Source organism: Rattus rattus, chromosome 2 (assembly GCF_011064425.1).
Source record: "Rattus rattus isolate New Zealand chromosome 2, Rrattus_CSIRO_v1, whole genome shotgun sequence".
Lineage (NCBI taxonomy): Eukaryota > Metazoa > Chordata > Mammalia > Rodentia > Muridae > Rattus > Rattus rattus.
In genome coordinates this window covers 37559779-37631867 of record NC_046155.1, presented here as the reverse complement: position 1 = coordinate 37631867, position 72089 = coordinate 37559779, and the positions used below count along the sequence as shown (strand labels likewise).

At 43.7% G+C, this 72089-nt stretch overlaps 1 non-coding gene and 1 pseudogene across 1 annotated transcript; both read left to right on the top strand.

The window, feature by feature from the left end:
* The first annotated feature begins 12637 nt into the window (after nucleotides 1-12637).
* Trnak-cuu lies at nucleotides 12638-12713 on the top strand. Its single transcript has one exon. It is a non-coding gene; the product is annotated as a tRNA-Lys (tRNA).
* Nucleotides 12714-28945: 16232 nt separating this feature from the next.
* On the top strand, nucleotides 28946-33273 carry LOC116893064 (annotated as a pseudogene).
* Nucleotides 33274-72089: the final 38816 nt, after the last annotated feature.

Sequence of the window (72089 nt, the reverse complement as noted above, 5' to 3'; positions counted from 1 at the left end):
CAGTTAGCTTCTGTTTTTGAAGACAACACTTACATATGTCATCAAACACAGAGGAGCAGGGCTGGTGTCTTTTTTTCTTTTTTAAACTCTTTTTTTTTCTCCATCTTTATTAACTTGGGTATTTCTTATTTACTTTACAATTGTTATTCCCTTTCCCGGTTTCCAGGCCAACATCCCCCTAACTCCTCCCCCTCCCCTTCTCTATGGGTGTTCTCCTCCACATCCTCCCCCCATTACCGCTCTCCCCCCAACAATCACGTTCACTGGGGGTTCAGTCTTAGCAGGACCAAGGGCTTCCCCTTCCACTGGTGCCCTTACTAGGCTATTCATTGCTACCTATGCAGTTGGAGCCCGGGGTCAGTCCATGTAAAGTCTTTGGGTAGTGGCTTAGTCCCTGGAAGCCCTGGTTGGTTGGCATTGTTGTTCACATGGGGTCTCAAGTCCCTTCAAAGAGCTTGTGTCTTAACTAGAAGCTTCATCCCTACTGACTAGAATTCATACTGCAGGAAGATATTTTGCACACTACTAGAAGAGTAGAGAAATCAACAATATCACCCAGCTACAATCTCTGTGACCTATAATTATGCAATACACATCGGCATAAGAGTGGCACAAGTGTCATGATTGTAACCAACCACTTGAAAAAAAAAAGAATTTAAAGCCCAATCCATGAGACAGAACCCTTACCTGATACTGCTCAAATGGCCAAGAACCAAGAACTAGCTATAGATCATGGATCCGAAGGGAAAAGCTGCTACCGTTACTCTGCTAATGAACATAGATCAAAGTATCCTGCAACCTTCATCAGCAAGGCTTCTTCTTTTGCAGTAGATAGTAATTAACACAGAGACTCACGGCTGGATAACGTGCAGATGATGAGAGACTTTGGAACACTCGTCCCTAACTGGGAGGTCTTTATTAAACCTCTCCCATCGAGGATGAGGCATCCACACATAAAAGGAGGCAGAACATATAAGAGCTGGAGATGGTAGATGACCCCACGTATGTTCTGGACATAACAGAAATGAAGCATACATAAACTCAGGGACTATGACGGCACACATAAGACCTACACAGATTCAAACCAGACAAAACCCTCAACATTGAGAGGGGGAAATGCACACAAATCTCTACCCCTAGAAAGAAACTATTTGCAACTGAGGTCTACCAGGAAAGAGAAATCAGCCTTCTCCAGTAGAGTATCACTGGTTAGTCAACTACACTCCAGGCTTAACCAACAAAACAGACCCCTTAGGTTTTGGGGGGTGCTGTTTGTTTTTTTGGTCTTGTTTGGTTTTATTTGTTTTTGTTTGTTTTTTAGCTTTGTTTTTGTTTTGAGAGAGACAGATGTAGATTGATGTCATTGTACAGGTGAAGGCAGACACAAGATAAAACGAGGCCTGTCATTGGATGAGAAGGAAGTGTAGGAGGGAACAAAGTTTTAGAGAAGGAGAGGGAGAAGGAGAAAGGATCAGAGGCAACAGGGAGGCAGACTAAATGATTCTCCCCATTCATCTCTATCTTAAACCACAGCTGACTGCTATGGCCCAGACAATTTCCTAAGAGATGAATTTCTATAGGTCAATTTATCTTATCTAGGTGGCCAATTGTAAACCTTTACCAATTGGTTTTGAGTTTATTGTGTATTGTGGATTGAGAATTTAACATATAAATCTGAGTGATAAATTACAGTTTATTGACTAGTAGTTTACTGAGATTTTACCTGGTAGTTGGGAGTTTATAACTTAGCTACCAGGGGGTGCTTGTGGGAAGTGTGGGCAGAGTCTGGGGCAGGAAAACTCCATAGGCTAGCCCCATGCTGGATTTCTAGAGCCCTGATTTTATTGGGTAACTGGAACCAGAGAATTCGTGGCTAGCAGAGAGCCCCCGGGAGAGACACCAACCAGATATGGCCCTCTGGTGCCAGAACTAACTCTGGAGACCAGTGTGGCAAGGTGCCATGCTGGAACAGCTCACAGATTGCCTGGGTCCGAGAGTACTTGGGGGCAGCATGGAACCACTGAGATAAAAGTACCCAGCAGTGCCATGTGGCCTTATGGGTGCCAGCACTAGCAAGGGATAAAATGTTATCATGTTTTAATATTTACTGCAACAGACAGAGAGAGACAGAGAGGAAGAGAGAATAAATTGACATAGGTAGGGAGATGGCAGGGATCTGGATATGACGGGTATTGGAGAAGAGTATGATTATAGATATTGAATGTAAAAACTATTTTAATAAAAAGTTTTAAAGTATAAACTGTATAACATAGGACCGCACAAATATGTACTTACATGTGCACAAAGTGTCTTTAGAACATTTAAAAATGTCCCTGCAGACGGCTAGCTAGGGGAGAGAAAGGAGAAGACGTTTAGCTTTTGCCATATAACCTTGTGTGCATGTTGAATTCTATTGAGACAGGTAGTGCCCACACATTAAATATAAAATACATGGATCACACAGCATGTAATGTGTGATCTAATAGGTCTAATATGAAATTGTATTACCCATCAAAAGACAAAACCCCATTAACTTAAAAATCATCAATTTATTGTTAGTAAACTATAAAATAATTTACTTCTCAATTCCAAACATTGACTATTACATATTCCTAATAACTCTACCACAACTTTGGCTATTAAACTTTCCATAGTTAGTTTTCCTTTGTTAACTGAAATTCAAAGTCAAGCCATTATACCATTTCGATCCAACATCCTGGCAAAAGTACATCTATAGACAGAGCCATAAAAAAATGCTAGACCCAGAAGTCTAAGTCATCTGTGTAAAGCCTGAGAGCATTCCTCTTCAGCTCATTCTGGCTTTCGGGGAGTTGGGATGATTCCTGAGGTTTGGCCTGGGTGTACTTCCAACTAAAATAAAATAGACATTTAAGGTAACAAACAACAAATGTGAAAAAATTCCATGAGTTTTTCTGTTTCCATTGTGTATAAGTCAGATTGTCCCTCTCAGACAGGGAAACATGAGGAAATTTCATGAATTTCAGAGTGTAGTGCCAATATAATTAATAAGGTATGGGAATAAGGTTATCTGACTTACATCATTCCCAAGACTGCACAAGTTTAGGACCACAAGTCTTTGACAACCAGAGTACTAGGATGCTAAGTGTGGTATCACCGTAGTGTCATCTTGATGGGTACAGAGTTTATCAGTCAGTTCCCTATTTCCCAAAGTCTCCTAGGAGCACCAAATTCTGAAAGCATCAATATTATTACAAGGGGGAATAGATCTTGACCAATACAGTCTGGAAATCTATTAAGCAGAGATCCCCTGTACATGACTGCTTATCTTTTAACATGCTAAAGTGTGTATGATGTCTCTTCTAGAGGGGAGTGTGATATATAGCATTTTCCCAGATTATTTGACTAAAATTGGCTTTTCGGTAGGAGCAGCTGGGTGGAGCAGTGTCTATGCAGCATGAATTCGGGAGGCCAGCATTTTAATGGGAGGTCAAGTGTTAACACAGACGTGAAAAGTCAAAGCAAAATAAAACTCTCATAAAGCTGGCCTAGGGGTCACTGTCACAGTGGCCAGCATGATCTGATGTATGGCTGTGAGGGTGACACAGTGGTCCAGAGCTACAGAGGCTGGGCAGGGAAGGAAGAGCTAAAGCTAAAGCTAAACCTGAGGATGTTCTCTCCATCCAAGAGAAGGTGTGACTGAAAAATGGTGGAGCCGGCTAGAAGATGGGGACCTCCCAGCCAGGACAAAGGGCTCATCAGACAAGCGGGAGAAATATTAAATGTGTGTAGGCCCTGAGGAGGGCTGACACTTTGGGGTCAGAGGTCATCTAAGCCATGCACTCTCATGACACCTTTTCACTTTAGAAATCTGTACCCAACCCTGAGTGTATAAAATTGGTATACAAACATTTACTGGTAATAATTCGTAAAGAAACTCACTTTGAAACAATTCCTTGGTAAATACATATTTTACTACTGGTAAGGAAGAAAGTAAGTCTGTACAGCAGTAGGCGGACACGTTTGTTTATACAGAGTGCATTTGAGGATCTGTGGGGTCTTCAGTTCCTGGCTCGGCTGCTTGTCTGACCTCTGACCTTTATTCTGGCCCCGAGTCAGATGGTGTGGCCCTGTCTCCTCCTCTAGGATCTTCCTCCTCTAGGCAGCTGTCGAGATTTACAGCTTCCTGCCCTAGGGGCTTTCTTTTATACTCTAATAAAACTGTCCTTGGAGGAAATAAAAAAAAAGAAAGCAAAGAAGAAAGAAAAAAGAAATTGTGGCTGAATGTTTGATACTATAGAGTGTAATTTGGCTTCAGCATTTTTTTAAAGAGTTGATTGACTTTTTTTATTGTATACTCATCAATGCTGATGATGTCACTTGGAATGAATGCACAGTGCAAAGTGGAAGATGTATGTTTAATTTTATTTTAAAAAGTGTTTTATTAGCAACTCGAGCCAGCAACGTGAATAGAAATGTTAGAAAGCCAACATTCTAAGACAATGCAATTAGAACGTACTTTAATTTGATGCCTACAAACCGAGGAGCACTGGCTGGAAAAATGTTAAAATCTTGGTTTTCTGTCATTAAACTGTGCTGCTTCTGAACAATCAGAAAACTCTGAATGGACAGAAAACCCCCACAGTTCCTAAAGAGCATAGTCTTGAATCTGAGTTGATGTGCTGTGGGTAACTTGATAGGTGTCATGACCTATCACATGACTATGACTATGCACAGTGCAAAGCACACAGGTTGTGCAGTTCCCTTGTGGTCACATGACACAGCAGAGGTGAGTGACGCCAGAGACACCTGGGATTCATCACACATTTGACTTCGAATCAATTTTTCTTTGAATTTTTCTCATTACCTTTCCTGCTTCCATAAAAGTGCATGCCTTTGCAACTTTTTGTTGGATGACTGGTCAACTCACATGTCTTAAAAAGATGAAATTCACCAGAGCTCAGTGGTTCCAGGGGAGTAAGAGAAGGGTACTGTATTAGTTAGTGTTCTGTTGCTGTGACCAAAATACCTGGCAAAAACATGGAAGGGTGGCTGGCTGACCTGATGGATGGGTGGGTGGGTGGGTGGGTGGGTGGATGGATAGATGGATGGGTGGGTGGGTGGATGGATGGATGGGGGGGTGGAAGGGTGGATGGATGGATGGATGGGTGGAGATGGATGGATGGGTGGATGGATGGATGGATGGGTGGATGGATGGATGGATGGATGGATGGATGATGGATGGATGGATGGATGGATGGATGGATGGATGGTGGGGTGGATGGATGGATGGATGGGTGGATGGATGGGTGGGTGGGTGGATGGGCAGATGGATGGGTGGGTGGATGAACAGATGGATGGACACAAGGAAGGACAAGGTTTAATTTTATTTGGGCTCATGATTTCAAGGAGTTCAGTCCATGATTCTTTGTCCTTTGAGAGCTTGGTCAGACTATAGGGCAGGAGGAATATGTAGCAACAGGGCCTTTTTCCACTTTTTAGCACACAAGAAGCAGAGACAGGGGAAACACAGCAATGGCTCAATGCCAGATATAGCCCTGAGGATACATACTCAGGACTGCTTTTTCTAAGAGTTCCCACTCCCTCCTTTCCTAATAGTGCCAACATATTATACATACTATGAACACGAGGGGTTCATCTGCTCACGCGATCAGATCCCTCAGGACCTAAGTGTCTCTGGAAATACAGTCACAGATACAGTCACAGATGCACTCTTCTCACCCCACAAGCATTCCTTAATCAAATCAAGCCAACATTAAAATTTAGCCATCAAAGATACTATGAGACCCCTGTTCAAGTTCAGCTCATTGACTGACTTCTATGAAGCCAGCCAGCTTTCAAGACATGGCCTCAGACTTTACCTGGAGGAATCAGAAACTTATCCTGCCAAGAGGAGTTGAAGCACCAGTGCCTACACTTGTGAGCACAAGGAGGAGCTCCTAGGAGCACCAAAGTCTGTGTGCAGAGCAGGGGGCCTATGTTGTCGTAAATAAATAAAAATAAAGTAAAAAGTAAAAATGTATAAAGAAAAAACCGGGGTGGAATGTTTTTCCCTCAGGGTGTTTTTTTCCTGCTAGGGTTCCACACCTCGCTTCCCCAGATATCTTCTGGATATCTTGGCAGAAACACAACCCAGCCACACACTTTCTTATACTGAGACTCTTACACAAAAGAGCATACAACTGGTGTTTTTACCCTGCTAGGGTTCCACACCTCAGTGCCCCAGATATCTGCTGGATATCTTGGCATAAACTCAGCCCAGCCACACTTACTTAAATTGAGACTCTTTCTTCAAAAAAAAACACACTCATTTAGCATTAAAGCAATCCAGCGTCTAGATTTGGCAGATCCACATTACACTGTCCTAATCCCAGTTCCCAAATTACTCATCCCTGCACCTTTTATTTACCAAGTCTCCAGCTTCTTCTCCCCCCTGGTACCTCTAACTCCTCTCAGTTCCCCATCGTCTCTCCAACTCCCTCTCTTCTTCCTCCTCCCTTCCTTCTCTAACCCCTCCTCCCTCAACTGTCAATCCTCACCCCCCCCTCCTCAGGTTCCACTCGCTCAACTGTCTCCAACTGTCAACTGTCAACCTAACCTCTGAATCTAATCCCCCTCTCACTCCCAACTCCTACCTCTGCCCAAATCTCACGCTCTTGCCTTTATTTAACAAATTCAGAGAAAACCCCAAGGCAAACCACAACATTTCCCCCTTTTTGTCCAGTTAAAAAACTTTTTCCTATACATAGGTGAACTAAGCATCATTATTACCATTCTGCAATTTATAAAACCAACAATATGCTGATCACCCAGTCCACCAACTCTGTTCACCAACCATGTTATCCACACCACATCTTGGCAAGGCAAACCACAACATTTCCCCCTTTTTGTCCAGTTAAAAAACTTTTTCCTATAACTCAACTAACCTGAGATAAAAGTTTACTTCCCTCTCAACCCCAGAATAGGCAGGAGTACTAGTGGATTGGGAATTGACTGGGTCTGGAGGGTCTACGAAGAATCGAGAGGACTGCACGTATTCTGAAGCAGAGGGAGAAAAAGGTACAAGGGGCTTCAGATCAGATACTACTTTGATGTAAGAGAGATATATAACTTTATGATACTTAAAGATGAGAAACATAATGAATATCTTTTGGGCCTTATGGAATGATATTTTGAATGGTCTGACAGTTGAGAATTTTGAGGAAAAAGACACTTTATCATTTACCAGTATTGCAATATTCATTCTTCTGATTTACTATATCTTCTCAAAAGACAGGGCCCTAAATAACAAATTTCTAGCTTTAGAACAGAAGATACAGGTAATTATGGAACAACATGAACGACAGAAAGAGAAAATTAAATCTTGGCAATATAGCCTAGAAGGAACACTAGAATTGAAGACACAGAAAATTATAGATCAGAATAAGAGACAGAAAGATGAAAATGAAAGTGATAGACAGAAACTAGAAAGGATGTTAGAACAGAACATACAACAGCACACAGCCCTAAATAGCAAATTTCTAGCCTTAGAACAGAAGATACAGGTAATTATGGAACAACATGAACAACAGAAAAAGAAAATTAAATCTTGGCAATGTAGCCTAGAAGGAACACTAGAATTGAAGACACAGAAAATTATAGATCAGAATAAGAGACAGAAAGATGAAAATGAAAGTGATAGACAGAAACTAGAAAGGATGTTAGAACAGAACATACAACAGCTCACAGATCATACTGAACAGCAGAGAGAAAGTAATGAGGTTTGGAAGCAAGACTTAGAGAATAACTTTTTAAAATTAATCAATCAAAAGATAATGGATAACAAATTATTAGAAGTACAATATAAAGAAAAATTCAAAGTGTGGAAGCAAAACCTTGAACAGAGAATTCAGGAAATCAAAGAACAGGGGGAAAGACAGAAAGAGAAATATGAAGCACGGATACAGACTTTAAGAGAGGAATTTAAAATTACAACTAAAGAAAAAACTCAGGTAGAGACAGAAGATAAAATTAAGGAAAGCCAACCTAAGGTTTTTAGGAAACAAACTTTAGTCTATCCAGTTAGTGTGCAACAAAGGCCTCCAAACGATGATCATCCACAGGGTTATGAAGAATTTGAATGGCAACCCATGGATGTATTAGAATTAAGGAAATTTAAGGAAAGTGTAACTAATTTTGGAATGCATTCACCATTTGTAAAACAAATCTTAATTTCTTGGGCTATTAAAAATAGAGTAATCCCCAAGACTGGAAAGATATGGTAAGAGCAATTCTAGAGCCTGCTGAAAATTTGCAATGGATTTCATGGTGGAGAGAAGAAGTGAGGGAGATAGCAAGACAAAATAGAGCTAGGGGCAGAGAGATTTCACAGATCAACTGCTTGGTGAAGGCCGCTTTGCTGAAGTAGAGGTGCAGGCTATATATATGAAGAAACTCTGTCATGGTGTCGATTGTCAGCCTTAAAGGCCTGGGACAAAATCGCAGAATCAGGGAAAAGACTTGAAACATTCACTCAAGTCATACAAGGTCCTAAAGAAACCTTCCCTGACTTTTTTTACAAAGGCTTACCTCAGCTGTGGAAAGGCGTGTATCAGATTCAGCGGCAAGAAAGGCGATAATTGAGTCTTTAGCCTTTGAAAATGCAAATACCAAATGCAGGGAAGTAATTAGACCACTAAAGACACGGTCCGCACTAATAGATGAGTGGATTAGATATACAGCTGATGTTGGATCTTGTTCTCCTGATACTACTTTGATAGGAGAAGCTGCCACTGGACAGCTAGAGATGACCCAAGATTTCAAATGTTTTAATTGTGGTGAGCAGGGCCATCTCAGATATTACTGTAATAAAAACCAAAGTGATACAAAAGGGGGGACTGTGCCTCCTAGAAGGTGTCAAAGATTTGGCGGATGTGGACATTTGAGTAGGAAGTGTACAGCAACAACAGACAGATGGGACCGCATCCTGACAAAAAACTCCCAAGGGGGCCTCTTGAGGCCCCAATACCAGGCAGGGAGAGTTCTCCTCCTCAGAACGATTAAACAACAAGACTTCAAAACGAATATTTTGGCTAACGTCTATAGAGGACCAAAGGCCAAAACTAAAAATACTGGTAGATAATATCGAAATTGAAGGAATGGTTGACACTGGAGCAGATGTTACCATCATCTCTCCAAAATCTTGGCCCATTAGTTGGCCACTTCAAGGAGTGGATATGCAGTTTCAAGGTGTTGGCACTTTATCCCAAATAAAACAAAGCATCAGGTGGCTTAAATGTATAGGACCAGAAGGTCAGGTAGGAAAATTAAGGCCATACGTGGCTGATATAGCCATTAATTTATGGGGAAGAGATCTACTACAGCAGTGGAAAACTCAAATTAATATCCCCTCAGTTTCAGGTTCTGGCCCTAAAATTCATCGGACTCCTAATAAAAACTTTAAATTAGTCAGGGAATGTTATCAAGGACAGTTAGAGACTGTCCAAGCTGTCCATAAGCAAGATACAGCAGAGGCTGACAATTTAGTGCTACCCCAAGGAGCCACTGCTGTTAAAACAACAACAGCCTTGCCACTAAGGTGGCTGACTGACCAACCCATCTGGATTGATCAGTGGTCCATGACAAAAGAAAAACTACAGGCATTAGAGCAGCTAGTCCAGGAGCAGCTGGAGGCTCAGCATATAGAGGAGTCCACCAGCCCTTGGAATTCTCCAGTATTTGTCATTAAAAAACAGTCTGGCAAATGGAGGGTATTGACAGATCTCAGAGCAATTAATAAGATTATTCAGCCGATGGGTTCCATGCAGCCTGGGATCCCACTGCCTTCTTTGTTGCCTAGGGAGTGGCCTATTATAGTGATTGACTTAAAAGATTGCTTTTTCACTATTCCTCTACATGAAGGCGATAAGGAAAGGTTTGCCTTTTCGGTGCCTACCCTTAATAGAGGTCACCCCATAAAAAGATATCAATGGAAAGTCCTTCCACAAGGAATGTTAAATAGCCCAACCTTGTGTCAATATTTTGTACAGCAGCCATTAGATATAATTCGCAAAAAATTTCCCCAATCTATTATTTATCATTACATGGATGACATTTTATTGTCTGATTCAGATATAAATATCCTGGAAAGAATGTTTGATGAAGTAAAAAAACATTACCATGCTGGGGATTACTATTTAATCGCCCTGAGAAAATACAAAGAGGGATTCTATTAATTATCTAGGGTATAAAATAAGTGTACAAAGAATTAGGCCACAAAAGGTGCAAATCAAAAGAAGCAAATTAAGGACACTTAATGATTTTCAGAAACTACTTGGAGACATTAACTGGTTGAGGCCTGTGATTGGCTTGACCACTCAAGAGTTGAGCAATTTATTTCAAACACTACAAGGCAATAAAGAATTAAATAGCCCAAGGAAACTATCAGCTGAGGCTGAGAAAGAGCTAGCTTTGGTAGAAAGGAAACTGCAGGACGCACATCTGGATCGTATTGATCCAAAGATGGCCTGCATATTAGTCATCTTGCCCTCTACTCATTCCCTACAGGAATTCTCATGCAAAGGGAAGATTATATCTTAGAATGGATATTTTTAGCACATAAACAGAGTAAGAAACTGAAAACCTACATTGAGAAGGTCTCTGAATTGATACTTAAAGGAAAATTGAGACTTCGACAATTAGTTGGAATGGATCCGGCTGAAATTGTGGTACCTTTTACTAATGCAGAAATTAACTCTTTGTGGGTACAAAATGAACATTGGCAAAGAGCATGCAGTAACTTCTTAGGAGACATTAACAACAAATACCCTAAAAGCAAAAGACTTCAGTTCATAAAACGAACTAACTGGATCCTCCCTCGTATAGTAAAGGGAACTCCAATATCTGGAGCCCCTACATTTTACACTGATGCCAGTAAGTCAGGGAAGGCAGGATATAAATCGGAAAATGTAAACAAGGTGACTGAGAGTCCCTATAAGTCAGTTCAAAAATCTGAACTGTATGCAATACTCATGGTGTTGTCAGATTTTGAGAGCCTCTTAATATAGTAACTGACTCTCAATATGTAGAAAGGGTTGTTTTGCACATAGAGACTGCTGAACTTATTCAGGATGATTCCGAATTGACATCACTATTTATTCAGCTACAACAAAAAATCAGAAATAGGAGTTACCCACTATATATAACACACATAAGATCCCATACAGGTCTGCCAGGCCCTCTGACACAAGGTAATAATGAAATTGACCAGCTACTGATAGGAAGTGTACTAGATGCTTCAGAATTTCATAAAAAACACCATGTTAACAGCAAAGGCTTAAAGAAAGAATTTTCTATCACTTGGCAACAAGCCAAAGAGATTGTGAGGCAATGTCCTACTTGCTCATTATATAATCAAACTCCATTGCCTACAGGAACTAACCCTAAGGGTACCCAAAGAAATGAAATTTGGCAAATGGATGTTCTCCATTTTACAGAGTTTGGTAAGCTGAAATACATACATCATACTATAGATACATATTCAGGATTTCAATGGGCAACTGCCTTAACGTCAGAAAAGGCCGATTCTGTAATTACACATTTGTTAGAAGTTATGGCTATAATGGGAATACCCATACAAATTAAAACGGACAATGGTCCAGCATATATCTCTAACAAGATTAAGCGCTTCTTTGACTATTATAATATAAAACATGTTACAGGTATACCACACAATCCTACAGGACAAGCGATTGTGGAGAGATCTAATCGAAGTCTAAAGGAGATGCTTAACAGGCAAAAAAGGGTCAACAAAAACTCCCAGAGATAGGATACATAGTGCTTTATTAACCTTAAATTTTTAAATGCTGATGAACAAAACAGCACAGCTGCTGAAAGACATTGGATTGTGGAAAAAAGACTACTGAACTAAACCAGCCTGTTTATATTAAGGATATTCTGACGTCAGAATGGAAAATGGGAAATGTGTTACGCTGGGGAAGGGTTATGCCTATGTTTCTACAGGAGAAGAAAAGCTGTGGGTTCCTTCCAAGCTGATAAAAATCAGAAATGACAGGGGAGACCTCCTGAAGTCCTTGGCAACACAGAAGAAAAAGGAGACTAAGACGATCAACAAATATTTGATGTATATATGATGTTGTTTAGGTCTCCGTTTATGAACTGGCTAAGACTGAAATGTCTATAAACAGCCAGTGATATTTTGAGTGCAAATTCCTCATAACTTTGTAATACGTGTATGTATTACAAAATTATGTTCTGTTTGATTATATGATTAACCTAACCTGAAAAAAAAGGTAGTCATTTTTTTTGATCTTTATTTACTAAACTGTGCACCCTGCTTATCCCATTTGAAAATGCTTATAGAACTATATAATGCTTGTAAAGTTTTGTGTGCTGCAGGATGAAGGAAAGAAAGATAGCTCTGAAATGATACACACTCTGGGATGCTGAGATTCCGGGACTTTCCAGTCCAACTTCGTGTTTGATTCTCCCTTAATTACACTGAAGATGCTTGATTTAAAGGCCTGCTTTCAGAACTTTCCCAGAATGGACATCTTACTTATCCAGCCCTTCAGACTGTCATAGTCAAGATGTCAGCTAAGCGATGAACTTTCTCAGCACAGAATGACTGGCAGGCAAAGCCCGGCTAGCTCAGTCGGTAGAGCATGAGACTCTTAATCTCAGGGTCGTGGGTTCGAGCCCCTTTACGTTGGGCGCCCATATGTTGTAAATAAATAAATAAAAATAAAAAGTAAAAGTAAAAAATGTATAAACGAAAACCGGGGTGGAATGTTTTTCCCTCAGGGTGTTTTTCCCTGCTAGGGTTCCACACCTCCTTCCCCAGATATCTTCTGGATATCTTGGCAGAAACACAACCCAGCCACACACTTTCTTATACTGAGACTCTTACACAAAAGAGCATACAACTGGTGTTTTTACCCTGCTAGGGTTCCACACCTCAGTGCCCCAGATATCTGCTGGATATCTTGGTATAAACTCAGCCCAGCCACACTTACTTAAATTGAGACTCTTTCTTAAAAAAAACACACTCATTTAGCATTAAAGCAATCCAGCGTCTAGATTTGGCAGATCCACATTACACTGTCCTAATCCCAGTTCCCAAATTACTCATCCCTGCACCTTTTATTTACCAAGTCTCCAGCTTCTTCTCCCCCCTGGTACCTCTAACTCCTCTCAGTTCCCCATCGTCTCTCCAACTCCCTCTCTTCTTCCTCCTCCCTTCCTTCTCTAACCCCTCCTCCCTCAACTGTCAATCCTCACCCCCCCCTCCTCAGGTTCCACTCGCTCAACTGTCTCCAACTGTCAACTGTCAACCTAACCTCTGAATCTAATCCCCCTCTCACTCCCAACTCCTACCTCTGCCCAAATCTCACGCTCTTGCCTTTATTTAACAAATTCAGAGAAAACCCCAAGGCAAACCACAACAGGCCTACAACTAATAAACCTGAGGATTCCCAGAAATCCCCCAGGATAGACCTAGAAGTATTCTCATGTATAAGCCAGGGGAACGGACTCAAGGGAAACACTGAGGAGACGAAGCTGCATATGTAGCAGAGGATGACCTTGTTGGGCACCAATGGGAAGAGAAGCCCTTGGTCCTGCCAAGGCTCGACCCCTCCAGTGTAAGGGAATGTGAGGGTGGGGAGGTGGGAAAAAGTGGGTGGATGGGGAGGGGGGCACCCTCATAGAAGAAGGGGGGAGGATGGGATAGGGGGTTTATTGATGGGAAACTGAGAAAGGGGATAATATTTGAAATGTAAGTAAAAAAAATCCAATTTAAAAAGAATGGAAAATTAGAAACAGCTTAAAACCCAAGAGGAGAAGGTCAACTACCTTTGTATGTATTTATAAAGTAAACCTAAATTCGTGGCAAACAGCAACATGGAGAGATTTCCAAAAACATAGTGTTGAACATAGAAAACAGGTTTGGGGAGGAAGTGACCATTTATATAAAGGTTTCCAATGTGAAAACCATGATAAAAACGAAGAGTAAAGGCAGCACAAGATCCATAACCAGACAAGGCAAGGCAGTGACTACAACCGGGAGGAGGGAGAGGGAAGATTGGGATAGGAAGGGAGAATGGAAGTTAAAACTGTGTCTGTAGTGACTTACTTCTTTAAAGAAACCCAAAAGAATATTAGCAAACTGTTAAGGTCCGCAGGAAGTGATGAGCATGTCCACAGATGGATATTATGTTAACCTTTGTCAGAATACATGAAATATTTCATTAGCATTATGAAATCGTTTTGAGTAAACACGTGTATGTGCATGCATGAGTGAGTGTGTCCATGTGGAGGCTGTATATAGAGTACCTTCTCCAACCTTCTGCATTGGGACAGTCTCTCTTTGAACTTTCGGCTTGTTGATTTGCCTAGACCAGATGCCCAGTATCCCAGAGATCTTCCTGTCTCTACCTTTCCAAGGCTGGAAGGGCCCCAGACTTGAACCTCGTTCCTGACTTCTTATATGGGTGTTAAGGTCCAGAGTCAGGTCTTTAGACTGTGCAGCAGGCCCTTTGCTAACTGAGCCATCTCCCCAACCCCGTTTAAAATCATTTTAATAGCTCTATTGAAGTATGAGGTATCATGTAAATGCATATGTGAAAATAAGTAAGACAGTCTTATGCCCTTGAAATAATCACATCAATAAAGACATATAGAACACTAAGTTTTCCTCATACTGCCCTGTATCTTCTTATTATATATTCACTTCCTACAAATTACTGTACATTTTATAAAACATATATAAATAACATCACTCAGTTTGACCTCATTTTGATTGGCTTTTTACATTTTGCATAATTATATTGATGTCATCATTGTTGCATCAATAATCCATTCCTTTTAATGATAAATAATATTCTTTTTATTGGATATTTTCATTTACATTTCAAATGTTATTCCCTTTCCGGATTTTCTGTCCAATCCCATCCCCCTCCTTCTATAAGGGTGTTCCCCCTTCTAACCCTCCCTTCCTACCTCCCCACCCTGACATTCCCCTAACTGGGGAGCTCCAGCCTTGGCAAGACCCAGGGCTTCTCCTCCCATTGGTGTACAACAAGGCCACCCTCTGCTACATATGCAGCTGGAGCCATGGGTCAGTCCATGTGTACTCTCTAGGTAGTGGTTCAGTCCCTGGGAGCTCTGGTTGGTTGGTATTGTTATTCTTATGGGGTTGCAAACCCCTTCAGCTCCTTCAATCCTTTCTCTAACTCCTCCAATGTGGACCCTGTTCTCAGTTCAATGGCTGGCTGCTGGCATTTGCCTTTGTATTTGTCACGCTCTGGTTGAGCCTCTCAGGAGACAGCTATATCAGGCTCCTGTCAGCATGCACTTCTTGACTTCATTAATATTGTCTGGGTTTGGTGGCTGTATGTGTGTGTGTGTATATATATATATATGGGCTGGATCCCCAGGTGGGACAGGCTTTGAATGGCCATTCCTTCAGTTTCTGCTCCAAACTTTGTCTCCATATCTCCTCCTATGAATATTTTTGTTCCCCCTTTAAGAAGGCCTGAAGCATCCGCACTTCGGTCATCCTTCTTCTTGAGCTTCATGAGGTCTGTGGGTTGTAGCTTAGGTAGTCTGAGCTTTTGGGCTATATCCACTTATCTGTGAGTGCGTACCATGTGGGTTTTTTGTGATCTGGTTACCTCACTCAGAATGAGATTTTCTAGTACCCTCCATTTGCCTATGAATTTCATGAAGTCATTGTTTTTGGTAGCTGAGTAATATTCCATTGTGTAGATATACCACATTTTCTGTATCCATTCCTCTGTTGAAGGGCATCTGGGTTCTTCCCAGCTTCTGGCTATTATAAGTATGGCTGCTATGAACACAGTGGAGCACGTGTCTTTGTTGTATGTTAAAGTATCATTTGGGTATATGCTCAGAAGTGTTATAACTGGGTCCTCAGGTAGTACAATGTTCAATGAGGAACCTCCAGACTGATTTCCAGAGAGGTTGTACCAGTTTGCAATCCCACCAGCAATGAAGGAGAGTTGCTCTTTCTCCACATCCTCGCCAGCATCAGCTGTCGCTGGAGTTTTTGATCTTAGCCATTCTGACTGGTGTGAGGTGGAACCTCAGGGTTGTTTTGATTTGCATTTCCCTGATGACTAAGGATGTTGAGCATTTCCTTGGGTGTTTCTCGGCCATTTGATATTCCTCAGCTGAGGACTCTTTGTTTAGCTCCTTGCCCCATTTTAATGGGGCTATTTAGCTCTATCATGTAGATATAGCACTGTGATTGGAAATCCTCATTATCAGCTACACAGGATTTAGAATCTTTATGAAATGTGCCACGGCTGTGTTTGTCAGTGCACTTCCAGGAAAAGTTAAAAGAATAGGGAAAGTCCCTGAAGTGGGTTGAGTAAGTTTTCCTCCCCTCCCCCACAGTAGACTCATGTATTTGAATACTTGGCCCTGCAGGAGTGACAGTCTTAGGAAGTATGTCCTTGTTAGAATAGGCCTTGGAGGAAAGGTGTCTCTGTCGGGGTGGCCTTTGAGGGTTCCTAGGGCTTAAGCTCCACCCAGTGTGGAAGAGACATTCTCTTCTTGGCTCCTTCTCCAGCAACACGTCTGTCTGCACGCTGCCATGCTTCCTGCCGTGATGATAATGGACTGACCCTCTGTAAGCCAGCTCCTCTTAAATGTTTTCTTTTATAAGAATTATGTTGGTCATGGTGTCTCTTCACAGCAATAAAACCTGAAGACAGTCCCTAAGGCTGGAGTCCCAGACTGAATAAAAAGGAGGAAGAAAACAACAGGAAGACTCCTCTCTTTCTGCTTCCTGGTTGTGAGAATGAGAAGATCAGGGGTTACTACTACGCCTCCCCTGCTGTGACGAACTGGGTGTCCCTGAGCCATGAGCCAAAAGAAACACGGCTTGCCCTAAGTTGCTAACAGTTTAGTCACAACAATGACAAAGTTATCGACATTTCCAAAAGTTATTTATTTACTGTTGATGAATTAAGTTTTGAAAATTCATCACAGATTTGAGATATGGGTCCTTTATCGGACATATGATTTGCAGACATTTCCCCATAATTTGTGTCTTCTCCTTCTGTTTGCTTAACACCATTCAAAGATAAGTAAGTCTTAAATCGAAGAGTCCGATTTATTGGTTTATTATTTTTTCAAAATTTTAGCCCAATGTACGGTGAAAACATTTTCTTTCTCTTCTTTTTTTCTCTGTAAGGTCTCCAGTTCCCAGGTCTGCACTTGAATCCTGTTTTGCTTGTATTTTAACTGGGATTGCATTGGATCTCAGTATGGCAAATTTATTTTCCTTTTCCCTTCATTTTTACTGAACAGGGTTTTAGGTAACCCAGGCTGGATCTCACCTTACTGTAATTTAGCAGAGGCTGACTGAGTGTTTGACCCTCCTGCCTCTGCCTCCTGAGTGCTGGGATTACAAGTGTGTCCCACCACACCAGGTCACAAGATACAAGGGGGTGGTGGTGGGGGGGGACTGAACCCAGGGCTTGGTGCATGACGGGCTTGTGTCCTTACAAACGGAGCCTTATCTCTAGCCCCAGAACTGACCTCTTAATAACACCAAGTCCTCTGACCTTAGAGCCAACCTGTTATTTAGGCCTCTCTAATTCTTTCTAACAGTGTTTTGTAGTTTTTGATGCACATGTGACATTTATTTATTTCTAAGTCATATTTTTGGTACTGTTGAAAATGGTTTTGTTGGGGGTGGGGGATTTCAATTGGTAATTGCTTGTGTAACCTTTATAAACTCACTTCTAGTGGCCTGTTTGTGAATATCATATCTACATTTGGTATCTGGCTGTTATTATTATATTTTAATATAAATCATGTTCCACGGGTTCACCTGCTAAAACCTGTCTCTAGCTGGTAGAATTCGGAAACATGATGAAAACCTTGTTTGGTGAGACCCATTAGGAGACAGTAGGTCACTAAGGGAGGACCCTTAAGAGCATCTTGCCCTTGGCCCCTTCCTGCTGCTCTGTTCCTATCTGTCATGGTCTGAACTGCTGGCTTCAAGTCTTTTCAGTCATTAACTGAAATGTCTGAAACTATGAACAAACCCCATTTCTCCTCTCAAGCTCTTTCTGGTAGGTATTTGGTCACTGACTGATCCACTCTGCATTTCTCGCCTTTCCTGCAACACTGGCTAAAACCCCCAGTACAATGTTGTGTGGGAACACTGAGTGGACCTCTGTGCCCTGTCCCTGATCTTACGGAGGAAATGCTTATTTTTCCCTTGCTATGGACATGGAAGCTCCCTTCTATCTGCTTTGCTGGTGTCATGTGCAGACCAGGGTCTGTTCCGTCACTGCTCTCTGCTGTTGGAACACGGATGCCCTCAGGACTGGCTAAGATGGCAGGTACACAGAACAGATACACACAAAACCCCATGAGATCCCCTTGTGATCTGATGTGTTGTCAGAAGCCGCTCTGAGTTTGCTCCTCCTATGTGTTCAAGCCCTGACATTCAGGTCTCTCTTTCTCACCTGAACTCTTTCACCTGAACTCTCGCCTGAACCTCTTGACCTCGGACTTCCCGAATCAGCTGCCCCCTTCATCTGCCCCCTACGAAGCCCAGAGTTCATTCCTCCTGGTCTCTCACGTCATATCCTAGGACACCATGACTTCTTTCTGCTGTCCTCTTTGCTCTGACCCTGTAAAGCCTTTAGGGTGCATTTCTTCAGGATGGGAAGGAAAAGGAAGGTTAGACAAGATGATAAAAATTCCTTTTCCAAGCTGGGTCAGCAGGTCTTCTTCATTTCCTGCTTTTTCAAAAGAACCAAGTGCAGTTCCCAGTTCCCAGTTCTCTCTCTCTCTCTCTCTCTCTCTCTCTCTCTCTCTCTCTCTCTCTCTCTCACACACACACACACACACACACACACATCAACACATTTAGAAAATCTAAATCTGGTGTGATGTAAAAGTATCAAACTGGTTGACCTTAAAAATGTTCCAGGTATTGGGACCAAGAGACATCTTGCTGGTAATGCTTTAGCCGTGCTTGAGAACCTGAGGCATCTGTTTGACCTTTGAACCCTATGAAGAAAGAGACTGGACTTCTTATCACCTTAGGAAGAGGAAAACAGGATCCATACTAACCTAAAGAATGAAAAACCTAAATGTATTATTTCTTAAGTACCATGATTGAAAATTCATATTTGCTACAGAGTAAGGACTTAGGAAGCAGTAAGTTGGGAGGTGTCCCCAGATATGAGAAGGAGGCCATTAAAAGCAGGACTAGGGCTGTGTAGAAAGGTCAGAGCTTCGGGTTGTGGTTGGAACATTGGCCTGGGCTAACAGTTAAAGCCAGGCAAAGAGATGAGATCCCCGAGGGAGTGGGGAGACAAAGAACAGCCCTGGGCTTCTATCTCTGCCTGTGACAGCAGCAGTTGGTGTGAGAGGAGGGGAAAGGACACTGGAAAGAAGATTCCCCAGTCAGCTGGGTGGGGAATCAGCCTGTAGCCAGCATCAGGAAGCCCAGAGAGCACTGTGAGGATAATAGCATCCATGCTTTAGACACAAAAGCAAACTGAAGCCGAGAAACCATTAGATCCAGGACTCAGACTGCCCATATCCTGCCTGACAAGTGTAACGTCAGAAAGACAGCGAATGTCAGATTCCACTTCAGACCCTCCAGGAGGGAGTCGGTTGAGGGTGTCTGACGTGCAGATCGTACTGAGGATTTAGCTTCGAGAAGTAGAGGGTTGAGGAGGGCTTGCAGGGTGGTTTTGGTGAGGGGCATGCAGCATAAGCAGAAGGGCTTTCTATGGGGGAGAACGCAGGTATAGGTTTCATAATAATCACTCTCTGTGTTCTCAACTATTACTACTGTAAAACATTTGTTATATTCGGAAGCCTTATTTTTAGAGAGCTAATTCACCCACTTAGTGTAAAAATAAAGAAATTTGCATTTAAAATGTAAATGACAGAAGCAATAAATGTTTTCAAGTCCTTGGTACGTGCATGGGAAACACAGCTCTCTTCAGTTGGGCTCTTGGTTCCTTTTGACTCACCAACTGCTGATGTCAGGTGAGCTGGGCATTTGGGTTGGAGAAACTGGACAGAAGGGCTCTGTTGGCCAATGGTGTAGGGCAAGAGGAAGGAGGCCTCTCAGGACAAGCTTGGGAAAGCCTCTGCCCACTTTCTCTAGTTTCTCACTGTCTGCTTTTCTCAGGGCACTAGTGTTCCCTCCAAAATGACTTCAGGGATACACCATGAAAGCAAGCTAAAGAAAAATTGGGAAACTGTGTGGTCAACAATGCCCCGTCCCAGCCCACTACCAATTAAAACCTGATTTAGAGACACAACCCAACTAGAAACTAGAAACAAAAGTAGGTACAGACAAACTCTTCCTTCCATCCCTTTGCTGGGAGAAGGGGGATGAGACTATCAAGAGCTGAAGTGGGTAGGGCTGGATGCAGAACAGCATTGTAACTACCTACTGTTAAACACGGCCAGTCGCTGTGTGGAGCACTGGTATCCCCATGAGGCCTTAGAAAATCTGGATCCTCCGTCCTGTCCTCTGGTGAACAAACCAGATAGTGTATCCCAGGTAACTTCTCTGTTTGTGCAAATCTGAAAACTGTTGTTTAAAGGGTCCAGGGATGGTAAGATAGTGGATGCATTGAGAGATCAGACAGCTGAGAGGCCAATTACTAACGCATTGATGTGGAATTTACCAGGCTTTGGAGGAAAAACGAAAAGGACAGAAAGAAAAAAGAAAGCTGGAAGCGACAGAAACTAAGTATGAGGCTGGTTACAAGAATGAAGCACAAAGCGTTATAGTCACATTGGCAGCATCTGCGTGCTGAGTCTCTTTTACACTGAAAGACTAGACCCAGAACAATACCAAATTATACTAAAGCCAAGGCCAGAAAATGTCCTGAATTCCTAAGTGAAGACAGTTTCAGTGGGATGTTAGGGGTGGGTAGGAGAGAAAGGACCAGGCTTCGTGTTTTCCTTAGAAGCTGTGCTAGGAACTGTGCACATTCTGGAAGCCTGTCTCATGGGGTCTTCCTTCCTTTTGATGCTAAGAGATCCCCTGTAGAATTGTTAGCTTGCCATACTGCCACAAACATATACAAGTCGATCAAATTATAAGGAGAGAAGGTTAATTTGGCTCATGGTTTCAGAGATTTTAATCGATGGTCAATAGACTTTGGGCCCTCTTGTATGGCAGGACACCGTGGTGGGAGCATGGGGCAGAAGAATTTGCTTCCCTCGTGGATGAGGAGCACAGAGGAAGGATGACAAGGCTGGTACCCTAGATCCCCTCTAAGGTGCAATCCCTGTGACCTAACACCCTCCCAACCCGCTCCACCTCTTAAAGGTTCCACAGTCTTCAGAATAAAGTCATGGGCTGAAAACAAAGACTTCAATATCTGACCATTAGAGAGTGTCCCAGAAACGAACCACAGCAAGAGACATGGCTTTGACTGGAAATTCTTTGCATCGTTCATGACTTTGGATCACACCTGTCAGAGGTATAGACGGATAAAGTGTGTGGGATCCCCTAGGAGCCACCACTCCTGTCCTTTCCTAGGCGGCCTCCCCTTTCAGGGCTGTGTCTGCTTCCTCTTGCCTTCACCACAGGAAGCTCTAGATGATCCCCCAACACATCTCCAACCAGACCAACTCCCATCTACTCTCCCCTCTCACCCCGGCAACATGTCCTCCTTCCTCTCTCTGGTTCCACTTTTGAAACCCTCTCGACTCCAGCCAGCATCTACCTTTCTCTTCTCTACTAAACAGACCACGTGGATAGGAAGATGGTCCCCGTTATGGTGGGCCTAGCATGTTAGTTAATGACCGTCAAGATGAGATACATGAGTGAGAACGTGTTAAGAGTCCATCTAAAAATCATAGCTCCGGTTGCCGGGTCCCCAGCCTTCAGTCCCCGCAGCTTAGAAGGAAACTGCGGATTGACTGCCTCTAAGTAAAAGCAGGATACAGCTTTCGTGAATGTGTTAGTTGGCTTACCATCACTGTGACAAAATACTAGAGACAACGGGCGTACACGGAGGGAAGGTTTGATTTGGTTCAGCTAGCTCTAGGTGTGTGGTCACCAGAAGGGAAGGAAAGTGTTTGACCGACATCATAGGTCACCATTTAAAAAAAAAAAAAAAAAGTGGAAGAAAGTGTTCAACAGAATGAGTTGGAAACTTCACCATTTCTTTTTGAACACCGGGAGTACGGAGCAGGATGAAATTCAATCCTACGAGCTGTGTTCCCGCGCATGCTCATTTTGAGCCACTAAACCCCACCAGCCCAGCCTGGAGATGGAAACTGGACCCCAAGCCGCAGCAAGTCTCCCTGCTTTCTTTGGGAGTGAGCCAAAAAGAGATAAAGGACGTGTTGTCTCGGGGCAGCCGTAAACAGGCAAGGGACCAGAGGGTTTTTAATAAACAGACCTTTATTGGGGGCTAAAATGACCCTAGGCTGACCCTACCCTAAATCCTGACAACGTCCAACTACAGGAATTTAAAGGAACACAAGGCAGGCACTGCATCCCCGTACACAGAGCGGGAAGCAGCCAGAACCTACAAGCAAGGAATACATACACACATCTCCAGCACTGCGGCCCAAACGGTTTTCAGTCCAGACGCTGATGCACTTCTGCCTCAAATTTCTATCCTGTGACTCACAGGGAAGGCCTGAAGACAATAAAATATCCCAAAGACCTAAAATAGGTCCTCCTCCCCTCCACCAGCAGGGTGAGCTTCCTCGGGCATTTCTTTCTTCCTTTATTAGCCAGGCATGAATGGTAACATTGCCTGGGCTGAAGAACTCATCTTTGTCACTGGTAAATAAAAAAAAAAAAAAAAAAACCCCAAAAACCCACATTCATAGAAAAACACACCAGCAGTTCATTGACGAGCATCCAGTGCCACAGCCCCTCTTTGGAATTAAAAACACTTTCAGTGACACCGGATGGAAAGGCATTGTAGGAAAAAAATATTTCTTAGACAAGATTGTCATTAAAGTGTGCCAAAAATAGAACTGTTTTTATTTAAGCAGCCTCGCTCCTCCACCTCCTCCTTCCCAGCAGCCCTGGCAGACAGCAAGGCTGTGCACGGGGAAATCACCAGAAATAGAGAAACTGGCTCCATTCATTTAAATTTGAGACACATCAAATGCAGACCTCTCAAATGCGGAGAATGTGTCCCCCCCCCCCTCCCCCCCCCCCGCCCCCAGCACAGGTGACAACTAGGCAGGGGGACACAACTGGACTGAAAATTCACTGTTTAATAATCTCCAGGAGAAATGTAAATCTTTTTCAGTTTTAATTGGCCCAGCTAACCAGGCTCACAGATCAGCCCCTCTATCTTTTATGCTTCAAACTGGTGTCTTTGTCTCCATCTTTGAGCTCCCGTTTCGTGGGGACAGGACTGACTTGCAGAATTTGAAAACCCGTCTCCTTGAAGGCCAGACTCTCTAGGTTTTGAGGTTCAGGGGAATATCTGGGTTTGGTTGGTTGGGTGGGGTTCTGTTGTTGTTGTTTTGGGTGGTTTTTGGGGAAGGGGCTTGAACTCTTTATCTGAAAATTTAAACAATAGGAAAGACCGCAGCGACCCAACCTATGAAGCACCACATTCACCCAGGACACTAAAAAGTAGAATTTCGGGGAGCTGACTCAGTTTATAAAGTGCTCACCACACACGCATGAGGACATGGATTCATGTGTCCACCCCTCTCCTGAAAGTCAGGCAAGCTGCATGTGCTTGCATTTCCAGCATGGGCAGAGGAGACAGAAGGAGCCCTGGGGCTTGCTGGATGGCCAGTCCAGCACAGATTTTAGCTCCATACTCAGCAAGAGACCTTTGCTCAAAAAAATGTAGGAGAGAGGGATAAGGGAAGACATTCAAGGGTGACCTTTGGCCTACACACGCATGCATATGTGCACACATATATACCCGAATTATACGTCTGAAGATCACAAAAACAGTGTCATCTAAACACACGATTCGACCAGCCAGCGACATTAGTGGAGTATGTTCTGTCTCCGGAGGCCAGCCATGGTTACTGCACTTTTTGACTTTGAGTGCCTTTACAGAGGGTCTGTGTGCTTGCCACCCTGAGTCCTCAGCATTCTCTCTTTGGACTCTAACTCCCTATCACACACCCTCCGATGCCATCACTGTCCCATCTGTCTGTTTCACACGCCTCCTTCCCTCCCTCCCTCGCTCCCGTTCCTTCCTTTCTGAACCTGTACTGTCCTCTGGTTTTCCTAGCTGCCTCATCTCCCTTTGCTTTGAACCAATACTACTCTGCCTCCCAGTCATCTTTCAAGGCTAAGTAGAAATGCCACAGTCTCCATAAAGTGTGTGCTGTTCACCCCAGTAGACCAAAGTCAGACGCAGAAAAAGCAAGGACTCTGACAACAGCAAGGCCTGAGTTCAAATCCCAGCTCTTTCCGTGTGAGACAGGAGAACCCAGTTATCTTTTTTTTTTTTTTATTAACTTGAATATTTCTTATATACATTTGAGTGTTATTCCTTTCCCGGTTTCGGGCAAACATCCCTCTCCCCCCCCCCTTCCTTATGGGTGTTCCCCTCCCCACCCTCCCCCCATTGCTGCCCTCTCCCCAACAGTCTAGTTCACTAGGGGTTCAGTCTTAGCAGGACCCAGGGCTTCCCCTTCCACTGGTGCTCTTACTAGGATATTCATTGCTACCTATGAGGTTGGAGTCCAGGGTCAGTCCATGTATAGTCTTTGGGTAGTGGCTTAGTCCCTGGAAGCTCTGGTTGCTTGGCATTGTTGTACATATGGGGTCTCGAGCCCCTTCAAGCTCTTCAGTTCTTTCTCTGATTCCTTCAACGGGGTCCTATTCTCAGTTCAGTGGTTTGCTGCTGGCATTCGCCTCTGTATTTGCTGTATTCTGGCTGTGTCTCTCAGGAGCGATCTACATCCGGCTCCTGTCGGTCTGCACTTCTTTGCTTCATCCATCTTGTCTAATTGGGTGGCTGTATGTATGGGCCACATGTGGGGCAGGCTCTGAATGGGTGTTCCTTCAGTCTCTGTTTTAATCTTTTGCCTCTCTCTTCCCTGCCAAGGGTATTCTTGTTCCCTTTTAAAGAAGGAGTGAAGCCTTCACATTTTGATCATCCGTCTTGAGTTTCATTTGTTCTAGGCATCTAGGTAATTCAAGCATTTGGGCTAATAGCCACTTATCAATGAGTGCATACCATGTATGTCTTTCTGTGATTGGGTTAGCTCACTCAGGATGATATTTTCCAGTTCCAGCCATTTGCCTACGAATTTCATAAAGTCGTTGTTTTTGATAGCTGAGTAATATTCCATTGTGTAGATGTACCACATTTTCTGTATCCATTCCTCTGTTGAAGGGCATCTGAGAACCCAGTTATCTTAATTTTATTGATATCTTTGAAGTCCCATCTAGTGACTCCTTAAGTAAAAATGATTCAGCTGCCAGTAAAGGCTTGTTGTGAATATCGAAGGAAACTATTGTTCGAGTATGTATGTGATTTCTGGCATACCGTGATATTATTTTTGTGTGCTTTTCTGCTTTTATAGCCTGCTTTTACAGTGTGGCAATTTCTCTCTCTCTCTCTCTTTTTTTGTCTTTTAATGAAGTATGTGAGCCTTTGTCTTCAGGGTCCTCTCAGTGACAGAGCCGGAGTCCCCCTTGCTACATCATTGCATACCCCAGCTACCTCCCTTCTTGGGTCTCCGAAGAGGTTGAAATTAACCACCGCTCTACACTGGGAGAAGCAGGTTGGAAAACCTTATCAACTCAGGCAGTTTTAGATTTCTTTTCTCATGTCTAGACTTTTTGCCCATGTTATTTAGATTTTAACCCCCTTAAATTATGATAAATTGATAATACTAATAACTTGTTGCTTATGTGTCTGTGCATATACATATATGTGACTTTACCTTACAGTTACATAGTATTTCCTATGTACCCAACACAAGGCTTTTGCCTTCTCATATCCCTAACCAGCCCTCATAACAGATCTGGGAAGGAAGTACCACTTTGGTCTTCCTTTTGAAGATGAGAAAGTTAAGGCTTGATGTGATGAACTTGAATTCCAACCCAGAAAATCAATTTCTAGAGACCAAGATACTTACCACCACCTAGCACAGTCTCTAACTTTCTATCTCTAGATAAACCATAAAGCAAAAGACAAATGGAAATAGTCCAGTCAAGTACCATTTCACAGACAATATGACCTAATCCAAGTCATGTTCTCATTGGCTAACTTAGGAGCCCCGATGTAAGCTTCTATGTAACCGAAAATGACCGATAGGTGTTTTGCAGGCCAGCAGGTAGTCTCCTAGGAGGCCCTTCTTATCTCTTTGCTAGATCCAGGTATCTGCTGCCAAGAGAAGCATCTGTAAGACCCAGGATCTGTACCATCGTGGGGGAAACCCTAAGATCTCCTCAGAAGAAGAGATCTCCACAGTCTTGGCTCAACCAATGATACAAAAAAAAAAATGGCTCTGAAAAGGACTCAATGTCTGGAACTGAAGCTGTGAAAGGACACATAGGTCCACAGCAGCAGCCTAAGAGCTGAGGAGCTTACAACCATTCTGGGCTGTATGGAGTCCCTTTGCTCCATGGCCTCTAGGCAGAGCCTCTGCTAGCATAGTGTTCCAGGGTCTGAGACCACAGGACACGACTGTCATCTCAGGCAGGGCTCCCCAAACTCAGGTGCAAGCAAGTCATGTGGGGACCTTGTTTAACATACAACTTCCAGCTCAGCGGACCTGAGTTGTCAGAGCCCGTATTCCTAAAAAGCTCCTGGAGGAGCCACAGAGCTGTAAGGGCTTGGGAAGACATTTACATGAGATGTTCTATTTCTTCCCAGAGGACCTTTCAAAGCTCATAATGGGCTAGGATATGTTGTTCATCTTTTTTTTCTAAGATTCATTTATTTTTATTTATGCATATACGTGTGCCTGTATTTATGCATATACATGTGTGTCTGTGAGTGTATGCATGCACACATATGTGCAGATTTCCACAGAGACCAGAAGAAGGTATTGGATCCCCCTAGAGCTGGACTTATAGCTGGTTGTGAGCCACTTCAGATTGGTGCTGGGAACCAACAAGGGCTGCTCTGAGCGATCCCCAGTCACTCTGCTGTCAATCTGTAAGTCTCTGTAAGGCATCGAATCCCCAGAACGTGCCCTCCATTGGTTAAGATTCAGTTCCAGTTTTTAGTTACCACCCCACCCCCCCAATCAAGAACAACAGTGACGGGGTTGGGGATTTGGCTCAGTGGTAGAGCACTTGCCTAGCAAGCGCAAGGCCCTGGGTTCGGTCCCCAGCTCTGAAAAAAAAAAAAAAAAAAAAGAACAACAGTGACATTTCCCCTTGCTTTATAAAGAAATCTAGACAGACTAGGATTTGCATGGTTCCTCGAGGCCACAGGGACCTCGACTCTGTCTATGGAGATGTTCACATCAATTTCCAAGGTAATGGGATCAGCTCCAACCACCGCAGACACATAATACGATCAGGAAGAAGAACAGAGGACATGCACGTTGTCCTTTCCAAAGACACGTGCAAGAGGTTGTACACACGATTTTGCACTTCCACATCCTTGTCAGAAACCTCACCGCACAGCAGAGGATCAAAGAAGAGAGAGTTATGCGGTCCTCCTTCGAAGCCACCCTAGTCACAGTTAAACACCCAGTATACTACAGTGAAGACAGAGGGAGTGCATATATGGAACGTTGAGCTCTTGCCAACAAGACGCCTTAAAGACATTCAGAAAATGATGGGTCTGATCCATTCCTTAAGCAGCTGGTTATAGGGCCTGCCAAAATACACATCCAAGTATCTGGGGTCCCTTTCAGACTCCTGCCCAATCACTACACAATTCTTCCTCAGATGCTAGCCCTCTTATGTCCAGTGGAGAGCCCAGGGAGTCCTCATCTTGTCGCTTAGGAGTTGAAGCCCTGTTAGGAAAACCTGGTTAAGTCTGAAGTGACAAACTCCCCCTACACACTGGGAAATGCCCTAGTGTCTCTCCAAAAGAGGCAAAGATACTGGAGAATGAGACTTGGGGGTGATGGCTGCATCATGTGACGCCTGTGCCTAATAGGCAGAGGGCAGCATCGCAGTTATATCATTGAGCAATTCTGTAGTAAAACCAGACTTCATGGAAGCATCTCTGCGAATGGCTCTGAGAACAACGCTCAAGGCTTTGTTTTCACTGCACCATCTTTGAACGTTGACCTGCCCCGGGAGGCACTGAGCCACCTTCTCACACTGCATCGCTAAGCCACTGGGCAGTGAATAAGAAAAGAAATTGAATGGGAGCTGGGAAGAGGTAGCCGTGTTTACCGACTGTCTCTCTTGTGCCTATATTCTAGCCAAGGTGTTTATATACTGATTTAACGCTGATTATGATTGATGACACAAGCCAGTAGCGATCAAGGTGGGAACTATACCAGGTAAATATGTCTCTAAAACCCACCCGATTGGCTCGGGATGGATATGAGAAGCATTTCACAAAGACTTCCTTTCATTATATCTGCAACCCACCCCTTCTCCCCAGCCACACTCTTTCACACCCCGACTCTGCGTTCATCACTTCCCCGTCGTTACTAAATTATAACCACTGCATCTCAAGTTTGCGACGTTCATTTGCTCTTTCCCAGTAATTCATTCCGTTTGGTATTTGCTTTGAAAAAGAAACCAAGGTCCGTACTAATGCAGCACACACGCCCTGGCCTCATTTATCACATTCTGCGGCTGGTCCTGAAGCCTGACAGGCAATTCAGGTTTTCTGAATGCGATTCAGGCATTGATTTTAATCTATAAAGCTCGAGCGTCTGGACTCTGGCTGCCAAGGAAATGAAATAGCTTCTTCATACGCTGCTGCTAACTCTTCTGCAACGTGGGCTTCTGAGAACAGCGTCTGTACTTTTTTTTCCGGATGTAAAAATCTCCGATATGAATAGCTTCCTAGCTTCAACCACCACTGTTAATATAGACGAGAAACCCCAGGTAAAACGCGTAAATTTCGCACATTTATATTTGTGACTCTACACACTGGATTTATCAATAATGTCTACTCGGAAAGACATTTTAAAACGTACATCACAAGATGGCCATTGCAATGCGTTTTGTTTTCGAACAGGAAATCTGGAAGCCCAAGCAGGATACTGGGTACAAGAAAGCCAATGGGGAAACAAGGTGTTTAGATGTTGACGTGTAATCTGATTTTCTGTCACCCAGACAGGAAGTTGATGGCAAGGAAATGATTCTAGAATGCATGCATTGTGGAAGGGGCGGGGGAGGCAGGAAGTCTTGGCATGGTGCTTAAGCTAGAAGTAGAGTTGCCAGAAGTGACCCACGGAGCTATGAGTAGATAGATGTAAAGGAAATATATGCCAATGAACTGAAAGGCCAGGCTTCGAACCAAACTATTCCTAGATAGATAAATATAAGGAAGAAGAAGATAGTTGCAGGGGTCAAGAGGGAAGGGGGGGTGGCCCACCACAGCATGGAGAGGGGAGGGAGTTAGGGAGTAACCGTATTCTATAGGATGATATAGGTAGATATATGTTGCTGTACATTTCTTCAGAACACACAAAGCTATGTGAAGCACAGGTGATCTTGAGTGAGTAGAGAAGGGGACATTGGCAGTTGGGGAGGCAGTGCATAGACAGGACTGGGGCTATTTGGGAAAGAAATCTTTGTGCCTTGCTCATAACTTTTTTGCGAACATAAAATTGTTCTCAAGGGAAAAAAATCTTAACAAAAAAAACAAAAAAAACAAAAAACGGGACTAGGGGTAAAAGAGTGGTGGCAGGCAGTGTGCCCAGGAAATATGACACCACCTTTGTTCCAGTGGGCCACAGGGGCTGGGAAAGGTGGGGGAGGAGATCAGACTGCAAAGGGGATTTAAATGCTCTCCATCACAGCTCCGCTTTCATTCTCTGCAGCCAGGGAAGGTTCTGGCTGCTTGCCCTGACTACTCACGTGGCCTTCATTCCAGAATGCAAGTCCTTGCTTCAGCTTTTTAAATTCCGATGACATTGGCATTAGCAAAGAATGTGACAAAGGAGTTGACGTGTTGACATATACCCCTAAAAAGGATATATATATATACATATATATATATATATGTATATATATATATATATGTATATATATTCCCAAATAAGAGTGTGTCCAAGAGTAAGGAACTTCAGTAAAAGTAGAAACAGAAAAAAATGAACCAATCCCATTCTCAAGTAAGTAGCAAATGGTGGTTGGGTCTGCTGATGTCACTTTATTTTCCCGTAGAAGGAGGCGAGAAGGCTGCTAGTTCATGCCTCATTAGAGACAAGGAGAGAGTCAGAAGAAACCAGAAGGAACATGCATTTAATTGGGTCCTTGAAATAGAACTTCCTGTAAAATGTTCAGTACCAATAACTTACGAGGCAGATGCTAATCTCAACATCCAGGGATAGGACAGGAAAAGGCAAACTCTAGCACAGTTTTCCGGGACCCTCTCTCTGTCCTCTTTAGTACCTGAAAGCTCTACCCATAGGGAGAACTACAAACTTAACCCCACTTATACCCTCCTTAGGGATTAGGTTCAACAAAGCCAATCAGGGCTAGGATGTGTAGCTGCCACCAAAAGGCATTGCCCAGGTACATCATGTACTCTCACTTTTTCAAGACGCTACTTTCTTAACAGTAACCTAAAGAGTGACTGCAAATGTCAGCAGTTGGACTATACCTAGGCACCTTCTCTTACAATGATTAGAAAATCAAACTCAGACACCCCACCTGGGTGGGCTCACCAGATTGTCTCTAAGAAACTGGAGCGGAAGGAGGCCCGCCCTCCTGGAGGACACACACAAAGCATGAGACCATGAGAGCATGGCTCCATGAGAAATCCTGCTCTCGGCTGTGCTGAGGATGCTGGACCTCAGTCAAGGCAGCGATGCCTCATCTTCTCAGAAAACAGCAGGGGTAAGAGACAAAGATTGGAGACACTGAGGACAGTCGATCTTTGGGGAACAGTTACCCTTCTCATCTTCGCCAACAGTTGGGTGCCCCTTATCCCTAGGCATAGTCTCCTTTTGCGTCAGCTGGTTAACATAGGTTTCCATCGCTAACAGCCAATGTGGCCCATTGGCAAGCGTTCTCACTCTGACAGCCGCCTGACCAATGACCAGTAACTAGATGACCTGATTTGTCTATTCTGCCTCTAGGTACCTACCTCCTTGTTCCTCAATGATTTCTGGAAGTCAATCTAACTCAGCTATTTAAGATTCTGTATTTCTAGAGCACCCCCATTTTCATGTGACCCTGCATTCACCACAGCATCCTTTTAGATTGGGGGGGGGGTACATGTCCTTATCTATTGTTAGTTGTCAGAATTCTGGGTCTCCTGGCTCAGTACCTTCCTATCCGTATTCTGTAGTTGGTTATTTCTAGCAGATAGTGGTGTGAATCTAGTGAACACACCTTCTTCCATCAAACCCTTGAACTTTCCCTGCCCTCTCCCCAGTTTTAGTCACTACCCTCCTTTCTCTCTTTCCTTTTACCCTTTTGGCATTAGACCCAAACTCAAGACCTAAAAGTTATCTCATCCTCTGAAACAATCAGACAGTCATTCTTTAAGGCTTTATTTAGATATTTGATTTTGATTGCCACAGACTGTTATAGGTGTTAGTTTTAAAGATTATACAGAAAGGTAATGACAATATTTATCATGTAGCGAACATATTTTAGGATGAGAACATCTGAAAGTCCTTCTGATGCATTTTCCTTGCCTTTCCCACTGCTGTGACTAAATGCCTGAAAAGAAGCAATTTAAAGGAGAGAAGATTTCTCCTGACTTTCAGTTGGATGGGATCGTTCCATCGTGGTGGTGGCAGCAGCAGCAAGAAGCCAGCTAGTCACCTGCACGCTAGAACCTGTGCGTAAACAGGAAGCAGGATTACCCCCACAAAGCCTCAAGGCCCACCCCCAAGGGACCAGCTTCCTTTGGTAGGCTCTATCTTCCAAAGTTTCCACATCCTCCACAAACAGCACCAGCATCTCAAGAGCTAGTGTGCAAACACGAGAGCCTATGGGGGAGGGGAGAGATGGGGGAAGACTTTCACATCCAAACCACAACAATACACTCGTGCACTTACTGAGAGGCAAAACTCAGTTTCTTACACAGAAGCTGAAAGGGGCTGTAAGTCACTCTTCTAGCCTTGCTTGCTGCTAGGGCCTAAGTACCCAAAGGCAGCTTGGCCAGTAGACACCAAAGCCCAGAAGCTAACTAGGAGCTAACTAGATTCTCCGTGAATCGTTATGGAATCTGTAGAAGTATTTTAGGGGGACTACTCTGCCCCTTTTGCTCCCAAATAACTGAAAGACATTTCTACATCCTCTTTAGCCCGTTCTCGTTCGCAATTAATAGACAGAGACTTGGTATTTTTATTAACAAGCTGAAGACCTGAGCTGGGCAGGTTCCAGGTTATTCCAACTCTCTATTTACCCCCCAGCCACAGGCCCCTTCTTACCTGCAGTCTGACTCTCACCCTGGCTTGCTCTGCTCCATGTGTGTCCTCCAGGTGAACCCCGTGGTGACCTGGTCATCAGGACCCTCTGCCTCATGGCCGCCTCTTCTCTTCCTTTCTTATGCTCCACCTTTTCCTCTGTCCATCCCTCTGGTTTCCCTGGTACACGCCCCACCCCCACCCCTAACTCAAATCAGAAGTCCCACCCTAATCCCTTCTGCCCAGTTAATTGGGTGATCACTTCTTTATTGACCAATCAAAAGGTGATGGAAAAGAATGTTTACGAGCCCTTCTCTGTCTTCTCTACCCTGGGAGCAGCTCTTCTGCCTTAGCCCCCTCACCCCTGAAAAGTGTATGCCTGCTCCAAGTTCGTCTCTACCTTGATCAGGAGCGCCTCTCAGCTGCTGAGTCGTCCGCTCTCCGCAGTGGAGTTGAAGCGACCACAGATGCCCACAGATGAGGGCCTCAGCTGCTTGGCAGTCGGGCGGCCTCTGACCTCGCTTATCCCTAGCCGCAGCTTCCAAACCAGCGCCATTTCAAGGAACATCGACACAGCTGCCAAGTTCATTGGAGCTGGGGCTGCTACAGTTGGGGGTGGCCGCCTCTGGAGCAGGAATTGGGACTGTTTTTGGGAGTCTCATCATTGGCTATGCCAGGAGCCCTTCTCTGAAGCAGCAACTCTTCTCTTATGTGATTCTGGGCTTCGCCGTCGCTGAGGCTATGGGGCTCTTTTGCCTAATAGTAGCCTTCCTCATCCTCTTCGCCATGTGAAGCAGCTGTCTCCACCTCCACCTCCCATGGTTCTTCCGGGTCTCGTCTACCCTGTGTGTTCCTTTTCCTGTGCCTCCCCAAGAAGTCTGGGGAAAGTGCTTGGCTCAGGGTTTGACCGAGAGAAGACAAATAAATACTGTATTAATAAGAAAAAAAAAAGAATGTTTACGAAACACTGAGACGGCGATCCTTCATAAAAATAGCAATACCAAAGTCCCTATACTCAACTCTTTGTTCGTATAGGAATCAGTATTTGAATAATACAAAGACCACCTTTGCACAGTGCACGGGACACGCTTATAGCTGTGATGTGTCTAAGCAAGACTTTTTTCCCATTCAAGTTCTCTCTCTCCTTCCTGCCACAGGGAATCTGCAAAGCTCCTATCCTATCAGCACACCCCCACCTTTAGAGTCCTTCCAGCAGGAAGCAGTGAATGATGCGCTCGCCTTGAGTTCACTATGGGAACTCTGTTACTCTTCCATGAAGCATACATTTGTAATGTATAGCCTGGAACGCTGCTACAGAAACGCTACTCGCTTCTGTAGAGAGTGAACCTAGCCTACCTCTCACTCCATGACCCAACACAACTTCAGTTTCTCCTGGTGAAGCTACAAAAGATGACCCGTTCCTTCTTCTGGGTGAGTGGAACTACAGCTGCTAATCTGGGACTGTGATTGAAGTCAGTTTATGGGAAGGAAACAATGGTTCTCACACGGAAACTAGCTTAAGTCCTGCATGTATGCGTGCGTCGTATGTATGCGCGTCGCGCAAGGGCGTCGTGCGTGCGTCAAGGCGTGCATGTACCTGGTAGAGGGCAAGGAATCTCGAACAGTCTACAGGATTCCTTCAATATATTTTTCTCATTTTGTGGGGGAAATTGCATTCTACAGTGACTTTTGGACTTTTTGACCAACTAGACCAGATGACACTGACAGTGTGAGAGTTATCAATGGGAATACTGAGGCAGCAACCATAATAGGTCATTCAAATAGCAGAGTGCAGATCTGGAGAGTCTAGGTCCTGGGGTCTCTCAGACGTGAGATATCCAAGATGGGACCCACCCACCGCCCACGCTCCACTCTGATCCAGCCTCCTCCGGACTAAAGCTGGAGACTGGCAAGTGTCAACATGCCTGCCCCCGGCCCACACCTCCTCACTCATGCCACTAGCAATCTAGCCTACATTTGTGCACATTCCTACAGAGACAATTTCCATAGCAACGGCAAAACCATATCAAAAAAGGCACCTGAGCTATGCTTTCAAGGTAAATCGCCCTCTTGAAGAAGTCTTCTATTCTGGGGAATTACAGGCTACTGCCACTTAGAATTTGTTACTTCGCTGACACTATTAACACTTACATGTGCACATTTCTAGCACAGGGTCACTGTTTTACGTCTTAATTACTCATAAATATTTTACTTGTCTCTTTTTAAGCTGTCCTTTCCTGACAGCTATGGTTCAGAAGCATTTTAATGATCTATGAAGGAAGGAGCGATCGCAGCAGGAGATTGGGCGCCTACTATTTGAGTACCCAGCACTCCTACCTAGCAGAATTCATTTTCAGAGAAATGCTAGCAGAGCAAGGGCTGCCTTGAGCGCAGCCAGCCTGAGTCTTATGCAAAAGCAGCCAGCCTTACAGACAGCATCCCAACCAACCGTGTGCTCTTCACCCAGGAATCTCCAGCGAGGGGCAAGCCAGAGAGAGAGGTCTGCGTGAGAAAAGATGGGTGGGTGGTAAGAAGAGCCACGAGGAGCGGAAATGCGGGGCTCACACTAGGGGTGCTGCTTCCAAACTCTTCATCTAACCAGAACAGGGGAAGGAGGTGGGGAAGAGTGGTACTGAGTGGATGTTCTCATCTGATAAACGATGCTCTGACAATTCAGGGTATTCAGCAATCTAGACTAACTTTCTTGAGACCCTACCTGCCAGCCCAAGTGAAATCTCTCTCTCTCTCTCTCTCTCTCTCTCTCTCTCTCTCTCTCTCTCTCTCTCTCTCTCTCTCTCTCTCCTTCTCTCTCTCTCTCTCCCCCCCCCTCTCTCTCTCTCCCCCCCCCCCCCTCTCTCTCTCTCCCCCTCTCTCTCTCTCCCTCTCTCCCTCTCTCTCTCTTTCTCTCTCTCTCTCTCTGTCTTTCTGAATTGAAAGAAATTTGTATACAGTACTGGATTTCTGAACATGATGGGCGTTTGCCCCTGTTTTATTTTCATTTTGTTACTTCAGAGTTGGTTAAAACATGTTTCGCTTTGATTCATTTTTTTTTCTTCATTCATTTATCCCCACCCTCCAGCCCCCTAGGAGTACGTGCCACTAGTCTCCCTGGAGATAATCGCTGTGCTGAGATGCTAATAGGCACAGGCCTCGTTTTCTTAATCATCTAATTGAAAATAAAATAGAAATCAATCAGTTACTGGGCAATTACATAGTTACAGACTATGATGATGACAATGGGGTAAAAGTATATACGACTTCAGGCGCTGAGCTGTGTCCTTTGTCCCTGCAACATCCAATGGCTTCGTAGACCTGTCCATTTGGAAAGTAGACAAATGGGTAGACAATGGCTATTCAAAGTCTCCCTTCTTGTCTCTGTCTCTATCATTACAAGCATTTCACCACCTTAGTTTTCCTCCTCAGAAGGGAAAGCGACCAACCTCCTAGAATGCTTCCATTTTTCCCCACACCAGGATTTACCATCATAGCCAGAGAGGATCTTCTCAAAATGGAAAAAGACCTAGTCATATGGCCCTAGCTAAAACCCCTAAACATCTGCCCTTAGCATAAAATATTAGCTATGTAGCAGGCCTTGGATGGTCCCTTTTAGCCCTCTCTTCTCTGACCTTGTCTTCCCTGTTCTGTGGCCCTACCATATTCTTCCACCTTTCTTTGTCTAAACCAGGTCCAAATTAACTATGTATGCACTTCCATCTAGAAAGTTCTCTTCCCAACGGATCATGCCTTCTGGACTTTTGGTAGCATGCACGCTTGCTTCTTCCTCCCTCAAACTAAGACCAGGGGACCAATAACACAAGCCGTGGAAATCAGGATGGGATTCCAGTCCAACACAGAGAGTAAACGGATGATAACACCAAGGTTTCTAATTTGGGAGACTAATGAAGGCAGGAGCATGAAGGAGCAGGTTTGGGATACCTTAAAGGTACATCCAACGGATGGTTTATTACGTGCTTGCCTTCCTCTGGGTACTTCTCTTTCTAGGATATATCTCTCGGGAAGGAAAGGGTAGGCACAGTCACAACTAAGCTAGGTGCTTGGCTCAGTGTCTGATTCGCTGGAGCCCAGCTCATTCAAATGTAAATGGTTTTTGTGTCATTGCTGCCAGTAGGTTTTTGTTTGTTTGTTTTTGTTTTGGGTGCCACAATCCTCTGCTCTGTGCCAGAACGAAGAAATTTCTGGAATTAAAGTTGTGAAACAACCCAAGAAACAAATTCAATTTATCTCGACACCCCTTAATCCTTATAGTTCATCAATGTTTAAATCTTGCTTCATAAGAAATCTGTATAGTTTCCCTTTTTACTTGTTTTTTGAGCATTTCATACAATATATTTAGATCATATTTACCCCCTCCCTCACCTTGTCCAAGATCTACCCACCCAAAATTGTGTTCTTTCTTTTTGCTTTCTGACCCACCTGCTCATATACTCTTGGCTGTGTGCCCTTCACTGAAGTGTATTTATCTCAATACAAAAATAATGCTTTCAAGAGCTATGTATCAGTGTTGTTTAGAGACTAAGCTTGGGAGTGAAAAAGATAAGAAGTTGGGTTTTTGCTTTGTCCATCATTAACCGTGCAGCCTAGACAGGTGTGTTATCTTTCCCTAGCTTCTGTAGTTGCTGAGAAGAAGATAAATATCCTTCGGACTGTAGCATCCTGAAGGAGAGCTGTTGCCTCTTGTTGCTGGTCTCTGTCTTCCTCTTGGAGATTGGGTCATTCCTCTACATAAGACACAAGCCTACCTATGGATAGTCTTCATTCACACCAGATGGAGAGCATATATCCTAAAAGCATTAACCCATTAGGCAGTGAGAGCAAGTGTTGGTTGCTGAATTTAAATCAAATCAAGTTACTTATCTATGGCAACATCATTAAAGCAAGTGCTTAATAAGTAAATTTAAAAGATAATTTGAGGGCTGGAGAGATGACTCAGCAGTTAAGAGCACTGACTGCTCTTCCAGAGGTCCTGAGTTCAATTCCCAGCAACCACATGGTGGCTCACAACCATCTGTAATGGGATCTGATGCCCTCTTGGCGTGTCTGAAAACAGTTACAGTGTACTCATATAAATAAAATAAATTTTAAAAAAAGATACTTTGCAGAGTTGTTTATTCTAAGAACAATGAAAAGTCCAGGGCCAGAGGGAGATACTAACATCCGGATGTGGCTTTCCAACGGCACTCCAACCCTGGTCTAAGATGACTAGGAACCATGTATGGGGTAGAAGTTCTAATTGGATTCCATACCTTATTTCTCAATTTACAAAACATCCAAAATTGCTAACTTTGCTTTAATTATGGGTGGTCAGGTAAATACTTAGCTATCTCATTGTTTGCTGTATTTCTCTTAACTTTTTTTTCAAACTTGCAAATCTGTTTTAAAAGTGCATATGGTGGCGGGGAGTGGGATTCGCTGAAGAGCCAGCCCCATGGTTGGTGAAGGGCACTGGCTGCTTTTGTAGAAGGCCGTGATTGGATTCCCAGCACCTATATGCTAGCTAATGGTCATCTGTAGTTCAATTCTAGGTGGTATGAGGCCTTCTTCTGGCCTCCCTGGGCACTCGAGTGTCTGGCAACTGATACTGGCTATTGGCTGACACTGCATCTGATGGGGTCCACCCAGCCATATACTGGCTCTAAAGATGTAACTGTATTGACCCATGTTACAGGGTAAGTGCCCAAGACTTCATCACTTCACAGAAAGAATTTGCTGATATAAGCTGTACAATGTCTTCTTAATGCTGGAACTACAATGATGTGAGATTAGTAAACCTCACTTCCTCTTTATCCACTCAAGTGGCCCATGTGGGGAAACCCTAGAATGTGCTCTCACAGGTGTATAAGAACATGTCTGGTCACACTCGAACAGCTCAGGAATACACTAATGTGGTCACTTAACCATCCCCATTCATTGTGGAAACTTATTAGCTATTTTAACAACCATTAAACATAAGGTGTACATCATAGACACCACGTAAAATAAAACTTTCACTACATGTGATGTGTTCTCTAAAGAGAACTTTATTATTTATTGCTGCATAGAAAAAAATCACTCTACTGGCTAGTAACTTAAAACAACAAACACTTTTCTGTGAAGTTTTTGAGGGTCAGAAATATGTGAGTAACTTAGCTTGGTAGCGTGCTCTCTTCCCCCACCCCCACACATACCTCTCTCTCAAGGCTACTCAAAGAGAGAGACATCTGAAGGGTTGACTGTGCTGAAAGGTCTTCAGTGGATATTGCCCATCTACGGTGCTGGTGGATGGAGGGCCCAGGTCTTCTTATATGGGCTTGCTTCATCATTGCATATGCCCAAAAGTTCTTATGCCATAACACTGGCTCTCTACTGACTGATGCTAATGAAAGCAACAGGAAGCCATTGGAACATTGAGCCGTATTCTTTTTAAGTGATATCTTGTTTTATGTGTTTTAGCTATAGTCTGTCTAAAAAACAAAAACAAGGGACTTAAACTTAGCCAAAGATGACCCCCTTCTGATGCCCTGTCTCCATCTCTCAAGTGTTGAGATTATATGACACCAATGGTTCTGTCCAGTGTTGTAGCTCCAATGAACGTTCCTTGCATGCTAGGGGAAGTATTACAACTGGCCTATCCTCTGCTACGTTCTATGTATTAGAAATTAATTACTAACTCTAGCTTCCACTTAACAGAAAAAGAACCATGCTGGAACTGTTTAAGGAGGCACCTTAGAGACTTTAATTAAACATTGGCTGCCCAAGAGAGTTAGAAAAAAAGATCTCCCTCACACCCTCTCAAAAAGCTCTGCCACTAGACACTTGTCCTCATCTGGACAATCAATGTAGGGAAACAAGACATTTCCATATGAAGTTGGCTTGTGCTTTATCCTTCGCATGGGACTATACAGGACTCCCCTGTTCCATCCCATTCTTATCTTTCCAACAGAAGCACAGGAAGGTTTTGTGGTTTTGCTGCACACACAATCATGTGTGCCTACTCTAAGTGCATCGTTGGCACTAAGCTGGACTTGGCCGCTAAGCTATCTGGACAGCTATGCCCTTCCTTTCGCCTCATTCCATCCCGTATCTTTTGGAACTCCAAACGTGAATGGTTGCTATGATAGATGAGATAGCTCTTCGGGCCAAGGTCGATCATGAGATGCTGACAAATTGCCATCTTCAAAACGCAACTTGGTGAAGTAAAATGCAGTCTCAAGTAGCTGCTCCTCGTCGCTAGCGAAGCGTAGTAGAAAAGAGGCAATTGCTCATGTACTGGGGGAGGGGAACACATGGCACCCAGTTCAGATGTGTCACAGGAAGAGGTGCGACAGTTCCTAACATGGGAAATGCCAGTACTTGGGACAGGACAGTGAGACCACTGACAGGAAGGTGGGGGTTGCTGTCCTGTCTTCAAAGAGAAAGGCTTGAATTGTATCTGCTTCTGGATCTAATTCAAGCTGACTACTGAGCAGTGAAGATAAATCGAACCACAGAGAAAACTGAAAATTGCATTTTCCTGGCAAGTCCTTCAATAGGGTTAGTGTGCTTCGATTTCTGGAGGTGGGTAATGGCTCTCTCTCTGCGTCTTGGGTTTTTCACATTTTTGTTTTTCCAGGGCTGGGTTTTCCATCTGGTCTAACAAGAGCCTGAGGTTGCCGAGCACCAATGGGTCGGACTAGGGCTGCCTGGAGCTTGCAATGGGACTGGAAATGTCAAATTGTCTGCTTTTCGAAAGGCCAATGGAGCAGAAGCCAGCTAGCTCCCAGATCACCAGACTACAGCCATCCCCTCCAACCCCCACCACCAATAAACATCCTGTTGTTCTAACTCGAGACGAGATGTCTCTATGGCTCTCCAGTGAAATGACAGCTGGCTCATAAGCATTTCCTAGTTTGAGAAGATCCGCGTCATGAAGCACCAGGGTTGGGTCAAACAGCTTTGCTCCCTGGGCTTGGGATGGAGGACCAGGGAAGTATAGGCTGGCCTACCATGTTTCAGAGAGCCTTGAGAAAAGACAGAAGAGCAGCGTGGTCTCCACACACCTGATGAGTTCAAGGACAATGTAATGCTGAGAGACCCACGTGTCGTCCAGAAGTGACAGAGGGGCTTCACAACAGAAAGCAGCAAGATCAAGGAGAATCATAGCACTCTGGACTCCAGTGACCAGAGGCAGGACACGTCCCAGGAGAGGCAGCTCTTGTTGGAGGACCATGTAGGCTGTCCTCAAAGACACTACTCGGGGAGAGAGCAAACGATAGAGAAAGCACAGTTAGCTGTGTTTTTTAAATGACATATACTTTTAACTACATGTGTATGTGTGATGTGTGCATGTAAGAGATAAGGTTAGCCCCATGGGGCTACAATAAGGTTTCAGCTCCTCTTGAGATGGAATTTGCAGGGGGTTGTAAGCCTGTGATGTAAGCCCTGGGAACTGGACTCCAGTCCTCTGTGAGAGCCATATGTGCTCTTAACAACAGGGCCATCTCTCCAGCCACTAGAGTTAGAGATATTTTAAGGCAAAAAGGTGAGAAAGCAGTTTTTCTGATGATAATTAAAGTTTCATGGTAGAAAAGAACCAAGATGCATTATGAAAAAGAACATCGTTTTTTGCACTCTGTGGCTGGAGAAAGTTCAAAAGTGCCTTGTAAATGGGCCATCCTCTGAAGTCCCTAGACACTGAATGCCTCAACCTTGGATTTCAGGGTACGAGAGGCAACTGGCTGAGACCACTCTGCCTCCCAAGGATTCAACAGATGGTTTGGCAAACACTATGAAATCATAATACCTTGGTCTTCTAGATCAGGGGTTAGAAAATTCCTTCTTTAAAAGGCCAGATAATAGCTATTTTTAGGCCTTGCTGTCTGTGCAGCCTCTGTGACTTGTTGTCAGCTCAAGAACAATCATGTGCAGTATATCCACATTAGGCCAGGCCGTGTGCCAATAAAACTTTATTCACGGAAACTGAAACCTGAAGTTCTCCTAATTTTCTTGTCTCACAAACTGTTAATCACTGTTTTGTCGTGTTTTTTTTTTTTTTCTCCCCTAAGCATTTTCAAATATAAAGATTCTCCCAAGCACAAAGGCCATACCACACAGACAGGGGGTAAGATTAAGATTTGGCCACAGGCAGTAGTTGGCTATTCTTATTTTAAACTGGCCATAAATCTCTGCTTAATAGGACAGATGAGTTTGTCAGGTGGGTGGCTATGGGTTGAAGGACCAAGCACATAGGGGAAGTACCTGGGAGGGAAGTGCCCTTGAGAATCACAGAATCTTTCTTAAATCTCTTCTTTCCCAGTGGCCTGTCGCTTTCCCCACTACTTGTAGGCAAGTGAGTCACACCCACGTTCAAGCTACCGCCGCTATGAGAGCCATCAGATGCATTCCGACCCCCGAGGAGAAAGCCTATGTCTGTTTCCCCAAGTGGGTACCACTGGACCACGTTCAGTCAGCACCTGGCACACTGACTAAATCAGTGCTCACCGATGGATTGACCAAATGGCTGAAAAGTTCCTTTCGGCGCTTGAAGATCCGTTCTGGTTCTGTGTCTCCCTCTAAAGCATGATGCAATTCTCACTGGACACATGTTTGAAATGGGGATTTAGAATTCAGAAGGCCCACCATGCACCAGGCATCAGTAAAATACCTTCATCAACCAACGAACGACAGTAAGTCTATTCCAGTCCAGGGCAAACTGTAAAGACCACTGCTAGGTCCATTTAAAAGAGGGCCTGTATGCACCCAGAGGTAGAGTGAAGTCACCACAAACATCCACGCTGGGCTGGTAAAGGAAACACCATAAGCTTTCTCCTGTGGCATTGACTGCATTCCATTCAGCCTATAGAAGTGGCTCCTACCACTTTGCTCAGGACATGAAAGAGCTACCTGACTACAAAAAGGGTAAGAAACATACCAGGGACCCACCACAGGGGAGGAGTCAAAGCCAAACCTACTCCTACACACTTCTAAATGGGCACCACCTCTGCCCGTTAGGCACACCTAGGCAGAACACAATCGCAGAGCTTAGGGCTGTCTTCGTTTAGCATTTATATGAATAAGCTTCATAGTTTTTCACCTAAAATTTTTCTTTTCTTTTTAAAAAAAATCCCGAGTGAATCTGCAAAGAGAGGCGTGAGAATGTGGAGGGATTTGGGCGGTAACTAGTGTTGTTGGTACCAAGATGAGGCAAAAGGGAAAGATCAAAGATCCGCTCCTCTAAGCTGGGCGGCACCTTGGCACAGAGTCCTGGAACAGATGCTGGTTGATTTGAATAAAAAAGGAGCAGGAGTAACGAGAGAGATAAGAAATGATTGGCTAGAAGATACAAAACCACACTTGCGAAGAGGGGAGTGCGGGGGGATGATAAAGTTTTCCAAGCAGTTGCTAAAATAGCTGAGTTTTCAAAAGCCAACCTCAAGGAAAAGTAGAAAAGAGAAGCACCCTGTATCCCCCGCGATGAGCTTTTGAATTAAGACACAGTACTAAGACAGTTTGCAGACGCTCCGCAGGATGAATCAATCTGGGGAAGCCCTTTGTGCTCCTGGAGGATGATGTCAGGCAGAACCCCTCCCCGGGAAGAAGAGAAGCTTCTGGAAGAGTCTCCCGAGCGCCAGGAATGCTATCTGTGATGACTTAGGCTTCCGGGAAGAAGAGGAGTCAACCTGCTGTTTGAAAACCAAAGGAAAAGAGGGACGAACCCCCCTGGTTGTAAACCATCAAAAGCCTTCGGATTTTCTAGGAAGTCCAATTAGAGCATGGATATGAGCAAAGCCATACTATATTGATTCATTGTTTAAAATATGTATTTATCCACATGTTGTTATAATAGAAAAATGTAAAAGGTTTCTAAGAGCAGAAGGCAAGGACTAACAGTCCCTCTACCTTGCTTTCTAACTGACCCCAAGACTCCTCAAGCTTTAAAGACAGACAAAGCTCACAAGGACAAACACTAGCCTGTCACCGGGGTCCTAGCTCAGCTCCACCACCCTGAACACTGAGTACGGTCTCATTAAATACATCGAAGCCCTAACCTTATCACTCGAGGACTGAGTGCTGGGGACTCTCGTTAGAGAACTTTCCGTACGTGCTCCTCAGGTGTCAAGTGGAATGGCTGCAGTTGAATTTGCTCAACAGCTACCTGCACAGAGTACTGACTTACCGTCTGTAAATCCTGTCTACACTGCAGTAGGTGACTCGGCAGCCCTGTAACGAAGGACGACCGTCATCCATCCCCTTTATACGGACACGCACGCATGCGCGCACGCACACTGAGACTTAAAGGTATCAGGAAGCTTGCTTCAGTCATCTACCAGGCAGCCTGGTTCAGAAGCTCTGTCCTCACCCAAGCCAATATGAGGAGGACAGAGGGGCTAAAATTGCAGTATCTTTTCTCCCTTTGTCTCTGTCAAGACACGGGGAACAGCAGGAGACGGTTTCCTCTCTCACTTGTACAAACAACTCCTGACCACTTTGTAACAACAGAAGTCGAAGACAATGGCCATAAATAGAACGGAAGCTGGATTCAGGGACACTCTGTGGTCTGGGAAATGTTGAAAGGCGTCTTTCAGTACACGCGGCTGTCACCTGTCTCAAAAGTGCCCCGAGTTATGTTCCTTCATTGTACGGAGGACCCACGGGAAGGCCATGTGAATAGCTATCAGAATTCATGGCATGACACGAGGGTTCCCAAGCGCCCTACTATACCACAGTTGAGTCCAAAGGCCCCAGCAGATGCCAAACACTGCGGATGTCCTATCTCTCATATGAAACAGTAGAGTAATCTGCCTGTAGCATATGCTGAGTCACTTTTGTAATTTGATGAGATTATTTGATTAATGTCATTATAATATAAGGAGATTATTTACAATACCTAACAAAATCCAGATGCCAGATGAATAGCTGTTATACTGTTACGTTGCTGAGGTAAGACAGAAGGCCGTCCACGGCTAGCACACCCAGAGTTTTACCTGAATGTCCATCAGTAGCTGGTTGGGTCTGTGGATGCAGAATCCTTGAATACTGGGTGCTGACAGCTCAGTGACTCAGCTTCAGGCCCTTAGAAGCAAACCGGAAGGCAGTGTCTGGCTCTGAGGAGAATGGCCAACAGCGAAACTTCTGGAGAGACTGTGAATGGAAGCCGGGAGAAAAGTAATTTATTGACAGCTTATAATTTAAGCGAGTATGGATATTTTAAGTTAATAACATCCTAACTGGAGTTCCAAGTCCTTGGACCTTCAGGAATGGGCAATTTTTAATGTTCCAGAGTTGCCCATTAGAATGTCACAGATCATATAGAACATGGTCATAGCCTCTGGATACAGTGACAAACACAGAAAGAAAAGTCCTTTGGGGGGCGCGGCATAAATTTCATTTCTAGACTGGAGCGAGGTTTCAAAGATTTCTATCTGTGGACACAAGTGAATGTTTGTTCTGTGGGTGTTGAAATAAATCCCCATAGATGCCAAACTCACTCTAAGAGGGAAGACGTTCCATTATCAACAACAATAAAACAAGACTCATAGGTTTCGGGAAAGAAGTTGTCCGCAGACATGAAAGGCAATTTTAGCTACTTACTTTGAATTACCAGTCACCAGAGGAGCACAGGAGCCATTTTTCCTGCCAACTGGTTGAAGCTTGTGCCAGAGTGATCCTGTTGTTTCTTAATTGTCCTAAAAGCTTGCAGCCAGCATTTTCCCTGCCAAGCCTGACCTCACTTTCATGTTCTTTGTAATATGCAGATCACGAAGTGTACCCCCATTCAGAGTAGGAAAATGAGAAGCCGCCTCCCTGTCCTTAAGCCGTTTGGAACTTAGCATGTGATTTGAGTGTCTTCTCTTTCTCAGTCAGTGCATCAGCATCTGTATCAAAACTGTGGGTACCTTTATTTTTTTTTTTTAAAGTAAAACTGTGCTTGAATATTTTCAACAAAGGAGTAATTGTCATGGCAACCCTTTACAATTGTTATCCGGTAAAAGAGAAGCAGTGTTCTTCCCATTAATGACAGAACCCTACAGATGTGAAAACCTGTGGCTCGCATAAACTGTAAACTATGGAATGAAATACAAGACATGCTTTCATTTAAAAAAAAAACACGTCATGTAAAAACATACATGAACACCCTTTCATGTGCACCTATATAAGGGAGAGAGAGGGGTGCAAACAAATGGCCAAAGAGTTAACAGGATTTAACCTAGCATCACTGAAGGTTCTGACTAAGTGAAGATGAGGTGAACGCAATATGTCACTGAGTTTTTTTTTAAATCTTTGTACGTTTTTGTGATGTGTGCGTGCGTGCGTGCGTGCATGCGTGCGTCTGTCTGTCTGTCTCTCTCTCTCTCTCTCTGTGTTTGTGTGTGTGTGTGTGTGTGTGTGTGTGCTCGAGGTCGTACACATACTTGGACATGCAAATGTCACAGCACACATGTGGAAGTCACAGGATCATGAACTCAGAGATCAGTCTTCACTTCCCACCTTGCCTGAGCCAGGGATTTTGGTTATTTTCAGCTGCATGTGCTTGGTTAGCTGACACACATGCTTCTGTGGGTTCTCCTGCCTCTGCCCGCTTCACAATAGAAGCCCCGGGATAACAGGTACATGCTACCACATCTGGCTTTACGTTGTTTCTGACCTCAATAGCTCATGCTTGCACTGCAAATACTTTACCCAACGAGCTACCAGCCCCGCCCAAGAATATTCGTTATGATTATTATGCATTCTTGTTTGTCTTAATGCCTTACATTTTAATAACTTCTGATTATTTTATTAATTAATTTATTTCTGATACAGAGACTCACTTTGTATCTCTGGCTGGCCTAGAGCTCTGTATATAGACCAAGCTAGTTTCAAATTCACAGAGATCCAACTGCCTCTGCCTCTGCCTCCCAAGTATTGAAATTAAAAGTCTATACAACACACTAGGCCTCGGCCTCTCTCTCTCTCTCTCTCTCTCTCTCTCTCTCTCTCTCTCTCTCTCTCTCTCCTTGTTTTTTTGAGACAGGGTTTCTTCATGTAGCCTTGGCTGTCTGGAACTCGCTCTGCAGAGCATGCTGGCCTCAAACTCACAGTACTGGGATTAAAGGCATAGGCTACCACTGCCCGGCTCTAAAAATTATTCTTAATATTTAAAACAGATTAATGTCTTATACAACCTTATTTACTGTACACGGTTGGATTCATGTTTCTGGAGAGATTTTAAAGAGCTATTAGAAAAATACTCATCAACTCTGAAAAGACACAATTCCTTGATATTTGAAAAATTCAAATATCTTCTGCAAAATTAAGCTTCTGCGATTCCCCTTGAAGCACCTTGCCCTTGGTTTGGATTGGAGTAGAGATGAGTTCAGATAGCCACAGGCTTGCACTGATAATGTCTTTGGCTTTATGAAGTTTTTGAGGTAGCTCTGAGGGGTACAATAAAGGAGACGAGACGAGGGCTAGAGAAAATCGTGATTAGAATATTTTGCAAGAAAAACATGTTCAATAAAAAATAAAGATTTCTAAGAAGGAAATGCAGTGCTCATGATTTATTCAGATTTTTGCACAAGCTTTTCGTGAGGCCATTTAGGCTGAACAGTCCTCATTGCAGGGTCTTCTCGTCTCATAGGAGGAATATTGAGGGACTACACTGTAGAAGAGTAAAGCAAAAGTTGAACTTAAACAGACTTGTGTTCAAACTCTGCTATCTAAGAGCTGTCTGGTCTCCATGAAATCTGCCTCTGAACCTATGAGATGAAACGCTCTTCTGCTCTACGATGGACGGACGGAGGGACAACCAGTCAAAACAAAGAACATGATTCAGCCACAGGTTGGTAGTGATCCAAACTTCTGATGACAACTGTGAAAGTAAGAAGTTTAATCTACATTATTACTTAGAAGAAACAGGAAATGCAGACGGCGCTAAGAAATGTCAGTGCTACTTTTGGTTGCCTGGTCACCCCATTTGGTTCCAATCTGACCAATCATTCTAACAACTGCACCACAGCCACTTGAGATGTACATCCTACTGAGGAAGGACCAAGAGTGTCAACTCTAAGAGCAAACAACATACACAAATAGCCGGTTATCCATTTTAGCTTATTTACAGCTCGATCAGGTTTGCAACTGGATGTCCATTTTAGCCATCTTCTCAAACATTCTGCACCAAACAGAGATGGCATAACCTATTACATTTCTCCCATAAATAGATTTGAGCTTGAATTTAAAAAGTTGTCCAAAAGATTGGGGGAAGTTCATAAGGCCTCAACTGTGCTCCAAGAACTGTAGGCAACTGAGTTATTCTGGGAGTGGAAGAAGTGGTCCTCCCTAGGAAAGAGCATCCCAACTGGTTGTTCTGTGCCAAGCTGTCTGCCCTGAAAACCTACATACATATAAACAGAATAGGTTACATGTAGAAAAACATATCTATATATCTATACATCTATATCTACCTATAGCAATTTGAAGGAGAATAGGGAAAACTGTGTGGGAGGGTTTGGAGCAAGCAAATGAAAAGGAGTTAAAATTATATTATAATCTTTTGAAAAAAAAATCAGTACAAAGTTGACCAAAAAATAATTCACCCACTAAGAGGCAAACTGAAGAGGTTCATCACAGCAAATCCAGGGAAAGTTGTCAGTGAGAACTACACCCAAGTATGAGTGTAGGATGATAATCTTTTAGCTTCTCCAGTATAATCCTGGAAGGCCATCTTTCATTTACTTGTACTTGTGAGCAAATTATCATGTCAGAGTCTTGGAAATTCACAGGTAGATTAAACATAGATACTATCCTCTATGAAGGCATACTCTTGAATGAATGAATGAACGAACGAATGAATACATATATGTATGTATGCATGTATTTATGTATGTATTCCCTTTGATGATCCTTCATTGGCCACCATATTGAATTCTTCTGGTGCTTGAGAGAAAGCACCAGAAGCTATGGAAGAAGGCTGGATAGCCTCCGTGACCCCGTGATCCTAGATTGTACTTCTGCTTCTGTTCTTTTCTACTCCCTCCCTACAAGTGACCACTAATAGCACCACACCCAGTCTCTCTTTTGTCCTGGGTGGCATGACTTTCTGATCTGCTTTTCAGGGAACCTCTTAGATGGCTAGGGAAAATGGGTATCTATAGTTCCCCAGGAAGCCACTCCATGGGTGCAGATGCCCCTTGCTAACACACCCCAAGTTTTCCCTTGAACCAGGTCTTCATAAGCTCATCTTCCATTCTTGCTCTTGCTTCGTCTAACTCTCCTCTCCCATAACGTGTGTGAATGCCCAGTCTGAACCATTTCAAACCTCTTACTCTCACAGTACTAGGCTCCAACGTAAGTCACAATTCAGTTAGTTGGATTGTGGACCAAATGGTTTGTGTTCTTGTGCTATCTCTCTGGCCAACAGTAAATCACATCACCTCTCCCTCTTCAGTGACTGAGTGAGGAAACACCATGCACAAAGCAGTCAGTGTCACTGGGCATGCACCCCCAAACGTACAGACATGGTTTCAGAGTCACTTATAAAGGCAGTTTCATGTTTTGCAGCATGGACAATCTCAGGCAAATTAGTTCTCCATGTCTGTTTCCTTATTTGTAAAGTGAAAAGGAAGAACAATGCCTGTGTCTATTTTCCATCAGGGTGAATTAGTCACATAAACGAAACACTGGGGACAGGAATCAGACTTAATGGAAATGACAGCTCAGAAACAGTAGTGTATAAAAACATAAATTGCTTACTATCGTTAATAAAGAAGGAGGAGGAAAAAGATTCAGAGAAGACAATTATAAACACCCACAAAACCTTAAAATAGTAAGATTAAATGTGGCTATGCCTGTATATCCAGAAGGTGTTCTGTGTATAAAAGACAGAGGAGGAATTTCCTAGTCATTCCTAAGATCTTCTCAGTGCCACAGTCCTACAGTTCCCCCTTACATCGATCCTTTTTTGTCTTTTCTATCAGCCTAACAGAATGATTCTTTGCATTAAAGGGGGCGATGCAAGAAACTAGATCTGGGTCCTATAAATGTGCCAGCTTACCCCAGGGAGTTAAATTGCTTGCACAGTTTTAGTTTCAGTGACCAGAAAAGACAGCATCATTCAACTTGTAGGCCTGATCCAAAGGTTAACTGTGACTGGTTTAGTCGTTTAAATCATAACTTCATGAGCGATATTTTATTGCCAGCACAACATAGTCTCACAAAGAAAAGTCAACACTGATGTGGATTGTCCTGAGGCTGTTTGAATTCTGATGTTAATTCTGCTTCCTCAAGAAGGGTGGCCCGTGGAAAAGCAGCTGATCACATACCAGGCCATCTCCTGTGAACCAACTCCCCATTTACAGGTGAATAAAGACTATAGAGCCTGTGATTGGGCAATGGGGTGGGGGGAGATGGGAAGAGAGGTCTTTGAGAGTTGGGGTGGGTAGGGAAAGAATTCTAAGAAGGAAAGGAGAGAGGATGGAAGGCCAGGAGGAAGAAAAGGGAGAGGAAGAGAGGAGGAGAAAGAGGAAAAAAGGAAGAGGAGGAGGGGGAGGAGGAGGAGGAGGAAGCCATGATGGACCAGAATCACATGGTCAGGAGAAACTACAAGTAACAAAGTGTCTTATAGATGGGGAATAAATTAATGCAGTGCTAGTTCTGCCCAATCTAGGCACATAGCTCATACATATAATAACTGAATTGTGTGGGTTTGTAAGGGATGATTCGGGTTGGAAGTTATTACAACAAACACCAATACTAGGTGACTTCCTAAAATCATTTTTTTTCTCAAAAAATTTTCTCTGGGAAAATTATACGATAGGAATAAACTTTGTGATTTTAACATTGTTTTTTATTTTTCTTAAAACTTGTTTTTGCTTGGCCTTCCTGACTACATTTTTAGTCTGGAAAAATAGAAAATATTTGGAGGAAACACAGAAAAATATTTGCAGGAAATTAAAACTAGTCACAATTGTACTATTAAAAATAAGTAGTGTTGATACTTCTGCAACATTTTATCCATAAAACTGGGCTTATGATCCTCAGGAGATGAGCTACTTCCATTTTTAAAGGTAAAGACATTATTCACGTAGTTTTTAATGTTTATTTATTATGTTTTGTTTTGTTTTGTTTGATGCAGGTCTAGATAGCCCAGGCCAGTCTGGAATTTGCTATGTAGCCAAGGTTGGCCTCCAACTCAAGATGTTCTTGATGCAACATCAGCTGTCCCGAGATGACAGTTGTGTGCAAATGCCTTGCTTCTTTGATTTCTTGATATGTGACTTTTTACAATACAAGTACTTCTCTAGAGAATGATAGCCTATTATATTCAGATTATTGTAGGCCACTTGAACTATTGGCAATTTTGGCCATTTTTCTTCTGTGTTGTTTCCCTGCTTTTCAGTAGTAATGCTAAATATTCTTATAAGTGTGTTGATCACAACTCTTTGTATTTTGTCAGGTCTTCTCTTTATACTCGGTTAATAATGGCGATGTCACTGTCTTCGCTATGAACTTGGGACTAAGAATAATCAGGGGTATGTAGCTTGGAGATTTGAATAGAGAAGAGATACAGACCAGACCAGAGCTCTTCTCGTGGCTATTGGCGTTCCTTGGGCCCAGTTGGTATTGGAAAAGATGTCTCTGTACTACAAAATCTACTAGGGAAGTGGACTTCCAAGCACAGATGTGCCTGGATCTAAATAAAAAACTATGAAGTACGGGTCTTTTCAAGACATCCTGGGGCTGGGGATTTAGCTCAGTGGTAGAGCGCTTACCTAGGAAGCGCAAGGGCCCGGGTTCGGTCCCCAGCTCCGAAAAAAAGAATCAAAAAAAAAAAAAAAAAAAGACATCCTAAGATGTAATTAGAGGAATTAAATCCTAAATAGTTAGTGGAAAAAACAGAATTTTTTTTTAAATCCACGAATGCCAGATCCTGCATGGCCTTGATGGGGACAGGATGACATAGTTCCTCCCCTAGTTCCTGACCATCGGACGTGGGCCTCTAGGAATGTCCACGGCTGCCCTGGGCATAAGGATTGTTTATATAGCAATGTACATATTTTACATTCCTGCTTTAAGGAATGTCCTCCCTGTTAACGTTAATGACTCCATGATAATCAGAGGCAGCAAAGTCCAGGAGGCAAAGGTGTGGCTAAAGTCTCAGCAAAATGGTGAACACTGGGACCTTCAGGACAGCCCTTAAGGCTGTGGAAAAGAACTCTAAAACCATGAGTTTGAAAAATATCTAATTTCTCAACTATGCAAAAAACAAGGAAGCAATATGAATTATCCGAGGGGCTTCCCAAGTCTAAAGGAACAGAGGCAGCGGCGTTAATGAGGCAGCTTGTCAGACAGACACAAAGACAGGCAGATGCGAAGGCAGCTAGCAGATCCTTCTAAGTGTTCTGAGTTCAAGGTCAGTCTGCAACACAGCAAGTCCAGGCCCAGCTGTGGAAGAAATGGTAGTTTCTGGGCGGGGTCTCACCCAGCTAGTTTACGGTCTGTGCTTAACAGAGGCAGGCAGATCTCTGAATTTTTTTTTTTCAGTGTTACAAGAAAATGTGTGCTTGCTGTTTCCTACATGGGATACTGATTTATAGGGAAATCAAAAGGAAACCCGATTGGATTGGCATGTAAGATACAAGACTGGATTATGATTCTCAGGAGATGAACTATCCAGGGAATTTTTTAGAATAGCAAGAGAGAACTGTTTGGAGAACTGTCTAGAGCAGAACAGAGCTGTCTGGAAATCTCCAGAGGAAGCAGATCAGAAAGAAAGAGAGCAGACCAGAGAGAAAGCAGGCGGAAAAGCTGTCTCCAGCAGAGCACGGGCCACCAGCTTGGATCCACCATTTGACTTTGAGTCACTTGTTGTCACCTCTCCCAGACACATCTTCTCTCAGAACCCCTCTCCAAGCCAAGGCTGGTCCTTGGCACATGAACAGAAAACTCATTCCTCTAGGGACGAATCACTTTTCTCCTAAATAAGGTTCCTCGTTATGAACCTCTACACTTAGTATCAGCTCGTCTTTCTACGTGGAAGTCTTCAAGAGACAGAGACTAGGAGACAAATGCCTGCGATTCAAATCTGGGGCTGCACGCCAGCCAGGCTTCTGCCAATCGCACTGATAATCAGAGGAGGTAAGCCAGGCAAGGCAGTCCTACCTCCTAGTGTCCTAGGAATGTGGTGGCTTCCTTTGTTCTCCCCACCATCCTGGCCAGTCTCTGGGATTTCCTCCGGCACACTTCCGAACTTTGACTTCAAACACGGTAGGGCACAAAACCCACAGTCTCACCCCTGAGGACTTAACACGGTTGAAGTCACAGATAAAAACTTCAGATTTTCCGGAACTCCCACTTCACAGAAGCTACCCAAAGTTGACCCACTAGGAGCCAGCCAGCAGGAGTGTCACTTTGCTGGATGCTGGTCCCCTAGAAGGTCCGTGCACCATCAGCTAGGGAGCAGCAGCAAAGTCGAAGGCCAAGGATCCCATAACAGAATCATTTCATGTCACTGATACTCCTACCCCTCTTTTTGAACCCTTATCACTTTGAGTAGAAGCCAGTGTTCAGACAATAGCCTCCTGGGTCTCTTTCTCATGATCCAGGCCACAGACTTTTCTAACCTTCTTCTCCTCCCTTTCCTTCTATTGTTTACTCTGTTTTCTGCACACAGAAGAGACAGAGCAGTTGCAAGCTGAACGTTAAGTCGACTCCCGAGAGCCCACCATCTGTGTTACCAGAGAGCAGCACACGTCTAGCACAGCAAGATTTGTTTTCCTGTACTCGAAGACCAAATTTCTTTTCCCATGAGGCTTTTCCTATCACCACCCTCTAACCTGGCTGCTAGGTCTGAGGTTGGATGTCACAGACTGCCTCTGACAGGATCCTGTTCTCCCTCATTGCCACACACATTCACTCACAGCCCAGCTGCTCACTTACTTCTCTGTCTCCTATTAGACTGAGGACAGGGACTGTGGAATCTAGTCACTGCTGTGTTGCCAAGCCTGAGAAGACACTCGGCAGATGGCTGGTGAATGAAAATATAAATGAGTGAATGGTGCCCAACTGCTTTTATTTCCTTAATCTGTTATAGAATTAATAAATGAATACAGAACCTAGAAATATATAAAACTCAAACCCTCATCAAGGATGATCAGTCTGGAGTCTCTATTCTGGCTTTTTTGTTCTGCTCGATGACTTATCCTAATAATTAGTATTGCTTCTACTGTAGATTTGGATTCAAATCTTCAAGAAGGGCTCCCAAGTTTCTAAGTATGGGGAACCCCATGGAAGATGTGGAACTCCAAAAGGCTCAGAAGAAATGTGTTGCATACAAAGCAACACTCCCACATCTCTCACAAATGATCTTACAACGCCCAGCAGATTACATCGAGGGGAAAATCTCCAAAATTAAAATTTTAACTGACATGGATCAGCCACAGCCAAGCAGAAGGCGGGGTGGGGAGGGATGATGGTGGTGGCTGTGAAAAGCTGAAGGAAACTGAGGAAGGACTCTCCATTTCCCTCTAAACCAGGATCAGCTTCTAGAATCTTTTAACTTTTAAAGCTGCCAGTGTTCAGACCACACTCAGTTTATGACACCAGAAGTCCCGGAATGAAAGTTTTCCTCAGGTTCTTCAGGTACCTCCAGGGTGCAGCCAAGGCTATTCTGGATGCTTCATTCCACTGAGGCCTCTTGCACCCAGCCTTGCACGAGGCCATACCTCTTCCTTTGATTCACTAATATAAAACTATATCATCCACAGTTGTAATGGTTTGGTTTTGTCAACTTGACATAAGCTAGGGTCATCTGGCAAGAAGGAATGGTAATTGAGGGATTACCTCCGCCCGACTGCCTGTATAGGCAAGCCTGCGTGGAGATTTTCTTGATTAATGATTGATATGGGAAAGCCTATCCCACTGGGCGCAGTACTGCTGTTGTGCTTACTGGGTGCTATCCCTGGAGGTCTGTGGGGTTCTGGCCTGGGCAGAGCAGCCAAAGAGTTGCTGCTTTCCGAGGGGAACGAGGCAGAGCAAGGCAGGCTGCAGTGCCTCTTCCGCTGCCCAGGAGGTGGACTAACAGGACCCAGTAGGCAGCTAGGAACCAAGGTTACGGCCACGGATTGGGAAGTGACTGCAGTAGGCTCTAGCAGCTGTGGTCAGATAGTCCTGGGTAGCATGTGAAAGCAAACCATAGAGAACAAACCCGGAAGCAGCCTTCTTCCATGGTTCCTGCCTTTCCCCCTTCCTGAGTTCCTACACGGAGTTTATCCGCTGTAACCAGGACAGGAAAGCCAAGTGAATCCTTCCCTTCCCAAGTCGTTTTTTCATCATCATGGTGTTTAGCATAGCAACAGAGAAGCCTAAGTTGCCCTTTTACATGGATTGGCTTCAATCCTAGAAGGAGACCAATTTTCTAAGCCCTCGTTATCTGCTTCACAGAACTAGATTACTAGAAGAACAAGAAAAACAATTTTTATACTCACTTTCGTAAGCCATTGTCTTATTATCTAATGAGAATCCATGGGCTCAGACCTTCATAAGATTAGCAATGAAGCTAACTAGAAACCGACCCCATCCCATAGGTGAACTCCATAGAATTCAATGTCTGTGCAACGATTTATATGTCATAGGTGAAAATTATTAATGGGCCTTAAAGCAGTCTGCCTCGACTTCAACCCATCAAGCTCCTTCCAAGCTTTCTGTGAAAAAAGGCTGGGCTGTGTATGTTACTCCAGTGAGAAAAGCAATTATTATAAAATGTGACCCTCACTTTGTGGGGTTTGTGGGTTGGGGATGTGACTCCTTTAAAGCCTGTTGGAATAGTGGAGAAATGTTCATTTACATAAAGGAGTGCTCATTTCCATAAAGAAACATTCATTTCCATAAAGAGTAGCTGCACATAATGAGATGGGCCCATACCCCAAGAACACACATAGACAGGACTAAGCACAAATTGCATAATGCTCATGCTTAACAAAAGGTACTCAATAAAAACTGAAACTGGAAATACAGCATGGGTCGGCACAGGAAGATTTGACCTAGAAAGAAAACAAAATGTGTATGCCGTTTAACCGAGTCAAATTAGGGTATATTTCACGTGGCAAGGAGGATTGAAGTCAAAGCACCCAAAGACCTAGGACGGAAGCCAAAAGGAGTCAAGGAGATGTCCTGAGAGTGCCTCCGGGTCCTGCCTGGAGCTCCTCCCCTGACCTCACCCAGTCGTGGACTGTTGCCTGAAGGGTTAGCTGAAATAAACCCTTCCATCCCCTCCTGTTTCTGGTCAGCATTTTAGCACTTCAATAGGAAGAACACTAAGACGCATCATTGGCTGATGAAAATCACAAAGCATACATTCCTACCCACCAAGGTTATACAACACACACACACACACACACACACACACACACACACACACACACACACACACACACACACACACACAGTGGGACTCTGCTCCCCCCAGCCATTATAGATTTTAAAAATGAGATTAAATCAAACACAGCAGAAAATGATACAGTTAAAGAACGTGGTAAGCATGGAATGTATACGTTCTTTGCTGGTATAATACCACATATTATACATGCTGCACAGTAGACTTTAATTTTTTTTATCTACTTATGAGGGTAGGGCATGTTCCAGGGCACACATCTGGAGGTCAGAGAACAAACTTTCTGGATTTGGTTCTGTTCTACCATGGATTTCCAGGGATTGAACTCAGGTCATTGGACTTGGCAGTAAGTGTCTTTGCCCACTGAACCATCTCACAGGCCCATCAGCTTATTGTAAGAAGTAAGCATTCTAAAATAACAATATAATGTATATAATAAATACAGACTAGTGGCAGAGTCACTTATTATAAACTAGTGTGCACCGTTCATGACGGCATACTAGACTGACCTCTCTAAGACTGGCCACAGCATTTGGTACGCCAGCACTACCTGGACCTCAGCAGAAACGCAATGCACTGGATGCTATGCTGGTTATCAAAGGCCCATGGTAGTTTTGAGATCCTTAGGTCCATGAGGTCAGATAGTAATTAATCTTCCTTGATCATTTCTGTGCAGTATCTCTACAAGTTAGTGCAGAGCTCCCGAAAGAGCAAATGGTCGATATGATTTAATTAGATGTTCACTAAGTGAATGGATGTCGTTGAAATATTTTCACTTTGGCTTTATGTAAGTCAGCCCACCCCGCTTCTGTTTTTGCTGTGTCACAAGCTGTACCCTGGTATGGTACTACTCACCGTGTGAGCAACAGAACCTCAAGCCCTGTGCACAATCCATTAATCCCAATACTTCTTGTTCACTTTCCCTTAAGATCTAACAGGCCATCTGGCAGTGAATCACTAAGCCACAGTGACTGCAAATATGTTGAGTGAGACCCAACAGGAACCTAGGCTAGCCATCCAGCCAGTCTCTGGCTGTCACGGAAACAACCCCATCCATTTCAGATATCTGCCTGCTACAGAAACACGATGCTCAGCTGCCTGTGTTTATGAGACACTGGATCCTTCAGGATGCCTTCAATCCATAGAAAAGCATGCATTTTGCTCTTACCTGAAGGGCACAGAGATGTAACTAGCTATGCAGTCAGGAATCTGGGGACTCGTCTGGGAATTATTTGAACACAAAGGAGCTGATTGGCCTTAAGAAATGATGGCTTGCTAAACAATTAGACTTGATTGTAATGAAGACTGTGGGAGATTTTTAAAATATATGATAGTCAAGCGGGGGAACAGATGAGCAATGGGATAAACAGGAAGAACCATGCCCTGGCAGAGGTCACAGATGACATAACAGGAGGACTCATGGCCACATTAGCAAAACCTTCGCTCCCCTGGGAAGGGGTTATCATGCTATGTGTGTCTATTAGATTGGGCCTGCAGTACATTAGCACATCAAACTTACAAACGCACTTAACCTGAATCTTCCCCCCAGAAGCCATGCCCCTTATATGGCCAGGGACAGGTGATGGAGCATAAAGCTGAGGCTACCAGGAAGCAGTATACCCACCACAGAAGCCACCAGCAGCAAGCCCCTCAGGGACACGACTGCCATCTAATTCCTCCAGGCAAATCTCAACCTTGCTGTAGGCTGTTTTTGCCAGAATTTATACAGTATAAAATGGCCTTGAAATTTTTTATTGAATATTTTATTTATTTACATGTAGAATGTTATCCTCTTTCCTGGTTTCCTCTCCCAAAACCCCCTATCCCATCCCTCCTTCCCCTGCTTCTAAGAGATTACTCCCCCACCCACCCACCCACTCCCATTTCCCCACACTGGCATTCCACTACACTGGGGAATCGAGCCTTTACAGGACTGAGGGCCTCTCCTCCCACTGATGCCAGACAAGGCCATCCTCTGCTACATATGCAGCTGGAGCCATGGTTCCCACAACGTGTACTCTTTGATTGGTGATTTAGTCCCTGGGAGCTCTAGGGTGTCTGGTTAGTTGATGTTGTTGTTCTTTCTATGGGTTGCAAACCCCTTCAACCCCTTCAGTCCTTTCTCTAACTCCTCCATTGGGGACCCCATGCTCAGTCCAATGGTTGGCTATGAGTATCCGCCTCTGTATTTGTCAGGCTCTGGTAGAGTCTCTCAGGAGACAGCTATATCAGGCTCCTGTCAGCAAGCACTTCTTGGCATCTGCCATAGTGTCTGGGTTTGGTGTCGTCTGTATATGGGCTGGATCCCCAGGTGGGACAGTCTCTAGATGGCCTTTCCTTCAGTCTCTGCTCCACACTTTGTCTCCATATTTTCTTCTGTGAGTATTTTTGTTCCCCTTCTGAGAAGGACCGAAGCATCCACACTTTGGTCTTTCTTCTTCTTGAGCTTCATGTGGTCTGTGGATTGTATCTTGGGTAATTTGAGCTTTTGGGCTAATATCCACTTATCGGTGAGTGCCTATCATGTCTGTTCTTTTGTGACTGGGTTACCTTATTCAGGATGATATTTTCTAGTTCCATGCATTTGCCTAAGAATTTCATGAAGTCATTGTTTATAATACCCAAGTAGTACTCCATTGTGTAGATGTACCACATTTTCTGTATCCATTCCTCTGTTGAAGGATATCTGGGTTCTTTGCAGCTTCTGGCTATTATAAATAAGACTTCTCATATGTCAGAACATCTTTTGGGTATAAACCCATGAGTGGTATAGCTGAGTCCTCAGGTAGTAAGTACTATGTCCAATTTTTTGAGGAACCTCCAGACTGATTTCCAGAGTGATTTTACCAGCTTGCAATCCCACCAACAATGGAGGAGTGTTCCTCTTTCTCCACATCCTCTCCAGCATCTGCTGTCACCTGAGTTTTTGATCTTAGACATTCTGACTAGTATGAGATAGAATCTCAGGGTTGTTTTGACTTGCATTTCCCTGATGAATAAGAATGTTGAACATTTCTTTAGGTGCTTCTCAGCCATTTGATATTCCTCAGTTGAGAATTCTCTGTTTAGCTCCGTACCTAATTTTTAAATAGGGTTATTTGGTTCTCTGGAGTCTAACTTCTTCTAAGTTCTTTGTAATTATTAGATATTAGCCTTCTATTGGATGTAGGATTAGTAAAGATCTTTTCCCAGTCTGTGGTTGCCCTTTTGTCCTATTGACAGTGTCCTTTTCCTTACAGAAACTTTGCAATTTTATGAAATCCCATTTGCTGATTGTTGATCTTAGAGCATAAGCCATTGGTGTTCTGTTCAGGAAATTTTCCCCTGTGCCCATGTGTTCTAGGTACTTCCCCACGTTTTCTTCTGTTAGTTTCAATGTCTCTGGTTTTATGTGGAGGTCTTTGATCCACTTGGACTTGAGCTTTGTACAAGGAGATAAGAATGGGTCAATTTACATTCTTTTTTTTTTTTTTTTGGTTCATTTTTTCGGAGCTGGGGACCGAACCCAGGGCCTTGCGCTTCCTAGGTAAGCGCTCTACCACTGAGCTAAATCCCCAGCCCCAATTTACATTCTTCTACATGCAGACCTCGGAGTTGAACCAGCACCATTTGTTGAAAATATTGTCTTTTTTTCCACTGGATGGTTTTAGCTCCTTTGTCAAAGATCAAGTGACCATAGGTGTGTGGGTTTATTTCTGGGTCTTCAGTCTATTCCATTGATCAACCTGTCTGTCTCTGTACCAATACCATTCAGTTTTTAAATATTTTATGTTTTTTTTTTCCCAGAGCTGGGGACTGAACCCAGGGCCTTGCACTTGCTAGGCAAGTGCTCTACCACTGAGCTAAATCCCCCCTTACCATTCAGTTTTTAATCACGATTCCTCTGAAATACTGCTTGAGGTCAGGGATGGTGATTCCCCCAGAAGTTCTTCTATTGTTGAGAATAGATTTCCCTATCCTGTTTTTGTTTTTTTTTTGTTGTTGTTGTTGTTACTGTTGTTGTTGTTCCAAATGAATTTGCAAATTGCTATTTCTAACTCTTGGAAGAATTGTGTTGGAACTTAAAATCATGCTTCAACCTCTGGAATTCTGTGATTTCAAGTCTTTTTCATCACCCCAACTTATTTCTCTCCAAATTTTAAAGTGGAGACCAGAAAATAGGAACATGTTAATTTGTACCAACTAGTTTTCCAAAGGACTCTTTGAAGATGAGAGAAAACACACTTGGAATCCAAGTCATACTGTGGGGATATAAAGTAGGTCAGAGGCTCCATGTTTAACTAAGGACATTTGACATTCAGCATCTCAAAGAATCAGAAATAAATGTAGCAGAATAATAACCTAGAATATGACTAATAAACTCTAAAATTAGTCATAATAACTCTATTGGTACAATTAAAAATGTAAACAAGCTGTGTGGTGGTGGTGCACACCTTTAATCCCAGCACTCAGGAGGCAGAGGCAGGCACATCTCTGAGTTTGAGGTCAGCCTGGTCTACAGAGAAAGTTCCAGGACAGCCATGGCTAACACAGAGAAACCCTGTCTCAAAACAAACAAACAAACAAATGTAAACAAACAAAATACAGATATGTCATAAAAGAAAAGCAATCAGTAAGACAAGAAATGTAAACAAAGGCAAGCAGTTTAGAGATCTAGAGAACAACAGAAGAGAGCTTTAAAGTGTGTACATGGTTGTTGTTTGAACTGGTGAGATGGCTCAGCAGGTGAAGAGCTTGCTGCCCATGGACCTGAATTTGATCCCAGAACCTAGAAAGAGGTAAAAATAGAGAACCTACTCCACAAAATTGCATACTCGATAACTACAAATGGAATAACTTTTTTCCCTATTTTAAGTGGTTGCCAGAAATGCAGTTAAATATGAAAGACTGAGACAAAGGAAGATTTCCATATGCCTTTGTCATTGTTATAGTTATATCTTTATAATTTGAATGTTGGCCATGTATATTTTAATTAATTTTCTCATTCAGCAAATCTTGTGATTAAGTGCCAACTGTATTGAGAGAAGTGGCTAAGCATTGGAGATACGGCACTAAATATTAATTTAAAATTCTATATTCAAAAATCTAAAAAGGACAGAAGATAAACAAAATACAGGTGTGTCTTTCAGTGCTGAACGCAATCGTGAAAACTGTTTGGGTTCTTCTATGCTGACGAACAGTCTGAGCACAGACGTGAGGAAGGTGAGTATGTCATGTGACCTCTTAGAGGCAGAGTTCCAGCAGAGGGAAAAAGTCAGTCCAGAGGCCCAAAGGTGGAAAAACCCAGTGAGTTCTGAACCACAAGAAGCCAGGTGGATGAAATGGAGTGAGTGAGAAGGGATAGTCACAGCAACATGGCTGTGGAGCTGAGGGGTAGGGCAGATGACAAAAGCTCTTCCTGTAGTCCAAATAAAGGACCTAGTCAAAGGAATAACATCAAAAGAAACTCCCACCTTGTCAGAAGAGACTTCTGAGGTGGGAGCAGAGGGACCAATGAGGACAGAGACCCAGTCGATAAGAATTTCTGGATTAGAAATGAAGTGGCTGAAATAACTTACCGCTAAACACAAGGGTCTGGGTCGGAGCTGTTTTCTGCTGGCGTTTTAAAATATTCTGAAAAAACAGCTCATGGGGGTGGATCCAGGTGACTGTCCCTCCTAGTTGGGAAGCCACAGTGGCAGGAGCTTGGAGGCGCTGGTCCCATCACTCTCATCATCCAGGACAGAGGGTAACGCATGAATGCTCGCTTGTCCTTAGCACATTTTCTCCACACTCCACAGTCCAGGATCCCCTATCTCCACTAATGGAATCTACAACAGTGGTTCTCAACATGTGGGTCACGACCCCTTTGGGAGTTGCATATCAAATATTCTGCATATCAGATAATTACATTATGTTTTGTAATAGCAGCAAAATTACAGTTATGAAGTAGCAATGATGTTTGGGGGTGTGCGACGGTTTGAATACACTTGGCCCAGGGAGTGGTACTGTTAGGAAGTATGTCCTTGTTGGAGTAGGTGTGGCCTTGCTGGAGGAAGTGTGTCACTGTGGGGGTAGCTCTGAGACCTTCCTCCCAGCTGCCTGAGAGATACAGCCTTTTCCTGTTTCCTCAGAACAAGATGTAGAATCCTCAGCAACTCCAGCACCACGCCTGCCTGGATGCTACCATGCTTCCCACCTTGATGATAATGGACTCAACATCAGAACCGGTGAGCCAGCCCCAATTAAATGTTGTCCTTTATAGGAGTTGCCTTGGTCATGGTGTCTGTTCGCAGCTATGGAAACCCTAACTTAGGCGGTCACCTCTAAATGAGGAACTACATTAAAGGATCATAGCATTAGGAAGGTTGAGAACCACTGTTCTACACAATCCCCAACAGACGCCCACAGTCCAACCAGATCTAGTCTACCTCGAGTGACTCTAGACAGTGTCAAGTTGACAAAGCTCACTGTGGCAATGTTTTCTTGTATTAACTTGTAAATATCTGGGTTAAATGTGTTCATGCTGTATCAGGGGCTCTTTCTCCAGCTGTCGTGGAGGTCCCTTGAGTGCAGTTGCTCTCTCGTGAAGGTCCTCTCACCCGGTTCAGTGAAGGAAGAGACTTTTATAATTCAGACAGTATTTCAGACCACCCTTGATTTTCAGCCACAAGTATTTCTATCCCCATTGTTCACTGTTCCTGTATTCGTAGCTCTCCAACCAGATGATCGTTCGAATCCTACTGAAAAGCTCTTCACAAAAGTAGACAGCAACTCTCTGCCCTGAACAAATTCTTAATGCCTCGGTTGGGGTGGGGCCTGGCCGTGATGGGCCAGGAGCAGCAGCATAGGAGCAGTCAAGTGGGTGCGTTGTGTCCAAGAGTTTGAGAAGTGGTAACAGAATCAGCAAGTCTCTTTCTCTTATCATTAGGTACTGACAGTGATAAAAAATTTCCACATAGAGCTAGAGTGCTCTCTCTCTCTCTCTCTCTCTCTCTCTCTCTCTCTCTCTCTCTCTCTCTAAGTCCTTGCAGTCAAGCAACAAATGCCTCTCAACACACGCTACTCTTGTTTATTAGGCATCCTAGTCAATTTGCTCTACCTCAGTTGGCACATTCTTCATCTTCCCTCTCTCTACTCGCTCTTCTTCATGTTAACCATATTCACTGTCCCGAGACTGCTAAAGCAAGCAGCGTGATGCTAGCTAAGGCCCTTGATGCTTCTAGGTAGTGATGTGTCATTCAGTCTTAAGGAGTGTCTCTTGGAGTGATGCAGGACATTCACTCATTTCCACGGTGCAGATACTCCCAACGTACTACACTCAAACCACCGTAACATCCACCTATTTGGGAGAAACAATGGCAATATAACAATGAGCATTCCCAGCCTAGTATAAGTCAGGCACAGGACTTCCCAGTTCCCAGGAATGTCTAGCATTTTCTGCTAGACTGATAGTAGATTGGTTTGTTTTTTTTTTTTTTTTTGATAGTAGATTCTTATGGAGGAATTTGCCTATCTTTTTTATAACAAAAATTTTGATTTTCTGAACTATTTGCTGAATTTTTGAACTGATATTTAAACCTTAAACTCTGCCTACATACACACTTCTCACAATCAACCTTTGTGGTCATTCATCAACTGTATAGACCATCAACTAGACCTCTATACAGAAGTGCTGTTCGAATAAGAAGCTGACGTTTTAGCAAGCTGTATGTAAACACATGCTTACAAATATTCATTCCCCCATTATACATGTTGGTCGAATGTCCATAGGAGAATTTATTCTGATTCCCTATCTCCCCACATAATTCAACTCAAATTTTCTGCATTCTTTGCTTACAAAAAAAAATTCACAAGGATGAGGCATGCTCCCATCCTGACATGTCACCTTCTGGTTAGAAGCATGCACTGTGGCCAAATAGTTCTTGCCACCTACAGGTTGGAATGGTGTCTCGTCTCTTTGAGCACTTAGCAATACATGTTAACTTAGCATAGTACTATGAGGCTTAAATGAGATAATACCAGCAAAATCATATTACCTTTGCCTAAATTATAGTACATCTCAGCATATACTATCATTATTTTAATTTCCCTGATAAGTATTAATGTTACCACTTCCCCAGGCTGTTTGGTTACTATGGAAATGAGTGGCTGGGATGCTGATGTTGACTAAGATTCATTCTCCACTGGGCCGAACACAATCGAAGAATCTTTTCACATTGCTCAGTCCTTATGTTTATAATCACTTGCAGAACGCTGTTTAAAAGCAATCCCAATATATAATTTCCTCTGCGTTACTTTGTATAAACAGTCTCAATACTTAATGTTCACTTACTGTGTTTTGTTTTCTCAACAAGTTTGTGAAAACACAGGAACCAGGTCTTATTCGTCAATAAGCTCCTTGGCAGCTCTTAGCAGAATGTCTGAAATAAAATGAGAGTTCAGCAAATATTTGATTGAGTACACTGCTTATGGTTATTTACACTATGGTTTTGTTTGCTTGCTATCATTCTGTAAATCTGTAGTATTTTCCTTTTAAGGATTCCCAGGAACTGAGGACTAGAGACAAAATCAAGCACCACCTACCCTAGGCAACATTTTCGAATTAAAAGACATAGTTTTGTTGTCAGAATAATAAAAGTGCGCTAGGGAACCTCAGACTTGTATTCCTCTGAGTCTTTGTTCAGCTCAGCAGCCTTCAAAGAGTTCCTTGAGAGCAGATTCCAGGCTGTGTGCATAACTGCGTGTTCAGCACCATCCCGTCTCCAGATCTGTCTTCTTCTAGTATTCAGGGGAACCAAGAAACAGAGACACTAATGCAGTCATGGCATCTTTGCAACAGCTGTCTGATTCCTACTGGAGATGAGAGAGAGACAGGGCTTGTCAAAAGACAGACTGAATCACAGATGGAGTTGGGTGGCTTGAACATGGGAGATGTACTCTACTGAGCTGGGAACCTCTAGTGAAGAAAGCAGGGTCAAAGAAAAGAAGTAGGCATGATTCTCTAGAGGAAGAGGACCTGGTCTATAATGCATATAAACAGTACAGAGTGAATTATTTAAACAGTACAGAGTGAGTTGGTTAGTCCAACAGTGGCCATTGTGGTGGTTTGAATATGCTTGGCCCAGGGTATGGTATTATTAAGAGGATGGCTTTGTTAAAGGAAGGGCGGTACTGTGGTGGTGGGCGTTGAGACCCTCCTCCTAGTCACATGGGAGTCAGTTTTCTCCTAGTGACCTTCAGATGAAGATGTAGAACTCTCAGCTCCTCCCATACCATGCCTGCCTGGACGCTGCCATGCTTCTGCCTTGATGATAATGAACTGAACCTCCAAACCTGTAAGCCAACTCCAATTAAATGTTGGCCTTATAAGAGTTGCTTTGGTCAAAATGTGTCTTCACAGCAATAAAAACCCTAAGACAGGCATCTATGCACTGGAAAAGAAGACAATGGTACTCTTCATCCCACAAATATGGATGCTTCAACAGTTCTAATCCAGTACTGAAAGCCCAGAAGCTCTCTGGACACTGGTATTGAGTCCATGTTGGAAATCTGAAAAGGCTAGAGTACGTGGACAATAGAGGATTACAGCAGCAGCAATAAAGACATGAGGATAGGCAGAAATATGCTCTACATGCTGTGTCTTCCTTACATGTCATTGTATCTGGGACACTTGTTGGAAAATGCTTACTTTGAGAGTGAGTCTTGTCCTGTCAGTTAAACATCTCTAGAAATACCCTCACAGACTACCCAAGAAATGTATCTTCTAGGTTGATTCTAAATCCTATCAAGCTGATCATTCATATCACCCACCCTCCCTCATCAACTTGACACCCAGCCATTCACTCATTAAGTTAATCATCAAGCCATTAATGTAACAAGCTGTTGTGGTACTTTGTGGGGGAAAAAAACCAAATGATCAAGATCCCTGCAAACTAAGTTAGGACAAAGACCTGGAGAATCATATGCCCTCGAGAGAGGACAGTGAAGGTGTACTGCTTACTTTTCCAGCCAAAACCAAATTGCTCTGATGGGCCTTATGGATAGGTATAGAGAACAAAACATTTGTGAGATCAATGGGAGTTCAGGGACCAACTGGATTTACTGTGAGTCAGGCAAGCTATAACTCCATTGATAATTGATTTCGCAAGCCCCTACATTGACTGGCAGGCCAAATGCTGTATGGGATCTCCTGAAACCCATCATTCTGAATCTGTTTTTAAGGTAGGAGAAGGAATCCTGCAGATATTCAAGGACCCTCTACCTCACCAAAATATCTGAGTTCAGTAGTATGGAGCAGTCATCTAGTCCCACTAACCACCAAGAAATATGCACAACACCCAGTGGATTTTGAGGATAACTGAACTCTTTCTTGAACAGACCTACAACTGAAGGCCCTGTCCTCTTCTATTAACAGTAGCTGGGACAACAAGCCCTTCAGTGGATGAACTTTGGGTGAGTATATAAGCAAATTGCCTACAGTGATGAACACTTAGGTGAGTAGGGAATTAAACTACACATTACACTTGAGAAGGGAATGTTATGGGGGCTCAAACTCAGTTTTCATGAAGTAGGGAAGTGCAAGATGGGATGATGGCTCTTGCTTTTGAAGGGAACCTAAACACTGGGCTATAGACTGAAAGACGGGACACAAGAAAGGGAAAGTTTTTGTGTGGTCATTAGTTTTAATACAGAATATCTCCCTCCCTGATGCTCCACTAGGTAAGCAGAGATAACAAGTCAGTGTCATATGTGCAAGTTGCCACTGTACTTGGCCTAGACAGCAGCTAGCTACCATACTTCTGTCTTCCAAATGTCATCTAAATTTCTCCTGTGGCTATCCCTAATCCATGCTCATACTGAGAAGCCATTTTGTTTCTCTAAATGTGTACATTTATGGTGTGCAGTAGAACACCATCACAGAGTGCCAGATGACACAGGGCTGCGATCTCCTTGCTGAATTATTGCAAAGGGCTAAAGCCGACACCTTTCACGTCTGGTAGTGATGAGCACACAGATGACCAGCAATGATGAGTGGGTGATGGTGCTGTGGACGAAATGATGACCTGATAAATATCCATGGAGGATTTCTCATCCTTGCACTTCCCCTTATATTCTATATCCTCATTACACACAGACACACACACACACAGACACAGATACAGACAGACACACACAGAGACACACAGACACACACAGACACACACACAGACACACACACACATAGACACATACACAGACACACACAGAGACACAACACAGACAAGACACACACACATACACACACACACACATACACACATACACACACATACACACACACACACACACACACACAGACACACACATACAGACACACACACAGACACACACACACACGCACACACACACACACACACACACACATAGACACACACACACACACACACACACACACACACACACACACACACACAGACACACACACAGACACACACACAGACACACAAACACACACACACAGACACATACACACACAGACACACAGACACACACATAGACACACACATATAGACACACACAAAGACACACACACAGATACACACACAGACACACACACAGAGACATGCAGACACACACACAGAGAGAGAGAGAGAGAGAGAGAGAGAGAGAGAGAGAGAGAGAGAGAGGAGAGAGAGAGAGAGCTGCAGGCTGGTCTGCAATACTCCTTGATCCACCTGCTTCAGCCTCCCTAGCTGATTATACAGATGCACCACTACTCCCAGTGTATTAGGCCGAGTTCTCTAGAGGAACAGAATGTGTGTGCATATATACAGAATCCACTAGATCGGCTTACACAATAGGAGCTAGATAGTTTGGCAATGGCCTTGTACATATCAGAGAGGCTAAGAACTTGCCCTCACCAACTCACCTAGAGGCACATTTCTTCACTGATTTCAAATCCCCTCAAGTTGACAATTGAGATAACCATCCCGTGTAACTTACAGCATCTCCCCCACTCCAATACTAGAATTTCCTCAAGGACCCTCACCGCACTCTCTGGAAGAGTCCCAGTAGGTGGCACATCTTAGTGTATGAGACAGAGGGAAGCTGAATCCTGGTAATTGGCCCCAAGGCTTGTCATAGAATAGCTGTGACCAAACAATGAATTAACAAAATGTTCACATTAATGATCTGCTGTTTTAACCAATAGTAATCAGTTGGAGCCTCACTAATAATTGATATGGATTTTCCATTAGCTTGGCAGGATGGAGACTGAAATATATTTAACATTAAAAACTTTAAAAATGCAATATTTCTAGATCTCTAAAGTGTATATGTATAGATTCTGTTTAAAACACTGTATTTTTATTATTATCCAAGTCACCCCAGGCTGTGCGTAAGTATGCCGGGATAACACAGCCATCCTGGCTTTCAGAATGGTGATGATCTGAGAAGATACGTCCCTCTTCTTTTCGGTTCGAGGACTATTGAAACAAGGGTGCTGTAGAAACTGAAATCTCCCTCCAGGCACTGCATACCAGAAGAAAGGCTGAGGCCTAGTGCCAGTCAAAGAAGGAACATGTCTGCTGGTGAGAGGTTTCACACAGTTCTGGCAGTCTGTCAGGCTACCCTGCAGAGGAGACCGAAGTCTAGACTTGACCAGGACCACACCTTGACCAGATTACTGCTCAGCTCTGCACACCTCTTGCCTTCTGCCTAGACTTCACACTCATGTCAGGATCCCGAGGACGGTCCTGCAGGGTCACACTGGATCTCTTTGTTTCTCTTCCCAATGTGGCCGAGTTGAATCACTGTCACCTCTTCCTTTTATAAAAGTTTTAACTATATTATTCCCCTCCCAACTGTTCTGTGTACCAAACACCCTCGTCTCCTCTCAAATTCACGGAGAGCGCTGCAAGACCCTGGGTTCAGTCCCCAGCTCCGAATAAAAAAAAAGAAAAGAAAAAACAAATGCAAATAGATGTATAAATGCAGCCTGCTGACTCTTCAGTGTTTGTTGGTCCTGTGTGTATTTTTAGGGCCGACTTCTTGGTATTGGATAACCATTTAGGGGGCTCGTCTCTGAAGAAGACTAATTCTCCTTCTCTCAGCAATTGGTAATTGCCCGTAGCTCTTAAACTGGGCATCTATGTATAGAAGAATGAAACTAGACACCCTATCTCCCTGCGCAAAATCCAACTCCAAACCTCAATGTGAAGCCAGAAGTGCTAAAACTGCTAGAAGAAAACATAGCCAGAATCCTGCAAGATATGGTGGTAAGGAAGGGCTTCCTAAGTAAGACCCCATTTGCCCAGATATTAAGTCTTACAATTGACAGGTGAGACCTCATAAAAAAATATTACTTTTTTTTAATTGGCCTGCTGGGGATGGGTGGACAAACCTAGCTTGTTTGGGTTCCAGCTTTGCTAACCCTGAAAGCAGTAACAGTGTTAGTGAAGGGCTACCTCAGATTAAGCTGCAGAGCAAAGGTATTTGTGTCTGTGGCGAGGCTAATTAGGAAAAGCAAGGCAGGGGCATGCGCTTCCTAAAGACAAGGTCTCCAGGGCTAGGTAGCTTCCCTATTCTTGTGTGTCTGTTGTTTACTTTTCTCTCAACATAATTAGCTGGGCTTCAAAGCATCAAACTAGGATATCCTGGGCACCAGCATATCCTCCATCTCAAACTCCACTGGGAGTCCCAGATTTCCAGCCTCACCTCAGACGTGACTAGGAGTAGTCAATCCTCCCTTAGAAACACAGAGGAGATCTGGCCCACAGGACTTCCAAGATTTTACAACGCAGCCTTCCAGTCACCCAGTCCTTAGAGAAAACAAATCTGCTCACATCAGATGCAGGCAGAGAGGTGGCAGGGACCAATGCTCCTGATCTTCATCCAGTCCCTTGACTGACCAGGAAAGGGTCTAGAGAGAGCCTCACCCAGTAGTAGATCTACTGGAACCAGTTACATTCTATGCTCCCTTTCCGAGGTCCTGTCAAAGAGCCATAAATTGCCAGTACCCATTTTGCCTTGAAGCTTTAAAGTCCATAAGCTCCTCAGTAAACTTGGTGAGAATGTGGGGAGGAGGGCAGAGGTGAAGGGGGCCGTCAGGCAGGCTTCTAGAGGACTCGGAGGAGAACCTAACACCAGCCAGCTAACAGTACTGCTCTGCCATTCTCTCCTCTTCCCACTCCCTTCTCCTTTTCTCTCCCCACCATCCTCTTTCTCCTACCCCCTCCTCTTGCTCTCAGCATCCTCAGGTAGGGTCAGGTGAACTCAGGATAACGTAGACCAACTCAGAGCATGAGACTCCTCTATCCACCTCCCCAGGCTGCACGCTGCGTCGTTTTTAAAATTCAACTTTCATTCGTCTGTTTCCCCATTCATCACACATTTATGGGCTGCTAGCTTAGGAAAAATGTAACCCCGAACCCCAAATTAGAGCTTAAACTGATACCCCCCCCCAGACCTCAGCATCTATCTCCCTTCAGCAGAACACACAGAGGCTTTTCTGGAGATCGGATTGATTACAGATTCATCCTTCCCTCGACCCCTGAACTACTCAGCCAGAGCCTACCAATATTTATTTGGCAAACGGGAAATGGTTCGTGCCTAAACCCTCTGATTTCAGATGAGGCCCACGAGAGAATAAATTAGCATATGAGTATTTAGCAAAAAAAAAAAAATGACTGCTGTGTGAAGCTTGAAGCACTACTGTCACAAGGCAGAGTCCACTTTAATCTCAGCCACCGGGACAGCGTCTGTTGTTACCTTATCACACGGGAATGATTTCCCCATTGGCAATGGCAGCCTGCCAGGGAGCACGGTCCTCCAGCTCACAATATCAGTTGGCATTCTCCAGTAGCACCAGGCACTGATATTTTTATTTTTGCAAGAGGTGCCAGGCTGGGAAACAAAACTTCAGACCCACAAACTAATTCCTATTTACTTCAGTTGGGAATGGCAGCTTGGTTCCAAAGCCTGTGGAATTTTCAACTCATAAATTGGATGTGTCAGGGATGCCTGGAAGCTTTGCTGACTGGAGTCAGCCGATGGACTTATCATTCCCTTTAATTCCCACAGAGGGTGGCAGGGAACATGGCTATAAATCTGTCTGTGATAAGTACAGGAGCAGACCAGCTGCTACGGTGTCATCTTCATCTAAGTTCTGTGGGAAAGAGAGTCCTGTCAAAGAAGGCTCTGAGACCGTCAACTACTTCTCCCAAAGTACACTACCATGGTCTCCTTGTGAGATGACTCAGTCCTGTCCACTCCATGATGACTCCGTTTTGGAAATATGCAAGGAGTCTTCCCACAGCAAAGAAAATGGACAAACTGTATGAGATATCTGTTTTCAAGACATTGAACATCAGGGAATAAAAGATTCAAGAGGTTATGAAAAAAGTAAGCCTAGTTAATGCCTCGACTTCTTAACCAAGGCTCCGCAAGGCTGCAACTCCAGAAAAGAAACAGGAGGGGGATTTGGTTCTTCTTACAGAGCTGAGGGGTAGGATTGCCGCTCAAGACAGGAAGCAGGAGGTCGAGGTGGCCCTCTCCCCGAACTGAGGGATGGGATTGAGAGCCTGAGAAAAAGCAACTTGAGTTTGTAATGTACACTACTAAGGAAGAAATAAGACAGTCTTCTTGTGCATTCAGTTTATTCTGGTCAGTGATGGCATGACAAGGAACTGCATGAGGCCAGTCAAAGAACCACAGAAAGGATCTGCAATGAACAGCACCCAGCAACCACCACCCAGAACAGATTCACTAAGCATGGGGTCCACACACAGAAGAGACTTTCCAAAAAACACAGTCATATACTAGAAAAAAAAAGTTTTCCAATATCTCCGATCTTCTCCAAAGTTGTCAACCATACAAAGGAAGGAAATACAATCCAGGAGAAGGAGAGACATAATTAACTTCCACAATCATTACAATTAGCAAAGCCACTATGACAGCTATTATAACTAAATCCTTTATGTTAATATTTAATATTCTTTATATTAAAAATTAAGTAGATTCATAGAAAAATAAGAAAAGCACTCCAGATGGACATCTCGAGATGGGAACTAGTGCGGAAGAAAAGATGAGTGCATTTGAAAACAGGAATAAGGACAGAGGACAATGAGACGGAATGAGGAATCTGTAGACGTTAGTAGAGCTGAAGGGGGGCCCAGCCTTCGAGAGGCTGAGGCAGGAGGATTCCATAAATTCAAGGCCGGCCACAACACATAGTGAGACCTGTTTCAGAAAGAGAGAGGGAGGGAGGTAAAAGGAAAGGGAAGGGGGAAGGGAGGAAGGGAAG